The sequence below is a fragment of the Acipenser ruthenus genome, chromosome 7 (assembly GCF_902713425.1).
Source record: "Acipenser ruthenus chromosome 7, fAciRut3.2 maternal haplotype, whole genome shotgun sequence".
Taxonomy (NCBI): domain Eukaryota; kingdom Metazoa; phylum Chordata; class Actinopteri; order Acipenseriformes; family Acipenseridae; genus Acipenser; species Acipenser ruthenus.
The window spans coordinates 64,060,245-64,132,333 of NC_081195.1; the positions used below are offsets into that span (position 1 = coordinate 64,060,245).

General features: G+C 37.6%; 2 protein-coding genes across 2 annotated transcripts; one reads left to right on the top strand and one right to left on the bottom strand.

The window, feature by feature from the left end:
- Window positions 1–13,487: 13,487 nt before the first annotated feature.
- mettl25 (methyltransferase like 25) lies at window positions 13,488–37,909 on the bottom strand. The gene is made up of 12 exons (XM_034025154.3): window positions 37,581–37,909; window positions 36,994–37,158; window positions 36,053–36,159; window positions 35,111–35,713; window positions 33,466–33,613; window positions 23,226–23,320; window positions 22,541–22,570; window positions 20,191–20,264; window positions 19,011–19,104; window positions 17,879–17,953; window positions 16,967–17,038; window positions 13,488–15,857 (listed from the first exon to the last, which is right to left on the bottom strand). Exons 1-12 carry the CDS (start codon window positions 37,801–37,803, stop codon window positions 15,753–15,755), a joined length of 1,791 nt encoding a protein of 596 aa, XP_033881045.2. The 5' UTR covers window positions 37,804–37,909; the 3' UTR covers window positions 13,488–15,752.
- A 220-nt stretch (window positions 37,910–38,129) lies between these two features.
- Window positions 38,130–40,512, top strand: LOC117415231 (thyroid transcription factor 1-associated protein 26 homolog). Its single transcript, XM_034025282.3, has 4 exons — window positions 38,130–38,308; window positions 38,721–39,009; window positions 39,152–39,248; window positions 39,720–40,512. Exons 1-4 carry the CDS (start codon window positions 38,152–38,154, stop codon window positions 39,894–39,896), a joined length of 720 nt encoding a protein of 239 aa, XP_033881173.3. The 5' UTR covers window positions 38,130–38,151; the 3' UTR covers window positions 39,897–40,512.
- Window positions 40,513–72,089: the final 31,577 nt, after the last annotated feature.

Genomic DNA, 72,089 nt, shown 5'->3' on the forward strand with positions numbered 1-72,089 from the left:
ACATTTTATCCTGGCTTAAGTTCAGTTAAAAATCAGTCTCTTAAAAAGAGGTTTTATTGTGAGACCTTCTAATTGCTGGGATTGTTTCAAATCCCTAAATATTCTCATTCTTATTTACAGATAATCTATGGTTGTCAATTATAAATCACATCAGTACAATCTTTGTTTTTATGATTTATAATAAGTTTGTACATTGTAGAGTGTCTCCTGTTACAAGATATGAGACTTTGAGCAGTTTGAGCACTAGCTAGGTAAAAAGCTTTGCTATAGAGATCTTTCTCCCAAACTTCACAAGATGACATCTCTTATACAGAGGCACATGAATGGATTTATAAATCGAGTGCCTAAGAAAGTACCATCTATCAAACATCCAAACATGTTCTTTAAATGTTCTGCACGCACATAACAGTTTGTCTAGTTTTATAATACACCAACAGATATAATACTCTTTAGATATTATCCTCACATTTTAGAGGTTTACAGATGAGAGTCCACGTTTCATCCATCTGTTGTCCGTTACCATGACAACGTTACTGAAATAACTTGAGTACTGTTCATTTTCATAAAATAAAGAAATAAATGAACCTTGGAATCTAGGTCTACATGGCAGATGTATTCTGTTTATGCTCCTGTCGTCATGAATGTGTAAATAATGTACTACCGTGGCTGAAATACTGTGTTTTATTTTTCTCTTCCCTGCCGATTAACAATCTCCAACAATAAAGTCTCAGTGTGATTTGCGGGGTTTATTTTTCTTGTCACTAAGTTCAGCTCATAAATGCTAATAACTGATCCCTTTCATTTTCTCAGTCATGCTGGGAAAAAACCACAGTCCCCCAGCATCGAGATGTAGACCCATATATTTGAAGTGCAGCCGACAGAAAGAAAACTTGCTTGGGCCGCCTCTTAGAAGTAAAGCAGTGGGGAGGCCAAAGCACTAGAGACGAACGCAAATAAAATGCTGAGTGCCTGACTATGATCCATTCAAAAACAAAATAAATAGGGAGGAAATATCTAGAGAATTAAATATGGAGACTGGGTATACATAAAGTGTAAGGGATGATATAATGGAACTCCCCCTGTGCCTTATTTTGAAGAAACATCTGAGCTGATTGAAGTAGTAGCTTAACATACCAGTTAGTAGATCTGGCAAGCTGTGGATAAATATGGTACCTCAGATGACTTTCTGTTCAGCAGTGAGGAATATCAAAGCACTAAGTTACTGTAGTTCCATCCATTGTGACCTCTAACTTAATGTGGCTTCACAATAGGACACTGGCGTCAGCAAGTGTTTTTTTTTATGAAGATATGAAGAGAAACATAAAAAGAAAAGTCTGAATGTCAACTAATAAAATGCATGTTTGAGATGTTTTGAACTTTAAAAAAGCATGATATTGAACCACATCCCTCTGGCACTTGACAACCATAGCTGGCCAAGTATTAACAAGCACCACATTCAAACACGAACCCAACAAAAAAGCCCCCCATGCATGCAGTGCTCTACCACTCTAAAACTATGTTATAAATTGCAGACAGGCACAATCTGTGTCGCAAAAGAACTCAATTCCTTCACAGCACCTAAGCAAAGTAGTCTTGTTCCTACACACACTCATGTGTTCTTGACAGCTGGTATCGTTTTAGTCATGAGCTGACCCTGAGATACATTAGCTTTACAAGCTTTGCCAACTATTGTATCAACATCAGACAGGAACACTTTCAATTAGCTGCAGTGTTTCAGTGATTCCAAAGCCTAAACAAGTGGTTCGTGGCCATGTTCCAAATTGCTTTTTATAGCCAGTGGCTTTGAATGTGCATTTCAAATTACTGGTCCTTTAATGATGACAATTAACACGCATTAAGAAGCGCAGCAAGAGGTTTCAAGTACAAAACACACTGGGATTTTTTTTTCTCTAGTTGTACTCATCCTTACAAAAGTCTGTAAATATCTTACTATCCCATTGAATTGCCCTGACGAAAACATAATGTGAGTGAATGGGTAAAGCATATAAAAGCATAACATAGAAGGTGTACATGTAAGTAAACTGTACGGTATTGAAATGTTCCACATAAAGTAGCACAGTGCAAAACATTGCAATATGTATATCAACAGGTTTCTTTTTAATTATTACCATGTGTTGTACAATATACTTCAGTAGATATTTAAAAGGAACTGTATTAAAGACATTATTGTAATCAATGCAATATCTGTATTTCGAGTTCTAAAGCAAAGCAGGCATATTTGTTTTAATGCTTATTTTGTCAGGTTATTGGGGAACTCCTGATGCAGTCTGCTATGCTTATTGTCACCATTTTTATCAGTCCCTTTGTAGTGATATGAAAATGGGTTTGACTGTATAGCAAAGCAAATGAAAGCATCGTGGAATCATGGTAAGCAGTGTAAATCACAGTGTAAGCATGGCAAAAACACAACTGCAAAATCAGTATACTAAACTTTTATGAGGGCAGATTGTATGACAGAGTGTACAGGACTGTTTTATTTCATTGTTATTCTGACCCTGCTCTTGATTTTGGAAACTACATTATTAGTCAAGAGATCCACTTCCAAAAATAATGAAAAAGCAATAAGCATACTGGGTAGCTCCTCATAATCCTGCTTTAAAAGATGTTCTGTTTTTATTACGTTTAAGAAAAGAAAAAGAGTTTTGCAATTAGCATAAGGGTTGGGAATGGCATTTCTATCCGGTTTACATATTGACCTTGAAAACAGGATGTAAAGTGATGATTTTCAGACGGATGTCATCAAAAAGCATTCAACAGGTTTCTAAAATGCTGATGCCAGACTTGGTGATTTGTACACAACTTTTCCAAGATCCCAAAGTAACCTGAGTACTCATTTATTTGACTTTTTGATGTTTTTTATATATAATTTTCATGTGCTCATTACGTTTTGTACAACTTTAATAATTCTAAAAAAAATTATAAAAATACAAATCTGTGACAAATGTTTAACTAGAAGTGTTTCTCCGTATCATTAAAGACACCGGAAAAGACTTCTAGCCAAAACTTTTTTTTTTTTTTTTGGTATTTTGTTTATGAAAAGTTTGGTGTAAAGTGATTAAGTTTTAAGGAGAAAGCTATTTCAGTTGCACCACTGTCTGCTGCATCATATCCTTATTATTTGCTGCATCATATCCTCCTGTTCCTTTTCTAGATGAACGCTCAGGAAGCTCAAGTGTTTGTTATCGGCTAATGCGCCCATGATGACACGCTGCAATTGTGTGACTAGAAAAACACTGGGACAAAACAACAGGAAATGACAAAGGAAGAGGCAGCATGATGATTTTCTTAGATGTGTTTATTTTCAATGAAATGCTAAACATCTTGAAGTATTCATTTCCTCAAGCCTATTTTTATTTGTGCTGAGCTCTCCCAGAAGTGACATCTTGGATTGGTTTTGAATAACTTTCCAGCCCTACATTGCATATGAAAGCATGGCAACTCTCTTTCCCCAAGCTGATTTCACACAATGAGTAGGAATGCTTGCCAGTGATGTAAACATCGCCCTCTATTGGGCGTAGTGCATTAACCAGTAGAGCTGTTAAAGAAAGGATACAAAGTGACACAAATAAAAAAAAAAACATGGTTCTGCTCCATTTACCCTATAACATACCATTACTACAGGATTTCCAGACCAGCCCAGTTAAAACACATAGCAGCTAATAAGGCTACCATTTATTAGTTTATCATATTTGTAAACAAATCAGATGGGGCAGCAGTGTGGAGTAGTGGTTAGGGCTCTGGACTCTTGACCGGAGGGTCGTGGGTTCAAATCCCGGTGGGGACACTGCTGCTGTACCCTTGAGCAAGGTACTTTACCTAGATTGCTCCAGTAAAAACCCAACTGTATAAATGGGTAATTGTATGTAAAAATAATGTGATATCTTGTAACAATTGTAAGTCGCCCTGGATAAGGGTGTCGGCTAAGAAATAAATAATAATAATAATATTTTATTCATTTTAGGTTGTGCTTTCTTTCAGATTCTCCAGATTCCTGTTTGAGAACTTTCCATTGTATCTATATATTCATTATTTCTTATTGAATTTCATGTGTACATATATATTTACATATATGTACTGTATTCATATATGCATGTATATTTACATGTGTTTGGGAAGGTTACAGTATAACTAATGAAAACAAACCCCCAGCTCCTAGTGAGTATCATGTATGTATTTATTTAAATGATACTTGAATTTGGAAATGTAGAAACAAGCAAGCACCTTCTTCACTATTTGCCTAGGAGAACTGACCTCAAAGCGTTAATATAGTGAATCTGATGGTTAGATATACAGGGATTGCAATGTGAAAAAAAAAATAGTTCAACCCAGTCATGTTCTAAAGGAAATGCATGTTTGTTTATATGAAGTTTTCTTATGTATTACATAGTCTGTTGTAATATACCCCCAAAAAAAGAAAAAGAAACTGCAGCTCAGACATTGATTCTTTGTTTAAATTCTACCTGCTGAAAAAACAATTATGTTGAGCTTTCTGTTGGAAGTCTCCCTTTTACAAATGTCTAAGTTTGATTTGATATGACAGGGAAATTAATTTAAAAAAAAGTTCCAACGATTTATTTAGCAAAGTGTATTTGAAATGAATCCATTTTACAACTTTTATAGCAGCAAACAGGTGCTGTTTTTTGGCCGTGCCAAAACATACAATATACAACTTCCCTCCATGTTACAGATATAGGGAGCAGTCCTCGTCTCCTTAGAACATCTGTCAGGGCTGACATGAAATCAAATACATTGTGTATCAAAATAGCACAACCTATAAAAATAGACTTATGGTTACAGATGACATGTCCGCTGCTATGATGATAAATGAATGTGGTCAAAGTTAGAGTGCTAAAGAATTATTAGTTCAGGACAGGCCTAAAAGAAAGAAAACATATTCAGTCTTTGTCTTTATTTTTCATCACAAACTTTATTCTATATCCTGTCATGCATTTATACCTCTTAATCTTAGATTTTAGTTCATATGTTAAATACCAGAAAGCATCAATAAACGAGGTGAAAATCTGACAAAGATATTCATAAAGCAGTAAAAGCTAATATTATATTTTTTTTGCACCAAAACATACATTTGCATTGCATTAAACCTCATTAAGCCCCTGCTCTACTCCCTTTCATTTCCTCCCTTTTCAACACCTGTCTGCTCTCAGGCTGTTTCCCCACTGCCTTCAAACAGGCCTGCAGCACACCCATCTTAAAAAACCCTCCCTTGATCCCTACCGTCCTGTCTCCATTCTCCCGTTCCTCTCTAAAACCTTGAACGAGCAGTACATTGCCAGCTCTCTACTTTCATGTCAACACATTCACTGCTCGACCCCCTCCAGTCTGGTTTTCGCCTGGCACACTCCACTGAAACTGCTCTTCTCTCCGTCACTAACTCTCTACTCTCTGCCCATGCCACCTCCCTCTCCTCTGTCCTAATTCTCCTCAACCTCTCGGCTGCCTTTGACACAGTCGACCACTCTATTCTCCTGTCCTCCCTTACTGACCTGGGACTCTCCGGCACTGTTCTTGCCTGGTTCTCCTCCTACCTCTCAGATCGCATGTACCGGGTGTCTTGGTGTGGCTCACCCTCTGCCTCTTGCTCTCTTTCAACAGGTGTCATCCAAGGCTCAGTCCTGGGACCCCTCCTGTTTTTACTCTACACACATTCCCTCATCTCCTCTCATGGCTTCTCGTATCATTTCTACACTGATGATGCCCAGCTCTTCCTCTCCTTTCCCCCCTCTGACTCAGACATTTCCTCCCGTATCTCTACCTGTCTCTCCTGGATGCACTCATATCATCTCAAACTCAAACTCTCCAAATCCAACCTCCTTTTCTCACCCCCTCTTCCTCCCCCACCTCTGATCTCTCTATCTCTATTCCTCTTGAATCCATCACCCTCTATCCCTCCTCATCCACCAAGAACCTCTGTGACCCTCTACCCCTCCCTCTCCTACTCTCAGCACATCTCTACTCTGGCACGCTCCTGTCGCTTCTTCCTCAGCAACATACGCAGAATTTGCCCCTTCCTAACCGACTACTTCAAGCAGCTCCTTGTTCAGGCCCTGGTACTGTCCCGCCTTCACAACTGCAACTCCCTCCTGGCTGGCCTCCCTGCCTCTGCTATCAGTCCACTCCAGATCCAAAACTCTGCTGCTCGCCTTGTCTTTTCCCTTCCTCGTCCCACGCTACACAGCTGCTCCGCTCTCTGCACTGGCTCCCTATCGCTGCTCGGATCCAATTCAAAACTCTTGTACTTGCCTATCGCTGTTTCGACCTTTCTGCTCCCTCCTCTCCAGACCCTCATTTCATCCTACACCCCCTCTCGCCCCCTCCGCTCCACCACCGGCAGATTAGCTGTACCCCCACCTCCTCTTCCCCGCTTCCAGATCCCGCTCCTTCTCCTACCTTGCCCCTCAGTGGTGGAACGACCTACCCACGGATATCAGGACTGCTCAGCCCTTAACCACCTCCGGCGCCTCCTCAAGACACACCTGTTCAGACAGCATCTGTAAACCCTCTCGACTATACTGGACTATATGTCACCCAATTGTACCATTACTTACATCAGCTTGTACTTGCACTTAATTATAACTACTTCCTGTATCTTGTACTTGCACGTTTTTGTAATTGCTCTTATTTGAAATCGTTCTCACCCATTTATCGTACTTACTGCATGCTCTTACTGGACTTTGCTCATGTAAGTAAATATTTTTTTAACTGCTAAAAGAGTTAGCTGCTCTCAGTCAAACTCGCTCTTATATGTAATTATTTACTGTATTCTTTATGTTGCTCTTATTTGAATTTGATCTAATTTGCAACTGATTTTATTGTACTTTATAACTGCTCTTATCTGTAATGTGATATTCTATAATGTGATATTTTACAGTGTGATATTTTGTAATGTGATACTTTGTACTGTGATATTTTTTAACAATTCTAAGTCGCCCTGGATAAGGGCATCTGCTAAGAAATAAATAATAATAATACTAATAATGTATTATTTAGGATTACTTCTAAGTTTTATCCAATGAATTCCATATGACTTTCTTGGTGTAAATGCACACTTATGTTAGAGTGGACCAGATTGAGGGTGACTGAAAAATGATTTGGTGATGAACAGGTGAGAGGCATTGTCAAAGTGTCTTTCAAGTGAATAGCACTATTCAGAACAGATAGTTCATTTTCAGGCTATCAATAGAATATAGCAAAAGAGTGACTTGTCAATAGGACACAGTGAAGGACTCCTTATCATTTCACAAGTGGTCCAAAGGCAGCCTTTCCATAGAAACTTAGTAAAACATCACGTAGCTAAGAATTCTGAAAGAGCTGTGAATTGAGTATGATGATTTTCTGTTGCATATACTGTATTTGTCTGCAAGAAAATATACATAGTTCAGAAACTTTGTGGTTAAAGTGCTTGCTTTGGATTAAACTCAATAGAATAGTAATCAAATAGAGGAAGCTATGTACGAAAAGGACTTAGGGCTAGTAGTGGATGAAACTCATAAGCCAACTAGACAGTCCTGAAAAGCTATGAAAAAGTCAAATAGAATGTAAGGTTATATACAGTGCCTTGCAAAAGTATTCAGACCCCTGACCAATTCTCTCATATTACTGAATTACAAATGGTACATTGAAATTTCGTTCTGTTTGATATTTTATTTTAAAACACTGAAACTCAAAATCAATTATTGTAAGGTGACATTGGTTTTATGTTGGGAAATATTTTTAAGAAAAATAAAAAACTGAATCTTGCTTGCATAAGTATTCAACCCCTGTGCTGTGGAAGCTCACAGAGAACAGAACCAGGGTCCACAGACAGAAGCTAAAGCAGGGCATATTCAGAACAGAGGGGAGAAGGAGCTTTTTCACAGAAAAGGTGTATGTTCTTAATAGAACTTGGATTACTGCCATATTAGAGCAAATTTGTTTCCAAAGCCAGCGACTCTGGTACACTATGTTGAAGAGGCCTTCGTAGTTGAAATACATACATCGTTCACGGGTGGAGTTTAGAGGGAGTTATTCTGGGTTGCAGTGAAGGGCTGTTTGTTTTTGGGATATCTACCTGTGACACACATGGCCCAAGGAATGCGTATGAAAATTAGACCTCTCGTTCTGGTTCTTAGGCCTGAAAGAAAATACCAGACTGAGAAGTTCAGGACTTGAATGAGCGTTATGTGTGAGTTGTGTTTACTGCCAGTCAAACTCATAGAAGAACACCGATTCAGGTGTTTCTGGCAACTCCAGTAATCTGGAAGCGGGGTGAAGGGGTGGCAGTCACATGGACTTGGGGGGGGGGGGGATCATTGACACTAATAATGTACTTTCCAAAATCAAGAGCAGGATTAGAATAACAATGAAATAAAATGCTTGAAAAATAGAGGGAGACCCCTAAAGCTGAAGACTTTTCAGATTCTATTTCATTGAGAAACTGAATCCTTTAGCAGCCTTCCAAATTACTATTTGTGCAGTATGACATCAAAAGACTCTATATCATAGATATCGTAAAAGTTTAGTATAATGATTTTGCAGTTGTGTTTTTGCCATGCTTACACTGTGATTTACACTGCTTACCATGATTCCATCAGGAGTTCCCCAATAACCTCACAAAATAAGCATTAAAATAAATATGCCTGCTTTGCTTTAGAACTTGAAAGACATTGCATTGATTACAATAATGTCTTTAATATTGTAGCGTTTCAGCAAGGAGGCAGAAAATGGACAGACACGCTGTTCAAGTTCAATTATTTTCTTTTATTTAGGACGCTAGCTCTAGCACCCTCTCAGAGTCCACTGCTCTGACTGCTTCTCTGCATGCAAGACCAACAACAGCTTTCAGGACAGCAACCAGCTTTCAACCACAACCACAACTACAACAACGTATCTGGCAGCGCAGCGTCCTTTGATAACGTAGCTCCGCCCCTTTATTCTAATCGGGTACCGGAGCTTACACACATCCCATTGGTCCTCAGCCACACATCAGGACCAATGGGCCCAGACAAATAACAACCAATTACAGGGGGAGACACAAACAGCACCATACACGCAGGTTACATTTACACATAGACACAGAGACAGGGTTATACAAGCAAATGGCGGGAAATAGAGTGGGAAGGGAACACAATACAGCAGGAATTACAGTACACAACCACAGTAGAAACAGTAGGAATACAGTAAACAAACACAATTACACGGATCGCCACAATATAGTTCCTTTTAAATATCTACTGCAGTATATTGTACAGCATACAGTGCTCCAAATAAGGTTTTGGGTCCGGGAGTAACTTACCCTCAAATTTTAACACTGAGAGACTAAAATGTACTTTTAGGGGGTAAAATGCAACATTACCTTGAAGTCATGAGTAATCTCGATGATTAATGTACAATCTTTAATGGTAATCGGGTAGACATTAAAAAAGAGCCTTCCATTTTAACTGCAATGTTACTTTGAACTACTGTACAACCACGCATGTGTTCTACAAGGTTCTTTATCAGCTCGCACATTTTTATTGAGGTATCACACTGACTCTGCAAATTAATTACGTTACTTATATTTTAACATGACATTCTTAAACTCAGTGAACATTTTACAACTTCAATATAAAGCCATACAGATCAATAAAATAAGAAAATGCATTAATAAGTTATAATAGTTTGTTGCATACTATAGGCACCTTTTTTTTAGCAGTTGCTTCTGACGATGGTTCCAGTTGGATTTGTAGCTGGACTGGAGTGTTTTACACTTCAACCTGTGTAATTTTAACCTAATTTTTAATTCTTACTGTGATTGGCTGTAAAGACAACAGGGCTAGCCAGAGATTGGATAATGTTTGTTGGGTTGGTTTTTCTTCTGTAGTTTCCTAGTAACTGGAAACATTGTATTCTGGGAGATGTAGTTGTCAGTGGAAGTTTTAGGGGAGGCGGGCGGGGAGGCAGACAACCTGTGCAGCAAAATTGCTACGTGCATGTTTACACATTAAATTTAGTGCGTATTTCTGATTTTTGAATGCATAAAAAACTGCAGGCACGCAGTTTATCTGAACCATTCTTTTAATAATTAAAAAGAAACCTGTTGACATATATATTGCAGTGTTCTGTATTGTGCTACTGTACTTTATATCTGGAGCATTTCAATACTGTACAAGTTACTTATGTGTACACCTTCTATGTTATGCTTTTATATGCTTTACCCACTCACTCACATTATGTTTTGGTCAGGGCATTTCAATGTGATAATAAGATATTTACAAAGTGTGTTGTGTATTTGAAACCTCTTGCTGGGTTTCTTTATATGTGTTAATTGTCATCATTAAAGGACCAGTAATTTGAAATGCACATTCAAAGCCACTGGCTATAAAAAGCAATTTGGAAGATGGCCACAAAACACTTGTTTAGGCTTTGGAATCACTGAAACACTGCAGCTAATTGAAAGTGTTCCTGCCTGATGTTGATACAATAGTTGGCAAAGCTTGTAAAGCTAATGTATCTCAGGGTGTGCTCATGACTCAAACGATACCAGCTGTCAAGAACACATGAGTGTGTGTAGGAACAAGACTACTTTGCTTAGGTGCTGTGAAGGAATTGAGTTCTTTTGCGACACAGATTGTGCCTGTCTGCAATTTATAACATAGTTTTAGAGTGGTAGAGCACTGCATGCATGGGGGGCTTTTTTGTTGGGTTTGTGTTTTGAATGTGGTGCTTGTTAATACTTGGCCAGCTATTCCTAAAGAACATGGTTGTCAAGTGCCAGAGGGATTGTACATTAAGTCAGAGGTCACAATGGATGGAACTACAGTAACTTAGTGCTTTGATATTCCTCACTGCTGAACAGGAAGAGGTATTATTTGAGGTACTGCATGTTAAACTATTACTTCAATCAATTCTGATGTTTCTTCGAAAGAACTGGGGACGGGGCTTTCCATTATATCATCCCTTACACTTTTTATATACCCAGTCTCCATATTTAATTCTCTAGATATTTCCTCCCTATTTATTTTGTTTTTGAATGGATCATAGTCAGGCACTCAGCATTTTATTTGCGTTCGTCTCTAGTGCTTTGGCCTCCCCACTGCTTTACTTCTAAGAGGCGGCCCAAGCAAGTTTTCTTTTTGTTGGCTGCACTTCAAATATATGGGTCTACATCTCGATGCTGGGGGACTGTGGTTTTTTCCCAGCATGATTGAGAAAATGAAAGGGATCAGTTATTAGCATTTATGAGCTGAACTTAGTGACAAGAAAAATAAACCCCACAAATCACACTGAGACTTTATTGTTGGAGATTGTTAATCGGCAGGGAAGATAAAAAATAAAACACAGTATTTCAGCCACGGTAGTACATTATTTACACATTCATGATGACAGGAGCATAAACAGAATAAATCTTGGTAACCCCAGGTTGAAAATAAGACATATCCTAATGGATAGGTATTAGGTCATAAAAAACATTGTCTGCCCCGGGGGGTACAGTAAACTGAGTCCACATGGTTTAGAGAGGTAGAGGGCCTCTTGAATTAATTTAAGGATGAATGCCATTCAAAGATGCATCAGTATCAAATAATCCTAGCTCTGTATTGCTTTAAAACCATTGGGGAAAACCCTACTAGTGTAAATCTATCCTGAAGACGACTGGGTATCTCCTGAAGAGATGATTATTTATTCAGGCTTAATGGATTCTTAAAAAACAGACATTCTTTCTTAAATGCAATAAAAATCTATATATTTTTGTAAAATGCATTAAACCAGTAAGCGGCATATAATTCCCGCTGATCTTGCCCCACATACTAACCTAGCATACGCTCCCCTGGTTTTCAGTTCAGTTTAGTGCTACTTTTCACCAAGACGATGTGCAGTGGGTTGGGTTCTTTTCCCATTGTTTTAAACTGGAACTACATTTTAGATGTTGTAATCTACCCATCGTAAACGTGGCATTACACTCATCACTGTTGATTAAAGGCCTGCAAGCAAGCTTCCCTTTCATCTGCCATAATAACTGACTGGAATGATGTTAATTACCTTGATGTATAGAAGAACCGAGACTTGAATCAAATCAGTTTCGTTCATTAAGTGCAAATAAACATCCTTGGTCTACAATTACATGTTCACCTCAATAAAAGCGTTCACTTTACATGTTGTGTAAACTGCAGTTCCTTGCCTCCCTTATAGGCTTGGGGTGCAGATGTTTGCTCATATTGAGCTGGATGCATCTAATTCTAAATCCAGATCACACTTAAAATCAGTTCATTTAAAACGTTAGTCCCTGAGAAGATGAGAAGCCCAGTGAGATGCAACATTTAACTTCATTTGCAAACAATATAATCAAAACTTGCCTGGCCACTTAATATCAGGTTGGACCACAGCATTAAACTACAGCATTGGTTTGACCTATCAGAGTAATCAAGGGACTCAGGGTTTGCCAGGAAAACATGCCCCACACCAGGGCAATGCCAAATCCAATCAGGTGGACAGGTCTTAATAAAGTGGCAGACTGTGTATAATAAGTGCAATAAATTACATTACCTGCTCCTTCAGCCTGTCTTTAAACATGTTCAAAGTGGTGGATGCCTGCTCATCTGCATTTTGATCACAGTATGTGGCACTGTATTGGTAAAAACACACCCATCATACTCTGCTTTGATCTGTGGTGCTTCAAAACAGGTTCCAAAATGCATAATTAACACAATGTTAAGCTGAACCATAAAACACAGACCCTTTACCTTCCTACTGTCTTACCGGCGCCTCCTTAAGACTCACCTCTTCAAAGAGCACCTGTAGAACTCCTCTGTTTGTATCCTGGGACACTATCACCCTTCATGTAAATGTGCTTTATTTTGCTCTTATCAGCCCCCTATTTTACTGCATTTAATCCTGTACTTCAGAATACTGTAATCTGCCAAGTTTTTAACCTGTAGTACTTTGTATTTAATCACATCCTGATGTAACTATCACTATTTAATCATATCCTGATTTAACTATCACTATTACCTGCTGTATTATTGAATTGTGGTTTGTCAAACTTGTACTTTGCTTGAACAAAAGTTATTGTATTTCTTGCTCTTATTGTATTACTTGTATTGTAACGCTTGAAATGTTTTTGCTTACGATTGTAAGTCGCCCTGGATAAGGGTGTCTGCTTAGAAATAAATAATAATAATAATAATATTTGGTTTGCTCTCTTGATTTTGGAAAGATTTGTACATAATTGATGGCACGCCATTAAGGTATGCCCTGAGTGGTGCTTGTGTTTTTGAGGGTAGAAAAGAAACCAAGACCCATCTTTGCCAGTGGAATATGTATGAACTCTGAGTCTGTGGACTATTAATGTAACTGAATAATGTGTTACAAGAGAAGATTCTAGTTGAGGGATGCAATGAATTAATAGCCTAACAGAAGGGGGGGGGGGGGGGGCTCCCTTAAGGCCAGCATAAACACAGCCATGAAATGTAGACCTGGATTCCAAGGTTCATTTATTTTGTGAAAATGAACAGTGCTTAAGTTATTTCAGTAACATTGTCGTGGTAACGGACAACGGAGGGATGAAACGTGGACTCTCATCTGTATGAAGAGCTGTCTTATCTTTGGAGTAAACCTCTAAAATGTGAGGATAATAACTAAAGAGTATTATATGTGTTGGTGTATTATTAAACTAGACACAATTATGTGTGCAGAACATTAAGAATATGTTTGGATGTTTGGATGATAGTTAGGACCTTTACAGGCACTCAATTTATAAGTTCATTCATGCCTCTTATTGTATGAGATTTGTACAGTTTGGAAGAACGATCTCCATACAAAGCTTTTGACCTATCTAGTGCTCAAACTGTATGAAATCTCATATTGTATTTTTTAATAGAAGACACTCTACTTACAACATATAAACATATTATAAATCATAAAAACAGATATTGTACAGATGTCATATGTGATTTATAATTGACCATCCTCTGTAAATAGGAGTTGACTGAGAATATTTAGAATTAGAATGACTCAAAATAGAACCTCTTTTTAAGTGAATGATTACAGAGCTTTTTTTTAACTGAACTTAAGCCAAGACAAAATGTACACATACTTTAGATGAAATATTTAGCGGTTTCTATGACAATGCACAGAACTACGTAATGAAAAAAAGTTCCTTAGATCAATTCATTATGAAATAGAACAGGCAGGGAGGCCAAAGAGCTTAAACTGTCTTTCTGTGCCCCGACCAGCTTAAAGCACACTTGCATTTTTTTCTCATCTCGGCAAGGATAGCTGAAAAACTATTTTTATTATTTTATTATATTATCATTGAACAATCACCAAATACACATTGATTTAGACAGAAAGTTTGCTGCACAATTAATAGATAAGGTCAACTGCATTCATTATCATTAATTCATCTAATAACATATTCCTTTAAAACAAGCGTTCACCAAGTGTAATGATTTATTTAGTTTTGTTAATTCAAACTATTTTGTATAAATTACGCTTTTATACTTTGGTTATTTATTGAACAGAAAAAAAAAAAAAAGTAAATTCTTAGGGAGACACCAAATAAAATTGTGTTGAGCTGTCAGACTTTGTTACTCTTTATAGGTGTAAAATGTAGATAATTGATTTATCAAGATTTCCTTGATAAAGCTGCTAAAGGCATGCCAGGCAACAGCCTAAAAAGCTGTTTAAACTAGCAGGAAGAGAGGTTGTTTATGATTCTCTTCAGTCCTCCTGATCAGTAAGTGGGTCGCTGCGATTTGGAAACATTTGATTTAGGAAGAAAAACAGGGGTAAACAAATAAAAAATTAAAACGTCACCAAAATGATACACTACAGTTGCCCAACGAGTTTCCAGAATACTGAAAATTCAAAGTCGGAATCTCAAAAAGGTTAAAATACTGAAGAAGTAGTGTAAGCATTGAAGTTTTACTGGGGAATCCCAATAAAATACGGTCATTTAAACAATTTCACTGTTTCGCAAAAAAAGGCAACGTTTCTGTTTTGTTTCCAGAGATTTAAGCATCATTCTTATTAAATAAACATAAGATAACATAAAACATACCATTTTTTTTAAAGAAAAAGAAAATACATTTTTAAATGACCTAATTTGTTTTAATTAACTTAAATTAAGATCTTGCCCTGCTTCCAATGTTAAATGTACTAAATCAACTTATTTTTAGAGACTTTCCTGACTTCAATTGGATTATATGCTCCCTCCTCCAAGTCAAGCTGTTTTTAGTTATAGGGATAACAAAGCTGATTTTCTTTTTGTAAATTACTCCTGGCGCAAACGTTTCCAGTTGTTCCAGTTGTTGCAGCGGTCAGCCATTCTACTGGAACTGATTAAGCGATTAGGAGGGTGACTGATCAATACATTTTCAGAATTGATTTATCTATAACATCTATTTAATAGCATGGGCCATCAATTCAAATTAATATCTGACTAGAAACAGACTATTTCTTCATTGAAATGATCCTTTGCAATTTACTGACTTCTAAAAGACCAAATCCTTGCAATAAATCTGACTGGTTTACAGAGAACTAAACTGTGTAACATGGTCGGGTTTTAAGAAATTATCATTGTTAATAGAACAAAGCATCATTTATTTTTTATTTTTTACACACAATAAAAATTGTATTTATTAAAATGTCTCCTGTGTCACAACTAATGCCATAATTTCTTTGTTGGTACAATACAAAAACAAAGGTTAATGATTGCAGGTAAAAACGTATACCTCATTGACATTCACATTCAAAACTTAATGGATTGAGTTTAAAAGTCTCTTTACTCCAACGACTGCATAACATCTTGGGGATTTCAAGGGATCAAATAATTTCACCAATGTGGACCATGAGGTGTTTTCCTAAAAAAATAAATAAATAAAAAGTCATAGGTTTGAATTTAGCTTCTAACCAGTGTTCAGGCTTAAGTTATCATCTTTCCTCTTCCAAAATAACCAACAAGAATATCATGAATCATGCTGCCATTGTAATTTGAAGGGTTAGTTAGAACCAAAGTCCTTTCCAAGTTCAGAGTGTAATAAGAACAAGCACAAGGACTGTACAAAGCAAAATCAAATGTGAAACAAAGGAGAGATCTGTCATGGTACTGTAGTGTCTTGAGGCCAATATGTGGAATAATCACAAGCTCTTTATTTTTCTTCCTTCTCCTCAGTCTGCGTCGGAAGCCCTTTATTGATTTAATTTCTCTAAAACTCACTACCTTGGCAAGATATCTCCATCAAGCTGCCCCTGAGGAATAACTGCCCTGCATTACGAAGGTAAGGTAATCACCCCTCTGAATGCGATGTGGATTTAATGATATTGCTGGATTATTCTCAAGAGCTCAAGTTCTCCTGTTCCAACACATTTAACTGTGTGCAGACATTGATGGAACAAAGCAGTGCTGTAGAGCAGTGTGCCATCAAGTGTTATTTTCTGAAATTGAGAAATTCCTGGGCTTTACATTAATTATCTTGAAGTTATATTAGCAATTAGGCTGTATGACAAACTATACAGATGTTCAACTCTGCATACAGTAAATCCTGAAATACAGGAATTCTAAATAGGTTTGGTCTGCATATAACAGAGGAGGTAATATTTTAGAATGGAGGCTACAGACACTAGTAATTATGAAAGAATTAAAGAAACATGACATTTTATGTTTTACCAAACACCAACACATCTACAGTGCATATGTTTAAATACTGGGATGAAATCAATAATATGCACTTGTGGAGCACAATTAGACTGCTGATCGATTATTGAAACAGCACTTGCTCAGTCTGGTTGACTGTACTTTATCACACACACACACACACACACACACACACACACACACACACACACACACACACACACACACACACACACACACACACACACACACACACACACACACACACACACACACACACACACACACACACACACACACACACACACACACACACACACATACATGGTAACTTGCCTGTTCTTTCAGGTAGCAGAGTCTGTCCAGAAGTATTAATCCCTCAATGCAAGGGGCCAGGACCACCTTTAGCTGAACAATAAGCAGTCAGTAAGTTGTGGTAAGTTAACCCATTTACTTCTCGTACCTCATGTTAAACTGAAAGAGAGCCGTTGATTCTCCCAAGTAAAACTTGAGTTCTGTATTCATCTCAAGTTGAACTGTCCTCATTTATTCAGAACAGTAGCCAGCAGGGATTCCTTTGTGTATTTCAAGCTTACCACATTCCTTATTTCCTTTGACAAGGTTAACATTTTTATATGCAGAATTCAATTTCTTATCTCTCTAAATCTTCTCCCAAAGGTCAACTTTATATTGTTTTTTTTATTAGAGTACATGTAGTGAAAGCATTACACAAAGTCTTTCACCAAGCTACCTCAATCAAAGCAACAAAAACAAAACATGTTTTTTTCCATTTGTACTAATCACACATCGGGCCCAATTCCAATAACTTTTAGCTGGGGAAAGTTCAGCTGCTGTTCTTAGGAATGGTAAACACTGGGACATAGTCTTCACTAAATGGGGAAGCTGGGTGGAAGGTTGTAATTGGGTGAAAGATAAAAAGATACATTTTAACAAAAGTAGTATGTTCCAGAAGTACTGTATATCCAGAGTGTCCCAATCACAAATACAATAAACATCTTGATTTGAGCTGAAGGTCAGAAATCAACAAGTTTTATTTATGTGGTGGCTGAATGGATCATTATTTGAGTAGCAGAAGCTCCTGCTGGAATGGGTTGGAGAAACATCCTCTACCTTCCCCATACTGTTTCTGATTTATCAACCAAAACCAAGCAGAAGTACAATGTGTTCTAACACAACTGCAGTCACTTATTATATGCCAAGTACCGTATATGGATCTCAAGAACTTACCATATTGAAGGCTTCCATCTCATTCATTCTTGGTTTGTATTTGTCATAGTAATCCTGTATTAGACTGTCTGGGAGCTGGAAATTATAAATTGTAATTACCCCGGATAACATTTTGACACTGGTTTCAAATCATAACAAACACAGCTGAAGGTAATTTCAAGCCATAGGCACCTAGGCTTGAAATTACACTCAGTCATAAAGTGGTCAAAGGGATCAGCTGTTAAAATATACTCTCATACTATGATAAAGTTGTCTTATCCATTTCCTTATTAACTTACACCTTCTACCTTATCATTAATCATGACCTGTACTGAGTGGGTAAGCGCTAAATCTTACAATATATTACCACCTTACAAAACAGAGAGTATTATCTCAAAAAAAAAAAGTTAATCTGAGAAAACTGATAAACTTCCTTTTTATAGGGCATCTTTGAATATACATAAAAATATACCTCTGGGAGGAATGACAAATAATACATTTTAAACTAGTAAGAAATAACTTATTACAAGAGAGGAACATTATTTTCTTGCTAGTTTTATACTGTTAAAAGTGTTGTATCCTTCTAAAAATTGCCTTCGCCCTTCAAAACTGGGCCAAAAAAGTTTACAACAATGCAGCATGAATGTTTGATTTATTTGTAGTGAAGCCTTAATAGATGTCGACTATGACTGAATGTGAACTGGCACTATATACGCCTCCTATTGATTACATCTGTATAAAAGATTATCCTCTGCTTCTGTTTAGAGGTTCAATATATTCCTCAGTTTGGTCCAATTGGGACTGTGTAGGGGGCTGCTGGGTAATAAATGACAAAGACAACCACTGCTTTGTCCCGACATTGTCTAGACTAGACACTACCTCGGGAAAATTGTATCTGGAAGTAAAAATATACCCTAAATTATATTTAAAAGTACTGTATTTGTACCTGTAAAACCTTTTCAGAATGATCTGAAACCCTAACCCTCATCTGTTTGCTATTGCAATATACAATACAGATGCCTACTAATCTGACCAAAGTCTCTCGTCTTAAATTATTCTCAGGGCAACTGTTCCATAAATAGACAGTTTAGAAAATATTATATACATATGTTGGCTTCATAGTTTGTGAGAGAAGAGCATTGTACTTACTGACCTTTGACTCATCCAGTCCTAGCTTCTTCAGTGCCTTTCTAATGTAATCCACAAATGAGGCAGCTTTGGAGTAAACATTCCCAACACGCTTTTCACTGCAGACATAAAACCACACATGACTCTGCTAGCAGAAAATTATACTACAGTAGTAGTTTAAAGCAGTCACATGTAGTACTATGCCTTCTAAGGTTTAATATTTATTAATATTTTTTCCTTTTAAATTCTTTCTCTGTTCTAGTATTCCTCAACCAACTCCAAGTGCATAGTAGTAAATACAGGTAATGGACAAAAAAATGGAAACACCTGGGTAAATGAGGGACACCAACTATATTGAAAGCAAGCGCTTCCACACAGGTGTGGCTCATGCGTTAATTAAGCAAATAACATCCCAGCATGCTTAGGGTCATGTATAAAAATGCTGGACAGGTCTGGTTGCCTGTAATTATGGCTAGCATGGCTGTAAGAGGAGACCTCAGTGACTTTGAAAGAGGGGTGATTGTTGGGGCGCGTTTAGCAGGAGCGTCAGTGACCAAGACAGCTCAACTTGCTGATGTTTCACGAGCAACGGTGTCTAAGGTGATGTTGGCATGGAACTCCGAGGGAAAGACATCATCAGCAAAGGGCAACAGTGGGCAGAAGCGCATACTCCAGGATCGTGATATCCGTGCATTAATTCGAAGTGCAAGGCAAAACAGACGAACAACTGCAGATCAGTTTCATCAAAAACAGTCCGCCAAGAACTCCACAGAGCGGGATACCATAGTGGCCCAACACCCTATTAAGTGACTTTACATTGGTGTTTCCATTTTTTTTGTCCACTATCTGTATAACTGTACTGAAGTGACTCTGAATTCCCTCAGTCTTACTGTCTACTAACATCTGATCCTGACTGCAGCACTTTCAGGATGACTTCAAGAAAGGTTCAGCAAGACAGAAATTCAACTGAGCTACACCTCAAAACCATCTAGTAAAACTGAGAGACAAGCACAGCAACCAGCCCCCATTGTAATAATATACACAGCTCCACAACTAAATAATGTAAACCAATCATTATTTTAGGTTTCATTTTGTCCCCCTTGTTGAAGTCAACATAAGTTGCTTGTGTGACCAAGCCTTAACCTGTTCAATATGATTAATATAATGTAGGCATTCCCTGGAAGTGTCAATAAAGCACTGCTTACCTTTTTATTGCACCATACTGTTCCTTTAAAATTACATGGAGGACAGCTCTGTAAAACAGTGACTGAGTCGGAAGCTGCAAAGTACAAAAAAACATGAAATGTATCAAAAGATAGGTTCCCATGAGACTCCCATTGCATAGCAGTTTAAGCCATTTCACGATTAACTATTTGGGGGTTATTCATATAACTGAAGTGTCCAGGGATATTTTTAAGTGTTAAACTTTTTGTTCTACTGTTCCTCACCTTTCTCTAATTTTCTCCCAAGAGTTTCATTATGGACATTAAGATCAGAACCAATGACTGCTACCGATTTCTGTAAACAGTTCTATATATGGGAAAATATATGGGCTATGTCTCGACACCACCACTAAAAGTGATTTAAAAGCTGCAAAAAACATTAACAAGCAGCAGAGCCAGCCCTAATGGCAAGACAGTAAAACAGTAGACAGTTTTTTTTTGCCAATTTCATACTTTTGGAAAAAAATCATGATATAAGAAGAACTTGGTGGATGTGGATATATATTTATTGAGGAGGCTGTGTGGTCCAGTGGTTAAAGAAAAGGGCTTGCAACCAGGAGGTCCCCGGTTCAAATCCCACCTCAGCCACTGCCTCATTGTGTGACCCTGAGCAAGTCACTTAACCTCCTTGTGCTCCATCTTTCGGGTGAGACGTAATTGCAAGTGACTCTGCAGCTGATGCATAGTTCACACACAAAACAAATAATAATATATATTGTAGCAGGGCAACTAGCCCAGTGTTAGGGAAAATGTGTGTTTATGGCAGGAAGAGAGTTAAAATCTCCCTGGCAAACTAATGTGTTAATTGTTTTATTATTAATTATCCCCTGCACCTGGCGATCATTGTAAATTAGAGCCAGGTGCAGGGTATTTAAAGGAAGCAGTCTGCTTGAGGCTGCTGTGTAGAGAGCCCACTTGATAGTGTGTGTAAGCGTACGAAGAATAAGGTACTGTGTGGAAGCCTTTTGTTTGTGAATCGTGTTATTTGTTTAAAAACTGTGCGTTTTGTTTTTGTCTGATTTTTTGTTTTGGCAGGTAAACAGCTTAGCTGTCCTGTTTTATAGTTGAGTGTGTTCCTGTGTGTTTTAGTCAGTGCTCGTGAGAGTTAGGTGTTTATTTTTGTTTTTGTTTATTTGTGTTTGAATAAAAGTGCACAACTGCGCTAAAACTGCAATTTCTGTGTCTGGGTCAACATCTGTTAAGGGGCAACAAACCCGAGTGGAAGCAGCTTGTTTACAATATATATATATATTATATATATATATATATATATATATAATTTCACAGGCATCCTGTAGCCTGACATGTTATTGTCAGCAGTTCAAATACCTGTCATCAACCTTGCACTATAAAATATAGTTACAGTGCTGTACCAATATCCTTTTAGTGTACATTTCTGGCAGTGCCTTTCTTACTTGCTAACTGTAAATTACTCGATATACATTTCAAAGGTGAATTTACTTATTACAAATGGACTTTTTTTAGGCATAAAAAACATTAACCAATAATAACGTGCCTATGTGAACAGAAAGAAATCATAGTAAAATACACTTGCATTCCACATAGGTTTGTGTGTGCTCATATTCAGGATAATACAGGCTCTATTCTGAAGCCGCACCAGTTCTGGATCTCGCAAAACTGCCCAGAGGCAAACTTTGAGTCAAGTGTGCCCTGTGTGTACAAACTGTGGAACCAACAGCAGTATTGGCTTGCATGTTAATCTAGTTAATAAGCAATGTCTAAAATATCCTATTGTTCAGCACACTGACCAGTGCCCTGCGGATGACAAAACCTGGCAAACTACCACCTATCATACCAAGAGAGCTCTGCTTTAACCTTCATGCACTCATTAGCTTTGTAATTTTCAGTAGGGAACCGTTACTGACAAAAACCATATATCCCACTGCACATAAATAACAGATATGTGGGGTTACAGTTTGTAACACTGTTATACCTGAATAAACACACTGGTTGTAAAGTTGGACAGTGTTCTCTGCACAATGGAACCCCTCCGATCCCAGTTCATAAGCACAGTGCTAATCATTAGGACATAATGTTATTTGTACTGCTGTAGTTCTTCAAAGGATGCCTGGAATGTTTTTGCACAGTTTCAAATGAGAAACGTCTGGTAGTTCTGATTTCTGCGATTAAACTGCATGAACACGGGCCTGATTTACGTCCCATTATTAGAGGTTTAACTTACTGGAAGCCACAACAAACAGTAAAAGCAACCGTATTACATCAACTCTGCAGGTTCAGAAAGCGATCATATTTACATAACAGTGTTAAATTTAATTTATTAAAATGTGATATGGTAAACTAAGAGACTTACCCCTTGGCCAACAGCAACTCTTTCTAATGCCTTAAAGAAAAAGCAGTGACATGTTTATCCATTAAATTATTATATCATAAACACTGGTGCTTGAAGGCTGTAAAAGACCTACTTTTTATGATGTGCTTGTACAGGATTATGCTGAACTGCAGCCTTCACGTTCCAGAACAATCACACAAATGATGTTTCTATCATTGTCTGTGTTAGTCAAGGTGAAAACGTGTTACTAATTTCAGAAACACAGCTCTACCCTTTGTAAGGCCACATTAATGTAGTTGGCAAATGCTGAATTCTAACAATCATGATCCTTATTCATGTTATAAAATGTGATTCTTTGGTGTGTACTTACTATATTTTTACAGCATTCTTTTTTTATCAGGTTTATACCACATCAGAAAGAGCACCTTGCTGACAGTCATTCCCTAAATGTAGACACAGCTGAAACCTGATTGCCACTATACCAGCCAAACAGCCACGCACCTCCACAGCTACGTCCATAGTGTGTTTAGAATGGTACTGCTAGGCTGTTGGAGCTCAGGAAGCTAAAGAATATTTAAAACATGAATTGCTAATTTATGGCAAAGACACTGTAATCTAACACACACACACCCTTTAACACAGTATACTTGGGTAATAGATTTCTATATGGCACACTACTACAACAAATAAATAAACATAATCATACCAGGCACGCTGACATTCTTGCATTTCTCCCACAGTTCCATTTTTGTTGTTTCATGTACTGACTCATAGGGAACCCCCATATGCCATTGGGAGATTCTGCAGAGAGAACAGATAGACAAACCCATTTCTGAAAGGAATACAACCATTTTAATTTCACAAATTTTCACAAAATGAAACCTTGCACTTGCCCTTGACCAATACAACACATTAAAATAGCTTTTAAAGAACTAGTTTAAAGACGTATTTATTATCAGTACCAAACTATAGCAGAAATCCCCTTTTAATGGGGGTGTTAATGTATTTCATACAACTTTAATATAAACAAAGAAATCAAGCAACAAGATGTTTTTTACTCATAAGATAATATACAATATGTATAGTGTCTGTGTAGGGTGGCCATTTCCTGATTATTCATCCAATTAAGCATGACGATGTTGTGGAATCCCTCCATACAGTGCTCCCCCTTTATAATGAGGATACAAGTGGTAGAGGAATGGCATTATGGGGGAAATGGGATCCATTACGATGAAGTCTTATAACTGGTTCCACAGTGCAAAGGGTTTCCTTATAAAGGGGTGCACTGTAGATGCAGTTCTTATCATTAACTGTGTCCTTACAGACAACATATATACTGTAGAAATCACTCAGTGCTTTAACATTTCTTCTCAGTTTCCCCATAGCCTAGCATGGTAACCGCAGTATCTCTCATCCCTTCCAACCTGTTAACTTAATCCATATTAGTGCCATTAAAATCAAGAACAGTTCAGCACTGATAGCAAGTGGCATTCAGATAAATACAGATGTTTCCTGTTAAGTCAACGCAAATAGAACTGTGATGGAATATGCCCCACTAACTTTAGACAATAAGCGAAAGAAACAGGCAAGGACAATAAAGTGATGAGATAATTTTGTGTCAAAATGGAAAAGGATAAAGAAACTTAAGTTATGCTGTAGCTTTCATTTTTAACTCAAGTATTTGTTTCCCCCAATGAAATTACTGCAGCAAATAGCTGATAATTGCAGATAACTGAAGCAATTAACAGAACAGATACTGTATGGCATTACCTACATAGGTTTCTGTTTTAAATTTTTCATTACTGCAATACAGTACTGCAAATGTTATGATTAGGACTATTTCAAGTTAACAGTATAAAAGTCCAGATATGGCCTACTGCCCACTATCTGTCATTGTGCCCATCTGCTGTCTGCTCAGTGGAAATGTTCATGCTCACTTTCAATTAGTTCACATCCGCTCCCCAGGTAAATCTACTTTTTGGTGATTATGAGATTCAAAATTTTGCATAAACATAGCTACTCATACAGACACACACAGTTATTTACTCTGTCTTAGTATGGACCTGGCTCGAGGTGGTGCAACAGTACATCGTAAAATAAATTAAAATAATAATTGTACTGTATTGAAAACATACTACCCCAAAACATCTTAGCTGGAGATTTGCAAAACACTTCCTGCAGGCAGGCAGACAACAGCATTGACATTACAAAACATGGCACAATAAACAAACACACAATACAAACGTTGTGTTGCATGGTACAAGGTGCTTTGCTATGTACTGTAACTTATGAACAAAATCCATTTATAATGACACATCAGTAAAATCAGAAAGTAGATGAATACCAGATGCCAAGAAATACACTGAACTGAACTTGGCTTGAAAGCTCTTAGTTCCCATATCCTCTTACTGCTGGAACAATATTTCCCCAATCAGCTACAGAATATCTAGAAGCCTTAAAATCTTATGGAAAAGATTAGAGGATTGCCCGTTTAGTTTTTCAATTTGCGGCTCCTTATTTTAAACTAGTTGTAGTCACTCCCGGGAGACTGTAGATAGATCCTGGCAAGGATTTTTAGACTAAATATTGATTTTGCAGAATTTTGTATATTTTTTCGAACCCAGTTGTCAGCAAGCAGTCGCCACAAGTGAAGGCGTGTTTTGAATGTGGCACTTGTGGGTTAGATATCCTGCCTGTTTTGAGTCAGGCACTAGATGGGACTATTGAACAAGACCTGGCTTAGAGTGTAAAAATGATTACACCAAACCCCAAGACTCAGCTGTGTTATTTATTAAATGTTGCAGTGACTACTAACAACTCAAAATACCAATTGTGTCCTGTATTCGACAGTTGGGTGTTCATGGGCTGCTCTATTTAATAACTAAATGAGGAATTCAGAATAACCAGCCAGCACTCAGTAGGGGTCAAGTGGCTTGTGTAAGGACATCATCATAAGGAGAATAAACACAGCACTCCATAAGTGCTCATTTATTTGGTATTAAACTTAGACATACTTTTATCAATAAAATATGTACATCTTTTAAACTAACTGCTTTTAATTTGGGTTATCATTTCAACTGGCGGATGTAGCTTTATTTAGATTAAATAAAATTAAAAAAAAAACAGCTCTGCTCATATACTTTTAGAAATTCTCATTTTCACATATATTTCACATATAGTTTTGACATCTATATAGTAAAACAGTGTGATCCACTCTTTGCTAACGGTCTCAAAAGGAAGGTTTGGAATCAGTATGTTGGTCTGTGGGTTACAGCAAGTATATCATTCAGCACAAGCAGTGTATAATTTGGAGGTCAATGGTAAACTATAGCTCCAGTAATAATGTTATAGAATACAGAGGATACTCCACGAACGCTCATGGAGTACAGCAGTTATTCCACAAAGGAGGATTGCCGAAAGGAAGCAAGTGGGTTATTTACTGCCATCCTCACGAGTGAAATAAACACAGCACTCTATGTATGGTCATGAAGTATTCTGTTTATATAACAAGAACAACGTATGGAAAATAAAGTATATTTAAACCTAAATGAAATACAAAAAAGTTATTCAAAACACTAGATCTTCAACAATATATCCTTATACATGTATTGCATAACAAACAGTATAATATTGAACTGGATGAGAGTCTTACTACAACTACTTTTGTTTAATCTTGTTTTCTCTCTCATTTTTTGGAACAGAGAAATCCCAAATCAAAAAGTTATTTTTAACAGAGGCAGTGCTAGTTATGCTGACTGGTAAACCCATGTGGACCACTAAACAGACCCTGTTCTTGGTACCTGGACCTGAAAAAACACAACCAAATGTATATTTTAAAATATGTTTGATCTTCACAGCTGCCAAGTGACTGCACAGTACAACGCAATGCATCTGTAACTAACTTAACAAGCTTGCTACATTTTTTATGTTATTCTAAGTTTTAGAAAAAAGGAAAATAAATACACACAACAGGTGCCCCACAGTAATGTCTTGGATGACAGGAGGTCCTATATTCATGCATAAGCATGTCCCATTTGTACAGCTTCCCAGTTCCAATGCGTCTAGGTTTCAATATGAAAGAATATGTGTAATATCTAGAACACTTACAATGATGAACTTGATCAGGAGACTTTACAAAGCTAAGCAGTCAGTTATTTAACAACCTTTTTTTTTTTTTGGTTGGATGAGAAAAAGCCTACTTTAAAATGAAAAGACTTGCTGCCGTTTCCTTAATAATAATGAAGAAAACAAGTTTTGGACCGACACACAAACTGTTGATGTACCTGCGGGTTAAAGAGTAACTTGGTATGGGTATAAAATATCACAGGTATCTTAACTAACGTGCTCTTCATGTTGTTAGAATCACTTGGTATATCTATGTTCTGTGACAGTCGTCCCACCTTGGTTCAACAGGGTGTAAGCTTTCTCCTCCCTCCCTCCCTTTGAAATACAACAATTACATTTATAAAACAAAACTGCAAAATTAATGGGCATTCTTCTGTACTGGACACAGTTTGTTGCACTGGCTGAGAAACTGGTTGGGAAGAAATTAGTAAATGAGAAGTTTTATTCTATACAAATGGTCTGATTGAGCATTCAGACCCACCCTGGATTGAGCCATCTTTCTTAACAGACCCAGATTAAACAGTTCTGAAGATAACTCCACATATGGACAGCATCTCACCAAGGACTCTGCCAAGTTCATCCGAAAGTCCACTCGAAGAGGCTGAAGCACAGTCCCTCCTGTGTGCCAAAATCTGAATGGAGATCATCTGCAGCTGTCTGCGTGAGGTAACTTTCAGTGGATTGGCAAAACAGTGCATCTACATACTATCTGGCATGGCCTGCTTTCAAAAGCTGAATAAGAAGAAAAGTAACACGATACAGAGACCCAGTTAAAAAAGCCACTCTGAAGCTTCAATGTAAAGGACTGGCACACATTTGTATGTCAGCTGACTAGACTGGATGGTTTGACCAGGGCAGGTAACAGGGAAGTCTAACAGGGAGGCCTAACAGGGCGCCTTCTTTGGCAGTGCCCAGCTGAAATTAGCTGTAAGTTGGCCAGCCACATTGATAAATCGAGTCTGGTGCCCTAGTAAGAGTGTAGCCTTCCAGTGTCAGCACTTTCTGAGGTCGATTCCAAGAGCTTTCATTGCAGGGCTATGAGTAAAGCTCTGTGGTTGTGGTGAGGGGTTTGAGGAGGAGGGGACGTTCACAGCTTGTCTGAATGGACCTTTCAGAGCTACGTATAATTGAGACAGGGAGCTTGTAAGGTGTCTCTAAAGCACTAAGTTTAAGTGCTCTGACCCTCTGCAGAGACTTAAATCAAGTCATCAGTGTTAGCCTGCAAGATCACAGCTTTCAAGCACGAGACAACACAGGTGCTTGTGCCCCGCTGCACTTTTTGGAAAAGGAATTCCGATTAACCGTACATATATAAAGTCTGTATATCAAACAGTTTGATTCACACAAATTTTATCCACAGACCTCAAATACCTTCCTTTATTGCAAATCTGGATTTCAGAGCCTTCCTAGTGCAAAAGCTTTACGAAAAACATCTACAAGCGCCTAATGCTCTTGAAATTTAGACTTGACCAGCTGTTACAACATGACAAACAATTGCTATTTATTACAAGCAAAAATAAATTGGCTATCCAAAATCGTTAGTGCAGTGTCATATGCAATTTTAAAAATACAGCCATCACCACAAGTAGTAAATCCCAGAAAATATGTCAATCCATTGACCGGTGACTGGTTAATCCACTGTATATTTAATATGCCTCAGAAGGGTTTCAATTGTGAAAATAGGAGATTTTATTCCAGTAAAAACAAAAACACAATGTATTGTAGCTTGCAGCTTAGTATGACAAACATATTTAGGAGGATATTTATTTAAATTAGTTGAACCATTGTGCAACAAGAAAAGCATGCTTGTTTTAACAGCATAGTTATTATTTTGTTCTTAGGCCAGTGTGGTAGTTGCCAGATAAAACTGGCATGAATTTCAATTGGCACATTGTAACAAATGATGTTAATAGGGCAGCCATTAATAACTACATGTTTTCTTGGTGTGGAAATGTACCACAATGTACCATTTAGCCACCTGCTAGCATAGTCTGCATATTCCTGCTTGGATATCAACCATGAAAAATAGCCCACATTGAACTGGTTAAAAGTTCAAGAAAATACATTTACAAAAAGCATACATGGCCTGTGTGACAACTTAAATGTAGCAGGGATTATTTACACTGGCATGAAATTAGTTTAGAAACCCATCAATTATGCATTGCTTTGCAAGGGAAAAGATTATTAAGATTTACATTTAAATTTCAAGGACAGTCTGAAATGCAAATGGAACGAATAGACAGCACATTTTACATATAAAAGATAACGTAATCCTAAAATATCAGCGGTATACACTGGAAACTTCAATGCAATGGGTTTTTTAGAAAGAAAAATATAGCAGGGATATTTTCTCCTGTCACAGACTAAACCAGACTAGTACAATGCACTTATCGCTATGATGTGTTCTTGGATCACAATTTAACACACATCTAACCATACAGTAACATTACAGTACGTAAAGTCTGGCCAGCAAATAGTTGGCACACGTTTTGTAAACGTGGTCTGCGCAATTCAAACACAAGGATGCCAACCTAACAAACACAAGGATGCCAACCTAACTACCACACTGGCCTAAGAACAAAATAATAACTATGCTGTTAAAACAAGCATGCTTTTCTTGTTGCACAATGGTTCAACTAATTTAAATAAATATCCTCCTAAATATGTTTGTCATACTAAGCTGCAAGCTACAATACATTGTGTTTTTGTTTTTACTGGAATAAAATCTCCTATTTTCACAATTGAAACCCTTCTGAGGCATAGGGCAGCAGTGTGGAGTAGTGGTTAGGGCTCTGGTCTCTTGACCGGAGGGTTGTGGGTTCAATCCCCAGTGGGGGACACTGCTGCTGTACCCTTGAGCAAGGTACTTTACCTAGATTGCTCCAGTAAAAACCCAACTGTATAAATGGGTAATTGTATGTAAAAAAATAATGTAATTGTATGTAAAAGTAATGTGATATCTTGTAACAATTGTAAGTCGCCCTGGATAAGGGCGTCTGCTAAGAAATTAATAATAATAATAATAATAATAATAATAATAATAATAATAATAATAACAAGAATATACGGCTGGCATTAAAGCTGAAACGTTTCAGGTTCCTTTATCAAAGCAAGGCTGTGCTTTTGTTGAATGCTTGTAGTAATGTGTTCAGTGAGACACAAGAGCAATAGAAGGGTACAGCAGCCAAGCATTATATATTTGTACTACTGCAGCAACAGCTACAAAGAGATGTCCGAGGCATGGTTTCAGCCTCGTTTAGGTAAAGATTTGGGCCAAAAATCATAAATTAGGTTTCGTTCAGGTTAATAAAAAGTTTACAGTGAAACCATTTATCATGAAGCTGGTCAACAACAGTTTGATGAAATACCATCTGAATTTTAGGGTTTACGTTCAAGCTGTGTAAACCTTGAGAAAAAATGAATTCACATTTAGTCCTCTTTTTATTATTATTATTATTATTTTTATTGATTTAGTTTGCACTCTTGAGGGCTGTAATTATTAGGCTGCTGGGAGCAAACGGTTCAAATAAAATAAAAAACCTGTGTTTTCGTATACAAAAGAAAACAGAATTGACTAGGTTCAAATGAGCACATGATGGTTAGAATACTATGAAAGTTTCACTCTGCCATAAAGAACTGTTTCTAGTGTTTCATTTATACTGTAGTGGGAGTCAAATTTGATTGCATCTTACAGACCACCACTGACTAAAACACCAACAGTTGGGAAGGTGGGAATAGAAGATTTGCAAATTGATGTACTGCTGTCTGTTGGTGGCTGACCGCAGTTAAGTGCAATATCTAATGCCTCTTTTCCACTGTACAACCGAACCGCACCAGGGCCGCACCGAGAACTCACGGTGCGGTTAAGGGGAGTCTGGGTTGTTTTTCCACTGCAGTGCCGGGCCGCTCTACTGATGTCACATGCAATGAAAGATAGTTATTAATGAACTCAGTTTGCCAAAAGATGTGCAAACAAATGGTGTTCAAAAATTAATGGACCAAAGGTACAGCTGTATCTCGTAATGCTATATTTTGTAAATATATTTAGGAATGTCTTTATAATCAACAAATTTTACTGATTATATCAACTTACTAAAGTTAAATTAGTTCTGTTGAAGGGTAAAAAAGAAGGTTTTAAAAATATGATTTGCCAAACATATCTCGTTTAAGGACAGTTGTTTTTTTGTGCGAGCGCAACGAGAGCCGTGGTTGTACAGATGTACAGTATTTTGTTTGACTATATTTTGTAAGTAAGTTTAGAATTGTTTTATTTTCGCTTTTTTTTTCTTCTTTATATTAATATAATAAAGGTCAAGGATGAGAAATTTGGTAGAATTTTGTGTTTTTTATTATTATTATTATTTGTTTATTTAGCAGACGCCTTTATCCAAGGCGACTTACAGAGACTAGGGTGTGTGAACTATGCATCAGCTGCAGAGTCACTTACAATTACGTCTCACCCGAAAGACGGAGCACAAGGAGGTTATGTGACTTGCTCGGGGTCACACAATGAGTCAGTGGCTGAGGTGGGATTTGAACCGGGGACCTCCTGGTTACAAGTCCTTTTCTTTAATCACTGGACCACACAGCCTTTTAGTGTGTTAAGTTAAGTGTACTGCACCCATAGTTTATATCCATTTGCTTCAAATCATTAGAAATTCAGGCATAAACTTTCTCATTTCTCATGCACGACTCCAGATCTTCCTGAATAACACTTATCTTCCCACAGAGAAACTAGAGCCTGCACCTCCTCAGTGTCCCAAGGCTGTACTTTTCTCTCATCACACTCACTGCCCAGCATGTTTGTTGTTTTTCTTTCTGGAGTGTACTGACTGATGCAACATAATGACGAAAATCCTTAACCCCGCCCCTGGCTTGGCTCCCCTCGCAGCCGGATTCAGATGTCTTGTGAGGCTGGAGTTTCACAGTTTGGTTCTCACTCGGCTCGACAAATACCCAGTGGAGAACCACCCGTACCCGTACTGTACCAAGCCCTCACGGGTCGGATGTGCCAGTGAAGAAGGGGTATACAGTCAGTACTCACATATCCGACCCTATAAAATTTTGACTTTAGGTGACGATTAAACGTGTGTGACGCATATCTGATTACTTCATTTTGGCCCATTCCAACCGTTGCCCGTTTTTTCAGGGAACACAAAAACGATACAATATCAAAAATACATATCTGAAAGGACTGTTTTAAAATAAGTAGGCTTCCATTTAGATGTACTGTATTGGTTTTGTTGGTACAGTACTATATTTTCAACAGAAGTAGTATTTTAATTCAGAACGATACGATTCTGAAAATATCACTTGCCAAAAGAGTCGACATGTGGAGTGTAATACAGTACATACTTTTAAATCCAGTACGTATTTTTATGTAAAATTCCCTAGTAAGGACCCAATAGCAAAATGAAATCAAACTGTTACCTAGGCACAGAACTGCGTACAATGTAAAAAGTAATGCAATTTTGCAAAAGATTATTAAAAAAAAAAAAAAAAAAACAGTTTGCAGATTTAAAACAGTATCCAAAGTCAGTATTCAAAATTGCAGAATATAGTGTTCGAATAAGGCCCTAATGTCACAGTTCACTTGCAAATGAAAATGCACAAAAACAACTAAAGAGCACAGATTTAAATAAAATACATCACAGTATTAAAACTGTTTAATGGTTAACTGTTACATTACCGTAGCTTGCCTCTTCACTTTGTTTTGGTTGCATTTTCGTCAAGTGAAACTGGAGGAAGCGCTGTGTAACTGCACAATAAAGATAGACTGACTTGGCATGCAGAGAGAAAAAAAAAAGAAACGCGGGCTGTGACGGATATTCAAATAAACTGTAACATTGAAGACATGGGCTTTGTATCAGAAAACTGATTTGATTAATATTAGAAACGCTGCTCAAGAGTTCTGGGAATGCAGGATTCCAGTGCTTTGCTATTCTTACTTGAAATTTAAGTAAAGGCTGGCTTCTCTTTGAAACCTGTAAAGCAATGGAAACCATAGTTACACAAGGATTAGGTCCTGAGAGTTCTCATTACTTACATTTCAATGCATGTAAGTGTCTCTGATGAGACACTTACATTAAGGATCAATTCTTCATTTAAACTGCTAATAATAATAGTAAGAACGCTTTTAGGAATAGTTGCACATGCAGCACTCCCTCATTATAAGGCACCCCTTTAGACCGCAGAACAGGCTATAAAGCAGTATGGTCATTTGCCCCATAATTATTATTATTATTATTATTATTATTATTATTATTATTATTATTATTATTCATTTATTTAGCAGACGCCTTTATCCAAGGCGACTTACAGAGACTAGGGTGTGTGAACTATGCATCAGCTGCAGAGTCACTTACAATTACGCCTCACCCAAAAGACGTAGCACAAGGCGGTTAAGTGACTTGCTCAGGGTCACACAATGAGTCAGTGTCTGAGGTGGGATTTGAACCGGGGACCTCCTGGTTACAAGCCCTTTTCTTTAACCACTGGACCACACAGCCTCCTTTGCCATTGCACTAGCATTCTCATTATAACACAAATTGCACAAATTAACACAAATAAAGTGGGAGCACTGTATCTGTAATTATGTTGATCTTAAGAACAATGTTAGAAATGTTTGTGATTAATCTGAACAGGGACTAGCTGTTGAGAAAACGCATTAAAACAGTACTGTAAACTTTATGACCGTTAGATTTTCTAAATAACAAATACTTATAATAATGTATGATGACTGCAGCATCCTAACCACATATAACATGACACTCAGTGTTACACTGTGTTCTGTATTATATGGAAAGACAGCTGAATATTACCTTGTCTTGGACAATCAAACTCCTCTGATAAAAGATGGTAACAGCAGCCCACACTACACACAGCCTTCAGTTCGGGTTTGGCGGTGAATATCCTCAGCGTGCTTGAGGCAAGGTCACCACATGTGTGGAGGCCAACCATTACCGAATCCTACAAAAAAAATAAAATACAAAAGATTTATATTAGCAGAGTAAAACTACAGTTCATTTTATTTTATTATAACAGATTCCATTCCCTTTGAGATACAGCCCTGGCAAGCAGAAGCAACAATACATCTAAAATTATATATACATACATACTGTATATACAACCAAATTTACAATCACTCATTGCAAGCAGAACTCATGAATGTGCTTTATTAGCTAATGTGTAGAAATACACATGGTTCCAGATGTTGCTCCAATCTCATGTGAGCTAAAAGACTGTCCTGAGAAATGGGTGAGGGAGGCTGGGGTTTTATATGTTGTGCTGTCATGCACTCAGTTCTAGAGCCAGCAGGAAGGTTAATTAATGCAGGAGAAACAGGCAGAGAGATTCAACAATACGGTTGAATCCACCTCAGTATAGTCCATAACAATGATTGGCGGGTGAAGGTCTCCCCCATATCTACTGTACTTTAAAATGAGACTTGTATTAGGTGTAGTATCCCAACACAAAATAAAATTAAAGAGTGTCCTCAAGATTTATTTCTTATTGCACTACTTGGTCATTTTGATTGTATTTATTTTAATTACTGCAAGCAACATTTGTATTGTCATCCACGTGAAAGAGTCTGCCACCTTGTGACACATACAGGTTACTACAAATTAGGAGAAATTATGTATGTCCTGAGGCAACACACCTACTTAATATCCAAACTTGATCACCTAAAACAGGGGTGTCAAACTCCAGTCCTCAAGGGCCGCAGGGTCTTCTGGTTTTCATTCCAACTTAAGCTCTCAATTAACATAATTGATCAATTTATTTATTCAATTGGACATATTTAATATTTTTCAAGGTCTTTTACCGTTGATGGTTTTAAAAATGCACTTGATTCAAGGTACACTGCCTATGAAACATTTTGAGACTTGAAGAGAAGTGTTAAATGTGTTCAGTTAATCAAATAATTAGACCAATTAAGTAACCGAGAGCTCGGGTGGAACGAAAGCCAGAAGACACTGCAGCCCTCCAGGAAATGAGTTTGACACCCCTGCCCTAAAAGATCAGAGATATTTTTTGCAAATGTCCTTTCATTCCAACTTACTTTTCAACATTTCATTTCAGTGGTGCAGAAGCAAAGCACTAACACAATAATCACATGCTGCTTTACAGTTTGAGAAATCTGCACCCTAGTGTTATTAACCTGTAGGTTACTTTGATTTTGATACAGTTCTTTCTTGCACCAGATAGCAGAGTTAACTGGATATTTCAAGCATTTACACATTATGTTGTATACTCTTAGAATTAATCAGATTCCTACTTTAACAGTAACAAAGATCAATGAAGACAGCTATATTTCATTCAGTTGTGCCACAGAACAGGCACATACTGTAAAACAATTCTTCAGCAACTTATATATATATATACACATATATTATATATATATATATACACACTGCAGACAACACAACACATATAGTATTTAAACTTCACACAAGCCGTTACAACCTCCATGTCTGATATGATCTCCTGGAGTTCTGTTTTCGCTGTAACGTAGGAGGTCAGAGGTGAATACAAGCTGCTGTCGCTTCTGGTTTTGGACTTTCTCTTTAAATTCTCTTGCTTCCTTCTCTCTTTCTCCTCGCTGCTCAGTTCTGCTGGGTTTTTCCGTGGGGTAGGTAATTCCACTACTTCACTTGACAAGATACCAAAGAATGGGCTGCCATCTGCTTCCAAGTCCTCTGTTTCCGACTGTGCTCCAGTAATGTTCTCCCCTCCCACTTTAACAGTATGCTCTGGGGAGTCCAACGAACTAGCAGGTCCATCTAGAGCAGCTTTATCCATGAGGACAAACAGCTCTTGTACCTTTTCGCTGGGAGTTAGCCCAGCCTCATTCATGCTGCTGTGGTCTTCCTGTATCTCTGATACAGTTTCCTGTATCATTGGCTCTCGTGTCCTTTGGTAGGCTTTCGAATACCTCTTTAATTTCCTGTTCCTCTCATTGGCACCGTGGGTGTTGGTGCTTGATGAGTCTATCCCATAAACCTTCAGGCTGTACTCCATCGACAGAAAGGAGCACAGGTAGCCTTTGCCAGACCCAAGGTCTATCACCTAAAGAAGGTAAGGGGGAAGAAAATGTGCTGAAATAATGATGTAGTCAATACATATCCTCTTCAAGGACAAAGATTTTTTTTGTTTTTTTGTTTAATGTTTACAGACCAGAATCTGTTGGTGCTGTACACAAATTGTCATCATTACATACATAGAGGTTTAGCAAAATAAAGCCATTTTCCCTAAGAATTCATAACTACAGAACATAAAGTGTCTGAGTGCTTAATCAGTGTTCTTTTCTCTGTTCTTTTGAACTGAGTGTTGATATTTGAAAGGTATGTGGAATCTTGGCACTTGGCTTATCTGAAGCAAGTAGATCACAGTATAAGAAACACTTACCTGCTGTATATTGCAGTACTTGGCTAAACTTGCCACCAGTTCTGACATGACTTTAACTTCATGGGATTTCTTGTCATTCATAAAGTCGTCTGTTCCCACGGCTTTATCTAGAAGGGATGGTACTAGTTACATTTATTGCCAAAGATGTGCTGTTGCTTTGGCTCAACTAGGAACTTAGTCGTGGTTAAAACGTGAAAATTGCAATATTTCAAATGCATTTATATAACAATACAGGCATTTTAGATCAATGTATTGTGGTCTGTGTATGCAGGCTCTGACGTGTACTACTACAGCCTCTGAGCTTATCCAATCTTGCAAATAAGAGCGCACCTCAACAATATGTATAACGGACACTGACATGCAAAGGAGAGAACAAATATTGAATCTTCAAATAGTATAAAACCTAATGCCTAGACTCCATCATATATCAGGGCGTGCTTTAATAACTTTGACAAATTCTCCATTAGAAACCTCTCATTCTGAACACTGTACAGTTCCTTAACTTCGGCCTGATATCCTTTAAATAGAGGACTACACACCGCTGGTGCGCCTATTTCACATACTGCTTCAATGCCACTTTAGAACTAAAAGCTACCGCTTTGTTCTGAAAACGTCACACAGTAAATACAAAATCAGAGCTATCAGCATTATGAAACATAGCTATGCTCTACACCCAACATTTCCATTTAAAAATGTTTCATAAGCAGACAGAGAGGTCTCCATAGACCCAAAAATTCAGGTACTTTCAATAAATGGATGAATACGCGCTTCTCTGTACATGTTAATCCTCATGAGGAACTACAGTAAGTCTGACTTAGTTTACTAGGTTTCTCTAAGTGTTTCTTATAATTCCCATTGAGTGTTATGAAGTTATGGGTGGCGTCTCCAGAAATGTGTGAAAATGTAAGAGTGATGCACAGACGGGACATCCATGTCACTACCTGTGCTTTCCCGCCCCTCTCCTTGTAGCCCCTGCAGCAAATCCTCCAGCGACGTGCACACCTGAAGATGCGGCAGGGAGTGGGCTTTCGCTGCCTGAAGAAAGCTGGCCACATCCACTAACTTTAGAGAGTCATCACCGAAACCACAGAAACACAGGCTGCTTTCTGTTTAAATAATAACAATTAACACAATATATAGTATTAGCAAACTGTATGACCATATGCATGAAACAAATTTGCAGTGTGAAGCATTCGTGGGAGACGTGGAATCTAAGCTGCTCACATTCACTTTCAATATGCATGTACTTTGATCATCGCCAGTTGTCAAAAATGAAATATCCCTTTACAGTGGCTGAGTGGATTGTAGTGTACAAGTGTTGTCTAGAAGCATTGCAAGATGATCTCAGACGTGCTGTAATGTTAAGGGTTTTCTGTCTGGGCTCAGAGCGAGCTACTCTTGATTGCCTTGAAAGCACATTCAAATTAGAAGGATAATGTTCTATCAGCACTGCGTTTTTCATCTTTGGTATTTTAAATATAACCACAACCCTCTGGTCTGAGAAAGTCCTGACCTGTGGGCCACCTACCTTCTTCTACAGGCACTGGCGCCGTCTGCTGGTTGCAGCCTGTGATTACCGCCAAGACGCTTTCAGGTGGGACAGCTACAAACTCATTCCAAACATCCTCGGTATAAAAATCGACAGTGTGAGCGTTTGATATCCTCAGCGAGACACTGAGAAATCTTTGAATAGCATCCAGTTTATTTCTCACAGTTTCGATAGAGATATCACCTATTAACGATGATAACATTTTTAAATTCAGTTTACTTTTTGCAGGAACCTTCTAAAGCTGCGGCTTCAATGGAACAGCGAATACAGCCAAGCCCGAGTAATAGCATACAGATTTTTTTTTTTTAAATGACGCCTCTTAGAAGTCATGTTGGTAGTACCGAAATGCATTTGCTTCACGGTCTTCCGAATGGCCGACCAACGTGGTGCATTTTGCCACAACAAATATGTCTCCCTTTGGGTTCTGCGTTCACGCGTAATGTCTGAACTAAATGTGATGACGCACAGAACCTGCGACTTAAATTCATCAGAAGAAGCCGAAGGACGGCGTGGTTGTTTAAACGTGTTTTGTTGATTAGTTGTCTGGAATATGGCATCAGCAGACAAATTAGAAAACACGAAAAAGGCAGCATTTCCTGTCCACCATACTTATAAAAACAAAGGACAGATTCCTTCCTCGGCTATCATGAAAACGAAACGTAAATGGATACCACCAGATAAAACGTTTGCTGGTAGCGTGAAAGAAGGTACGTGTTAACTTGTACTGTCTGCTGCTGTTTCGTACTAGTATCGCTATTATATATGTACAGACAGGAGCAGTTACAGTGCTTTTGCTAATCTGATCTGTACTATATGTATTGTATTTCTCTGAGAACGCAGATTGACTGCAGACACAGAACTTTAGTTACAGGTTTCCCTCGCGCAATCTAACTTTGGGGATTGCACACCGAATTACTTTTTATTTATTTATCTATTTTATTTATTTTAATAATAGCGTTAGCAGCAGCTTCACTCGTCCCCAGTTGTTCCAGTGTTGAAGATCTTTTGGTTAATATAATTTGGGATGTGGTTCCTGGTCTATTTCAAGTTCAGCAGTGTGTGAGGAAACCATCGTGCCTTTCTGAATTGTATCTTAAAATGTCTTAATGTTCTGCTCAGGACAGGGCTTTGCGTTCCATAGAAAACAGAAGGTTCAGTATGAATACAAGAAACTGCTGCGCAAGGAAAGGAGAGCAAAATCCCAACCAGTGGTGCAGTACACGGACAGTTACCCGGAGCATCTGAAGCACTTGTATCTGGCAGAGGAAGAAATGATAAAGAATGAGGAACAGCAGAAGAAGAAAGAAAGGAGAGCGAGAGATGTGAACCCCTTGCCAGAAGAGGCAGCTACTCCTGCAAGCACAACTACTGCGGCTACTTCGACTACTTCTGATACTGAGCCCAAGAGGTATGCACTGTGACTGCACCACCTCCTTCAGAGAAACATTGAACAGAGAGATCACCAATCTGTGTAAACATTTGTTAGTGTTATAAATTCACTGTTGATAAAACGTAACAGACGGCAAGTTTTCTATCTATTTCCATTTCAGACCTGATAAAAAAGAACAGAAATTCAAGAAGACGTCATACCAAAAGACGAAAGAGGAGTATGAACGGATCCAGACCAAGCGTGCCCAAAAGAGACGGGTGAGTACCTACAAATAGGCGACCTTGTGAGCCTTGTCCTGTATTCTGAAATACAGTATCACAAACTGAGTACTGCTAAAAGTAATTGGACAGCGTTTAGTTTGCAAAAAAAAAAAAAAAAAACTTAACTTGCTTTAGGTCATTGTTTTAGGACGTAAGGACGGTTTCTTTACAGTAATTATGGATTGATGTCCCTAGGGGGACCGTGCAGGTGTTTTGTATGAAATTGATCACTTATAACTTGAGGTTTGTAATCTTCTTAAATTGTTCATTTCCTTTTTAATTCCCAACTGTAAGCTTATATTTGCCAAAAGATTAATGCTGCAATTTAAATAAGCTTTTTTTTTAAATAGTTACATTTATTCCTGGTTGCTGATCTCAATTGTTTAAGCTGCTTATGTTGCACAGTGAACATCAATCGACTATGACTTACTATACCTGATGGTATTTTTTTCTTTTGTCTTTTTCTAGGAGGCAGAGAAGAACAAACAACAAAGACAGGAGGCTCTGAGGATATACAAGCAAAAGAAAATGGAAACGTATCAAATATTGAGCAGGAAGACTAAAAAGGGACAGCCTAACCTGAATGTACAGATGGAATATCTGCTTCAGAAAATTCAAGACAATCAGTCCAAGGGAAGCAAGTAACTTGACAAATGGCTCCCAGTATAAGAAGGGGCAGTGTATTGTTCACTGTATTGTAGTAGTCCTACATCACATGGATTTCCAAATGTATCTACTTCCCTTCTGGTTCCAAATAACATGGTTGTGAGGAGGGGGGAGGGAGAGGGAGAGGAGGGGGGGAGGAAGGGGGATGACACAGTTTCCCCTGATTATCAGATTAGGTTTTCTGACACAGATGCAGCAAGCAATTTTTAACCAGCAATTCTGTTAAAATATGATAAAGCATTGTTGAAAAGAAAACTATTGTTGCTGCATCATAACTATACCTGGTATGTATATTGTAGGGGTTCTAACTTTTTTTTCTGTACACTGAAGACCAGAAAATGTGTATTGTAAACGAGAAAGAAAAAAATATATATACACTCACTGTTTTGTAAGATGACATATGTATTATACTCTTACTTATGTATTTTGTTGATTGCATAGTATTGGTGAATATTGGCTTTATTGCTGTGCATTTCCTCAATGCAGTCGTTTCATTCATTGTTCATGTCATTATCACGCAAATCAGACATGTTTATTTTAGGTTTATTTTTAATTTCTTTATTCTATGAAAAAATAAAACACCATTAACAGTAAATCAAGATATGTTTGTTTTATTCAGGGGTGAAATTTGGCCGATACTCCATACCGGATCTTATTTTAATGCCTGTACTGGGTAGCGGGACTTATTTCATCTGCTTTTCATCCAACGTGGATACATTCGGTTCATTCACACTAGCGCATTGTTTCTCAAATGTGCTTTCATTCAGCACAGTTCATGCTGCTCGCATTCTGTTCCCTAATACTGCTTCTCTGTCTCTTAGCTAATGGACACCATTAAAGTCAGTATAAACACTGCGTGTTGATTGGCCGAGCTTGCATTCTGATTAGATTTCATTTTGGCATGTCACAAATCTGCCCATTTCGCTTTGTTTCAGTGTTCATTGGTTGATCAACGAGAGAAGACTTTAGCAGTGAGACATGAAAACAGCTGCTTGGAGTAATTATTATAATCTTAAATTTGGAGAAACTATCACAATATTCAAATGACCATTGCTGCACATGAATTTGAAGGCAATAATTCACGTTACTTTCCACCATAAATTACACAGTTGATAAATATTAGAAATAACGTGCTTTGTCTTGCACCGATTTATAAAATGGAAAGTGATGGGTGAGACAGTAGGGATTAACATGAAGTGCTGCTTCAGATTTGGCAAACAAGTCTTGGGATGCAGGTGTACTTTTAGGCTTTCCAAACACTGGCACAACTTGCAAGGTAAATGTTAAATACAGTGATCAAAGGTTTGTTTTGTTGTGATCCTAGTATTTTCTGTTAAGAGGAATGTAAATGTACAATGCCCCCTTTTCTACAGTTTAAGTTAAATCTGAGTTTTCACTTGCGTGTAAAGGCATACGTAAACCGCAGTAATGATATTACTTTATGAACATGCTGTCACTTTGTTATTGTGTATGAACCACAATGCCAGGTATAATAATAATAATAATAATAATAACCTGATGTCTACTTTTATACTGTTTTTGCCAGAAATATACTAATATTTTTTTTTCTGGAATAGATCATAGTATAATTCATCAACACAGAAACATAACAGCGAAGCACACATAATATATTGTAGAATAAGTAATCTGCAAAAAATAAATAACGGATATATGTTCTAGTTCGAGTAGTGCCAAAATAAAGGTGTATTTCACCCCATATTGTGCATTGTTTGACTTGTATCATTTGTTCATAGCACAGTTTCTTTATACACATTTTGCATAACATCCCCCCTTAGGATATGTTGAAACAAAACTCCCTGTCTACAGCAGTTACTGCAAAGTGTAATATTTCTTAATACTTATCATTTAAGGTTTAACTTAAGTGTTATATTACAGTACATGACTGAGTGATACATGCAGAAGGGTACAAAGCTTTCAGTATTTTCAGCTTCTTTGTTTATGATGAACTGGTTATATTTTATCAGTTATATTAGGCTTATTTTGTATTTGTGTACCGGCTGCACATATGAGTACCTGCACTTTTTTGTTGAGTATTTCACCCCTGGTTTTACTGCTTTCAAATTGTATGTTTGGATAAAATGTTATTTGCAATACTTTTTGTTTTGTTTTTATACATTTGCAAATGTATTTATCACAGTGCAAGCAGTACCAGGCTTCAGCTCCTATGTTGATTCATACTCAAAAAAGTGTACAATGACGTCACATTAGCGAAGTTATCAATAGTGTGTTTGAACTCAATGTCTGAACTCAATCCAGTCAGTCTCTTTGCAGCTATACATCTCAAAACAATACAATAAATAGCTATTGTAGCTCAATGAGACAGGAAACAGAAAATACATCTATCACACATACAAGATTAAACAAGGCAGAATCAATTTACATGTGGATTTTTACAAAGACTTCTAACAGCTCATTTCTGTGATTTTCTTAATCTTAAAGTAATGAGAAACTCTTCCAGGATTTCATTTCTATATTGGTTTAAATCTCTTGTTATTCTGTAGACTATTCTGAAACCTATTCTGAGCTGCACATATGAGGTTTATGCAATTGAATGAGGTGTTGTAATCTTACTTTCTTTATATGGTTTGCATTTTTTTCATAAAGTAGATGACAATACTTATCTTCACAGAAGTTGTTTTCTGCAAGTAAATCAAGCATAACCTGTACCATTACTGAAATTCAAATCACACCCCTTTACTCAATGTAATATTTAACACTGGCATGCTTTACCCAGGTTGGAGCCTACCCGGGTCAGGAACCAGTGTCATGCAGGTCACTACGCGATTTCACACTGCTTTTGATAAAGCAGGGTTGACCTAGGTGACAGACACAAGTACACAATGCGCATGTAAATGCCCCGGAAGCAGCTTGCTACAGATGCTTCCATCTAAGTTTCTGTGGATTGAACCGTCGGCCCAAATGTTGATTAGAGCAAATGTTTCTTTATCCCTGCTGCAGTCTAGCTCATGGTGTGTCTCAATCAACAAAAATATGAATAAACAGAAATGTTCCCTGCGGAAGTGAAACCTTCACGCAGGCGTGGCGGCTGTTTGTTATATCGTCAGCTTACTAATAGCCGTCATGCATTTTGTCTCGCTCAACCTGGGTCAAAGCGTGTCAACCCACATCCCTGAAGTGGGTCGCTGCGACCCAGGTCAACCCAGGTACGACCCAGGCACTTGGTTTCACACTACGCGGGATTGTGACCCGGGTAGCCAGTGTAAAAGGGGCTTAAGATATTAATACTGAAATTAGAGATTTAAAAAATTTTAAAATAGCATTTTATATATATATATATATATATATATATATATATATATATATATATTGTGAACTGGTGAAGTCCACGTAAGTATGAGATGTGTACGTAGTGCCTGTTTTGGTGCAGAAGAACGTGACAGAGACCCAGGTCCAAGGAGATTTCGGTTTTAATGATTTTCCTTTTCCTCTTATATTCTACAAATGAACACACAGAAGTTCCAATTATCAAGACAAATAATAACACAACTCAAATAAACACAGTCCAGGACTTTTTGTGGAACAAAACCCTCAGGTAAGAGATGGCTTGCTGTATCCAAGTTTCTTTGTTGGTGGCTTGGTATTGTGGCTTCTTTCTCTTTTCCAGGTTGTCGCGGACATCCACCAGATGGCGCTGTGGAGTTGTGGTAGTCCCCGTCCTACTCACAGGTTTGTAATCCCGACGGCCCCGGAAGCCTGTTTGCGGTATAGTGCGGCCACAACACCCGGCCAACCTTTCGTAAAGGTAAGTAATAACACTGCTGTGTAGAATAAAATTAATACAGGTGCAAAACAGTGAGCACTTGAGCGTTCTCTAACTCTCGCCTCTCTTTTGTTGCAGGTTCCACTGTTCCCCGGACATACAATAAAGTTGTTTTCATTTAAATCACCCTTTCTGTGTCCCTGCGTAATTTGTACACAACTCTTCCAGCCGAACACAGTTCTCCTGGGTTAATCACTTGCCCAGTTCGTGGGCTTTTGATACAGTCTTTAAGCACTCTGTTTACATACACACAAGTCCCGTACTTCCATATCAACAGTACAACACAGCGTACTCACTCTACAGCGGTCAGTGTTCTCTGAGTTGCTCCGATGCAGGGAAGCCTGTAGTCCGCCGTGTTGTTTCCAAGGTAAAACCACCGTGCACAGTCCCGCTGTAGAAACAATGATTGTCTCCGACTGGTGACAAAGGTAGTCCGCAAGATTGCTTCAATGGAATGTCCCACTACGCTGTACCGTTTTAGAAACGAGTGCTACAATTGTACTCCTCTGATTTACCACTGGTTAATTTCCCAATTTCGCTCCCAATGCCGCTGCCCACTTTCGTCTGGGTTAGGTACTCTCCCGTCCCACGGCTCGTGTGTGCACCTGTTCTCGCTCTCCCCTCTAGCTGATTCCCGCAGCTTTTTAAAGCTACCGCTGTTACCCGTCATGCACGGTATGTTTGCCCCGTTGTTGGGAATTGTAGTTCCTAGTCGTTCTGTGTCTCTAACCCCTTTGACACTCTTAATCTCACAATATATATATATATATATATATATATATATATATATATATATATATATATATAAAATGCTATTTTAAAAAATTTTAAATCTCTAATATATACTGCTGTGCAAAAGTCTTAGACATGTTGCATTTTTCTACTCTGATGCGTTATGAGCATCAACAATTTACTAAAATCAACAGTACGAAGGTCACTCTTGAAATCAGGACTTAAAGGATGTGTTGCAATAAGAATACCTCTTTTAAGAAAGGGTAACAAGACTAAAAGGCTAAAATATGCACAAGAACACAGAAATTGGACTATGGAACAATGGTCAGTGGTGCTTTGGACTGTTGATGGATGGACAACAGCACTTGTGCCTTCTGCCAGTTCTGTTGTCAATTCAATGCTTGTCTTCTTTGTATTCCTTAAGGATATTATCTTCAAGTATTGCTCATTCTTCTTACACAGCTTTTTGGGTCTTCCAGTGCTGGGTTTGTCAATTACAGATGATGTTTCTCTGTACTTGTTGATTGTGCTTCGGATATCACACCTTGAAAATCGAGTGATGTGAGCTATTTCACTCAATGTTTTTCCTTCTTTATGCAAGTCAAGGTTGTTATAATAGTAGAAAACACTAGTGGAGGCTTTGAGTAAATTGTTGATGCTCATAATGCATCAGAGTAGAAAAGAGCAACATGTCTAAGGCTTTTGCACAGCATTGTATATAACAGGTATTACCAGGTTATAATCACAATAAAAACTAAACAGCATTTATATTACATTTAGCAGCACATTTCCAGTTTAAATGATTGATTTAAGGTTTTACTGGGAAGTCACTGAGAAGAATGCAAAGTATGGATGGACTGACCCTTCAACAGGTCATTACCAGAGTAGAATGGTTTGTGGAAGAACTAAAAAAAAGCCAAAATCATCTGTGAAAATGACAACATCAATTGCCGTGCAATTGCCAGGAGAAACTATGAATGTGTATGTAATCTAATTAACTGTTTATTTAACTTTCCATTCAGTGCTTAACGTTCCCTTTGTTGATATTAGTCAGGTTTGGAAGTAGGCATGCAGCAAAAGTTTCAGATGGCTGTCCGATTGTTGCTTTAAAATACAGAAAACCCAAAATTACCTGGTCCTAAACCAGATGTCTGCTTATTCAAGTTGAGTTCTATTGACAACAATGCATATATTTATATTAGCCTGTAAGAGATGTGACCACTTAACTAATCTCAAACCAGCAACGCACATCAAAAACTGTTTGATGTGCGTTGCTTAGAAATTCTTGATTTAAAAGCTTAAAATCATGAGTCTGTTTTAAAGTCTATTTGATTGGCTTCTTTAACAACTTTTGCATGACCAATTGTTTAGGCTTTGTGATAGGATCCTGTATATCAAATCCACACGTTCATTGAAAGCAGGGAGCATTACAGATTTGTTTATGTTGTCTTTTAATTAGTATTTAAATATTTACATAGTCCATATAATAGTGATTTTGCCAGTACATGCATTTGGGTGGCAGTCACTGAGGTCACCTCTCCCAGTGTGGATGTGCCTCATTATTCTGTTCATCTACAGGGGTGATCTTTGACTGTATTTTGTTCCAGAGGACATGGACTGTGCTGTGAGACTGTGCCTGATTTACCCCCTAGGTACTTAACTTACTGTGGAAGCTGATTGCACATGATATCTGGTTCACCTGGGAGCGCACCAGCCAGCTGCAGCTCTCTGATGACAAGCTACTCTGCTCAATTCCCTTTAAGGTAAAACAAGGAAAATTGAATGTGTGTTGAATGAGGTGCTTGTTTTTTAAAAAAAAAAAAAAACAGTCTGTACCAGACTGTATCTTAAAACTACATTGAGTCAGGTACCCTTGCTGATCTGTAACATAATTTGAAGCTTAATTTGCTTTTCATTCCTTTTCATCTGTATTCCCATAGTGTTCCATGAGAGACATCTAAAAGCACAACAGGTTGTTCAGTGGTTCCGTTTGCTTGTCTTGAAATGTTATTATTGTTGATGGTGTAGAGTCTCTAATTTGAATTTGTTTTGACAGTCAGGTTTTGAGGCCTGTCTATCCTCAGTGATCTGATATGCCCACACTCCCAACAGGAAGTGATAAACAGGAGCCAGCTGATTCAACCACCAGCACCCACCCACCCAGCAATCTCCCTGAGTGGAAGTGCCCAGAGTTGTCCACTAGGGGGATCCAATGAATCCTCTCCCAACAGGGAGGCAGCATCACATTTGATCAGATTAACATTTTATAATGTTATATTTTCTATTAAGTCATCTTTCTAGATAAAAAAAAAATGCACATATTGCTCAGCACATCTAACTCAGAGATATGCTCTACAGCTAAAATGTTGTTTTGGGCCCCCCCAGAAAATGTAAAGATTATAAATTAGCCATTTCAATTAAAAATAGGTGAAATAAATACATACAAGGTTAAAAACAAGCTTAACATGCTGGTTACATTCCTATGCAGTCCAGTTCTTTCATGACTATCCATAACCATACTCGACCTGAGATGAAAGTGAAGTAAAAGACCTTGCACGCCATCATTAATCCCATGAAGCACGTCCAGTCTAGATTTTTAAACTTCCTGTCACTCTTAAAGACCCTGCAGTTCACTACACAGTTGCTCTTCAAGATGACAAAGTGCATACCCTCCAGGATCATGCATATTTAGAATGCAAATTACATTTTAGAAAATGAGAAAGAATTTCTGATTCATAGCCCCACGGCTGACCGGAATACTGTAAATGGTCCTGGGTTGACCTAGTAGTATTCTTTTATCTCCAGCATCCTGTGTTGCTGTTTCATGTTCTTACAGCTAAAGCCCTCCCATCCTCACAATCAAATGTTGGTTACGTTACAGTTCAGCGAGTGGAGGAGGCCATCCACTTAGCTGCTAACTCCAAAATCCTACTGCACCCAATGTGTCTAGCTATGAAATATTGACTATTACGTATTTTTTATTTATGCTGCACTATGTGCAGATCTAATGTGCAGTTGCTATACAGTAAATATTTTTAATGCAAATTGCAGTTTTTATACGTAACACAAACAGTCATATTCAAGCGGGGTATTGTTGCTATAAACAAGGTGTTGCAGTTCTGGAAACTCTGCTATCAGCAGTGTGGAGTAGTGGTTAGGGCTCTGGACTCTTGACCGGAGGGTCGTGGGTTCAATCTCAGGTGTGGGACACTGCTGCTGTACCCTTGAGCAAGGTACTTTACCTAGATTGCTCCAGTAAAAAACCCAACTGTATAAATGGGTAAGTTAAGCCTGGACTTGAACCGGCGACGTCCAGGCTATAGGGTGCATCCTGCACTCCACACGGAGCACCTTTACCGGATGTGCGACTCAGGAGCCCCAAAACAAGAATTCTTTAACAAACGGTTACTTCTTCTGTGTAAATGGGTAATTGTATGTAAAAAAAATAATGTGATATCTTGTAACAATTGTAAGTCGCCCTGGATAAGGGTGTCTGCTAAGAAATAAATAATAATAATAATAATAATAATAATAATAATAACAATAATAATTCTGCCTTTCATATGATAAACTCCAGAGGTCCCCCAGGCAGTTCTGCTCTTTTGCTCTTTTTGCAGACCCAGAAAAACCTTTTCACTGTATAACTCATTTTCTGTTTGTCATGCAGTGGACTCCAGAGGTGCCACCTACAAGCAAAAAGACAGATCCACCTTAAGGTTCCACTTTGGCTCTTTTTACAGACCTGGAAGCATTGTCCAGTCGAATCAATGGATCCGATGTCTCTCCAACACCTGAAGCATGTCCACAGCCTGAAGTAGAGCCTTTCCCAGGTAAATATGTCATTTCTTTAAATTAAAAAAAAGAGAATGGATGCATACAAGTTGCACATCAAGAATGTCCTTTCCGCTGGTCATAAAGCATTCTTAAATACGTGTTTGTGTAAGAAATGTCAATTCTCATTTAGTGCTATGTTGCTGGTTGTGTCGCACAGTTCTATGTGCTGGTTGTCTTACAACATTTCCCAGTCTTGCACATGAAGCATAGCTTTGGGTGGCTATCGGTGACAGCATGATTAATGTTTAAAATATCGTATTGCATGTTTTTTCTCTTTTAGGTCGTGATCTGGCAAAGGCTTACAACAGCAAGATCCCTTTAAGAGGCTGGGAATTCTACCCTTCGCCAGATCGGTGCATTCTAGAAATGGTGAACTCTCATCTACAGGTATATTTGTCTGGTACTCAAATAGTCTCGACAAAACCACTGGGCTCGGATATGTTTGAAGGTTGTTTTTGTTTGCATATGTTGTTTTGTTTAAGTAAAATATGATTTTTTTTTTTTGAGGATCAGTAAAACTATGAAGTGAGGTACTGTAATATGTGGTATTAGATATTATGTTGACCATCATGGTATAACTGTACAGTATAGCATCATAACTTTCATCACAACTTGATTAAAATAAGTCAAAGTGTGACTTCCTTCTCTACTAATATAGCTCTTGTGAGTGATAACAACAACTTTATATTGTTATATTATGGGTAACTGCACTATAGCTGGTCTACTAGTCATTTTAAAGTGTATTACTAGGAAGTTTCCAACAGGCAATTACATTTTGTATTTAAATGTACTTTTAAATGTTCTTGCTCCAGAGCTGACGGTAAAGTTTATTTTGTGGTAGTATAGGCTTGTGGGACTAAAAACAAAGGCAAAGAAAGCCAACATTCTCCACTCAAGAACTTACTATTATTAGAGAAGAGGTTGCGGCAAATGCAGAGATGAAGAGACATTGTTTGGAGAAAAAAAGTGCTTCACGAAAACAAAGAAAACAAATTTGGGCAGAGGTAACAGAACACGTCAAAACGAGATGAGTTTCGAAAAAACAGCACACCTCCATAGAGAAGCTGTTGGCACTGGTGGTGTCTATTCCACTGGTGTTTTAACACCAGCAGAGGAGGCTATACGTACTACAACTCCACCTGAAACAATTATTAGATTAGGAGGATGTGACACATATCTGCCAAATCCTTGCAACATCGTGACACATCCAAGGGTACTGGTCATTTTTACTCAGAAAAGGCACTGCATAATTACATGAGGCTTAGTTCTTTAATTCTCCCTGCAGCTCCTGACCAGTATTTAAAAGGTTGTCTGTTGAGCTGAAACCTTCTTCTTGTCTCATCATCAGACAAACCCAAAGCGAACTCTGCCCAAGCCACAGTAACAGTTTAGTGAAAGTGAAAAACTAATTGAACTCAATTAGGTGCTTCACATGCCTAGAAATACATTACCTTCGGTTTCCACTATAATACACCTTTGCCTAGCAGCAGTTGCCATCATTAGCTGTAGTTACATATGGTCTCTGCCAGCGATTGAATATTCTTATTACAGATGTCTGCAAAAGGAAAGAATCTGCTGGCAAAGAGTTTGGACAACCTGGACAACGATTTATATCAGGTAACCAATTAGAAAATTTCGAAGATCACCTTCATGGTGTATGTTTTCATTTAATGTCTTGAGGAGATAAAGAAAAGGTTTGAAGGATGTTATCTCCTGATGCCATATATGTAATTCAAGTGTTATGTAAGCTTATCCACGCACTGTATGTCATCTAGATTTTTAACTCTATGAACTGTGTGTTGCAGTTTAGCAAAGACTACCTGCCGCAACACATTTACGTTTGTGACCTTAATTTCCAACTGTGTCCTCTGGTCCTGGTCTTTGTACTGCGCTTAAAGTATTGGTTACAGTTACCTATGGTTTTTTTTTGCAAAAACTTTTGGTACTCGGATTGGAACGTTATTTTTCTAGAATCTTTTCTTGTGATGTAAGCATTATGTCATCGCACTATAATGTTCTAGATTTTTTAAATGTATCTTTCAAGCTTGGAACCCTGGACAGTGTCAGTGGAAGTTTGGTACAATTGACATCGTTCCATAGGTCAAAATGTGTCAAATTTCAAGGAACAAATTGAAGAATCATCATCTTACTGAATCAGAAATACATTTCCTTATCTCCTTGTGTTAAGTAATACATATCACGCAGCTTCAGAACAAATATTATTAGGAATTTCTTAACATATTCCTCTGAATAATCTTAATACAGGTTCATCTGTTTTAACTGTATGTTCTTTTTGTTGTAAGTGTATCCAGTGTAAGCTCATTTTAAGATTTTAAAGACTTCAATCAAGACCCTCCTAATTATTCTTAGTTCCAGGCTAAATAGATTCAGACTCATTATTATTATTATTATTAGTAGTAGTAGTAGTAGTAGTCGTCGTAGTAGTAGTAGTAGGTGTAGTATTAGTATTATTGTTATTATTATCATTGTTGTTGTTGCAATAACAACATTACTTCTTGTAAGAAAGGATATACAGCATGAGAATAGTGCGATGTGCACAGTAATAAAATATTGCATTTGTCTGACCCTTTTTACTACAAAAAAGATAGATATATAGATTCACAAATATTTCTATATAAATATGATATTAAGGGTCCTGCCTCACTGGTATACAGTTAAAATACCCCCATGTCTACAAATATAATATGTAATATAAAGATGGTTTATAAACCATATACCGTACATTGGGATTTAAAGGTCAGTTTATTCCTGACGAGGACCTCTGTGCCTATCATATCAACCACATAAAGGTCCAAGTAGAGCATTGATTTTCTGTTGTGAGCTTCTTTTGCCTTTATTTTCCACATGACCTTTAGAAAAAGTAAAAAAAAATCTTTTTTTTTTTGTTTTAAATCCAAGTGAAAGGCTAATGCACAAAGGTAACTCAAGACCATCTTTTACAGGGAGATTCCACGGCTGTGTGTGCCTACATGTGCTCTATTTTCATGGCTGGCTGTAAGTATAAACAGTGCAGAGCTGTGGCACAAAGTGTTGTAAGTACTGCTTTCTTTTGTAACCTGCGGGGGCGGTGTTTATGTTTGGAGTTTATGAGCGTATTTCAGATCTTCCTTGTATGTCATAATATATAAAGTCTAGAATGTTCGTCATTATCTACTATTAGGGACCTTATCCATTATAATTATTTTAATTATCATTATTTAATTCTTTTTATTTTTTTCAGAAAACATTGCAAATCCAGATTGCAGCAATAAGATCGAATCTCTGGGTGTTCCCGTCTGAAATACTGGAGCTGAATCAATTCCAGCAGAAAAGTGAATTACAGCAGAGGCAAACTGAATAACAAAAAGGTGAGATTTGTTTGTTGCTGTGGTTACATACATTATGACTGTTTTAAACGCATCCAGTGAGCATTATCTATACATGGTAGTGTCTACCTTTCCTTTGCTCCATGTTACAAGGAAATACAAGGAATTTGTCATGCAGCCTCCATCATCTTTAACTAAATTAAAGTACACATGATTATACATATTTGCAGTATATCTATTAGACATGCACCCCAAGATGAAATTATAAGACCAAACCATATTGAATTTAGGCGCATTTGACCCAAACCTCTGGTTGATGATTTGCATGAGCATTAAGTCAGAGAGGAAGAGAGAGAGAGGACTTGCTTCTTACTGGTCCACTGTACAAAGTGATAGAATGGTTCTGTGGAAGAAGCACCGTCCCTCAGTCAGGCAGCTGTTGTTATATAAGCCTACAGGGGATGGATACAATCCCATCTCCCTGTTGTGAGTCAAGTAGCAGTAGGCGCTCAGTTGGCATGTCGAAGAATGTATAAATTACTATGTTTCTCAAGGAACAGAAGTGAGGATTCAATTGGTCATTGAGAAAAAATGTGCTAATGACTATTTGGAGTAAATAGTTTAGCTTTCAGAATCTAGCCCATAGTGTCTAGATATTTTTAACTAAAGGCTGGTGTTTATTCCTATTTTTCATATGGGAGTTTGACATGTTCAATGAAATATGTAGATTGTGGGTTCTGTCATTAATCACACACCAATTGTACTAAAATGGCATGTTTTATTTTTGTTCTTGGAATACCGGTTTCTAATTAGAAACCTAATGTTTCATCTTTCACCTAATACATCCCTAAAAATGAACATAGCTATGAGGTTGTCTTAGCTATGGGGTTCTGGTCATTTTTCATACAATTTAACTGTATTTCCAACAACATTAAACATTAGCTAAATAACAAAAGATAAAATATGAGCTTTGCATTTAACAGCTGACAATACAATACACATAGCAGGATAGCTAATTTTTAAAAAAATGTTTTTAACAGGGGGTATCGATTGAGACCAAAGTTTAATTCTGCAGAAAGATTTTACAATAATATCCTAATGTTTAATTCTTTACTGTATGTTTGATATAGTGGTCAGTCTTATAATGGTGGGAATCCCCCTTAACAGCATTAATACAAGTGGAGGCACTGCAATGCCAAAAATGCAGGCTTGCTCTTTATTAACTTACTGGAGTGCGACAGATTTTGCATGACAGTTGTGACCCATTTTATTGTTTTCCTGACGCATCGCTATGGTCAGAGCTTTGCCTATAAGGTATTTCATGCTCGTGCCATGTGTCATTATTTATGCGTGGCAGAGAATTTCAGCGATTCTTCTTAAAATTAGAGTTAAGTCCCTCTGAATGGCTGTCCAGCTGTCCTCTAACCAGGTATGAAGGACACACAGTGGATTCAACATGAGGCTGGGCGGCTCAGTAAACTGGCTGTGAGATCTGATGGCTTTCAGCTCAGCCCCAGTTCAAACCAGAACTAAAAATAATGAGAAAATATAACCCGTGCCAAGTAGTGTTTATCTTCAGTATTTGGAATTGGGATATATGATAAATTCCAGCATGAGACTGCCATCAGATGGTTGAATGATGAGGAAAGACGGAGAGCTGTGTCATGCAAGCTGAAAGGGTACAGAGTTAGGTTTGTTCCACTTACTATGGTGTAGATTAGCAGTTCCTTGCCTCTATGACCTTCCTCAGGAGCCTGGGAATAAGAGTGAGCAGGGTATCAAATTATTTCTTGTAAAGTCTAGGTTACTTATATTTAAAATTCATCACAGCATGCACTATAAGACAGTTTTGTCAGCAGTCCAAAGATTGCATGGGCATGGTGTATGAGCTACCATCTTACCTCCCCAGAAGATGCTTCCTTCAAAGCATTCAAAGCAGAGATCATGCATATTGGTGGAGTGTTAAGTGTAAGCCTCCCCAAATTAGAAAACAAATCTAATGTTACCTGGACCTAGGTGTAGCCATTACCACATAGCTTCCCAATACATTATGGGGTCTGTTCAATTGGTTGGATCTAAATACCACCACTAAATACCACCTTGCATGTGAGTCTCTGTGTCTATGCAGATATGTAAAACATCAGAGAAGGTGCTGTTTAATGATTTAAGCAACAGCAGTATTTAGATCTACCCTTGTCTAGATCAATTGAGTAGACTGTCTTCTACAGTTTACACAGTACTCTTGTCTGCTGCTTAACAATAATTTTCCACAACTCTAAGCTGATGACATCAGCACTTCAGAAAACGAAGCAGACAGCCAAGTCACTTAAGTCCCGGTATAAAGTAGAGAAAGCACAGCATGTTTAAATTGATAATAAAGTTCTCAGAAGGAAATACAGGAGTATTGTAGTGATAGATGTATTTTTTATCAGGGATCTGACAGAATGTGTGGACTGTTGGGTTAATCGTGCTCTGCAAGGCGAAGCAAGGCAACAAATCATTTTAGACTAGTGTTTTTTTACAGACCCCCAGAAACCAAAGGATTAAGCACTTGAGAAGCTAAGACAACCTGATATTTTCTGTTCAGTGTCTGGCTGGTTTTGTAATAGTAAACCGCCTGGAACCTGATTTTATTAATCTTTGGTACTGTGTAAAATATAATTCTATTATGTATGTATTGTTTTAGAACTGGGAAGGCTTTGCACCTCATATGATGTGAAATCCTGTCAGAAGTGGATGGCACATGCTGAAAAGGTGCAGAAAAAGACCTGGAAATACATCAGGCAAAAAATGAAAGGACGCTTTGAAACAGTAACAGTCCCAAGGTATTTACAACAGCACGCCAAAAGTGTTCATTCATTCATCCATCCATCCGGTTGCTTACTTTGCATCTATGTACTGTAAGCATGGATTTTTGCTCAGGCTCAAAGCAGCACAATGCAGCCAACTAGATGGAGTTATTATTCTTTAATAGTTTGGGAGGCTTTGGTTATCAGCAGCTTTTGCATAAAAGATCCCTCAGATCCATTATAGGTTAGTGCAGTCTCCTTAAGGAACCTGTATGTTGTGTAACTTGCATCATCCGTGATAACATTATTATTATTATTTATTTCTTAGCAGACGCCCTTATCCAGGGTGACTTACAATCGTAAGCAAATACAGTTCTTGTTTCAGCTCCCGAAACGTGAGCTCTCAAAGTTTTGGGTAACTTTGCACACATCACTTATGAATAAAATAAATACATATTGACAGTTATTATTTGGCTTTAAAGTATTTTTCCCCATGTTTTAAATATCACATGATCAGAAGAGGTACTATAAATAGTACCTGTCAGCTTCTGATGTTATAGTTTACAAAATTTCTAAAAGATTATTAACAATATTACCCTTCAAAGATAAAATACTTCTTTTTAATGTAACTCATTTGTGCTTTGTGTGTGTGCTAGAGAGACAAAGTCATCATCAATTACTGTAGCACTAGCAGTAAGTGTCATGTGGCATTACAGTATGATGTCATAAATCTTGGAAAGGGTCCTCCTTCGCCGGTTTCACAAAGGTATGAATTATTGTTTCCCTACTGATGTTCTAATAATAGGCTACAGGACAATAGTGTAAGAATCTGGATAATTCCCAAGAAAATACCTTCAGTGTCGACTAAAACTAGAGATGCAAGCAATACAAACAATAGCTGTCCTGCATCTCTGAGAAATATCATGGCATTTAGCAAAAATACTGAACGCCTATTCCTGTAAATCTTTATTTTACATTATACACCATCACAAAACTTTTTCAACCAATCAAATCGCTCTGTTGCCTAATAGAATTTGGGATCTTTAACTCCTCATACACAATACTTAAAACAAATCATCACTTAAGTGAATGGAAGACACACACATGAGCTTTACCATATAGATATTGTTTGTCTGTTTTTTGTCATTGTATGCTCCATTTGCTCCCCACCCACAATGAAACATTATGAATTAATAGTATCTCATTAACGATGCTGCAGGGTATTAATTAAAAATACTGTACCTGTGGTGAATGGAATTATTATTATAGGATATTCTAAAGAGCTTAATGGCCAACTTTGAACATACATTCAAAACAGAGCAATACTTACTAAATAATGCAATGTGTATCAGAGAGTGGTAATGCAGTGTGATTGTAAAAATGTAGAGGAAAACAAGGACATTGTTTTATTATTCTTTTGGTTACAGTATAAATACAAAGGTCTTTAGTCTTGACTCCATCTTTGTCAGGAGGGGGAGTAGCTGCTCTATCGAATTGACATTGTTTTGCCTCCAAAGTCATTCATTTAGTAAGTAAATAAGATATGATTGAAGCCAGAACCTTGTGGATCACATACCACACCTCACATCTAACAAAGTCCACACGCTGCTACAATCCTGGTATAAAAAAGTAATGTTTTCATTACCAATATAACATCAGTGATAACAACTATCCATGTTATTTGGAATCATTATTAAAATTATGTCAATAACACAAACTTCCCGTGTACATTGGTAAAGTATTAATAGAAATGTTTTCCCCGCCTGACAGGAATATAACAATTACCGGCCTTTGCCTGTCACTGTTAATTGATGTAAGCCTCACCAGAGGGGGTAGCTTTTATCTGGCATTAGAGAAAGAGACCGTGGCAAGGAATCGAAGGATCATCCTTCAGAATAAAGAGACTGGGGAGTACATTGATGATTTCTCAGGATTCCAACCACATGGTAACCTGTCTTATCTTTCCCTGTAATTATGCTGAAGCAAGGCCCTTACTTTAAAGCTGGAAATAAAATATGCTTACCCATCATTTAAAAGCTTTGGACAGCAATGGCAAGTATATTTTATACTAGTTTCAGTGTTGTCTGTGTCTTGCTATGCTTTGGAGGTGGGGGTTGGGGTTCAGGAGATGACAGGAGGTTTTAGGTTGGGCAAATTTAGCAGGGTGGATGACATTGGGTGGGGCGGGGGGCGGGGTTTGCTGGTTCTTTGTTTTGGGGGACTGCCCCCTTGCTTCCAGTGTGTTTTTACAACTTGTTACAGCATTACGCATTGCTTGGTACTTCATAGATCTTAGGCATACTCTTAGGCTTACCCCCAAGTGTGCTGTTGCAATCTAATTTGGATAAATAAAAAAGCAGTTTGCTTCACATGATTATTTGTTAACTCTAAGTAGGGAGTAAATATTACCCTTATTTGTAATCTTTGTAATCTTATACAGGCAGTTGTTTTTACAACATGGGTAGAGGTAAAGACTTAAGTGTGTTTGTAAGGGGCTTAAAAGTTGATGTCTGATGTGATGGGGGATTGGTATCAGTGACTGCAAATAGAACAAAGAATTACAGGGAAACAAAAATGGTAGTGGACTGTAAAATCACAAACAGTAACTAATTCCAACCCACATACTCCAGGACAGCATGCAGATCATAATATAAGATTGCTTTTTATAACTCAGAAAACCTCTTGTTGTAGAACACGTTGGACCCCCAGGCAGCAACATCCCAGGTGCACTACCCTGATTACTTGAGTGTCAATACACCAGATGTGTGCAGGAACCTCACAAGGCCTGCTGCATTGATTTAATTCATATATATATATATATATATATATATATATATATATATATATATATATATATATATACATAAAATAATTTTAGATTGTGTCTCATCCTAAAATTGTAGGTGATGCAAAACTTTTGGCCATAGCTGTGCAGTGATTTAATATGGTTTTGTAGGGGTAATGCACTGGTATTATAAAAGTACCCAAAGTACTGTAATACACATAGCCTCCTCTCCCTATAGGAGACAGCGTTGCTGCTTCTGGAGAATGGTGCCTCTCTGAACGTGAGGAATAAGAATGGATGCACACCATGCAGTGTGTGCCAGGTTGGGACATTTATCCACATTAGCGAAGACCTTTGTTTTATTACTCTTCATGTGTTGGAAGGCCTGGTGATGTTTGGGGGGCTGAAAATTGAACCTGAATAGCAGAATCAGCATCTTTTTTTAAATTTAAAGCAGGATGGAATTGTACATGGGCACTGTGCAGGATACTCTGTGTGTATAGTATGTGCAGGATACTCTGTGTGTATAGTATGTGCAGGATACTCTGTGTGTGGTATGTGCAGGATACTCTGTGTGTATGGTATGTGCAGGATACTCTGTGTGTATAGTATGTGCAGGATACTATGTGTGTATGGTATGTGTAGGATACTCTTGTGTGTATAGTATGTGCAGGATACTCTGTGTTTGGTATGTGCAAGATATTCTAATGAGTTCCAATTAGAAAGGCATGTATCAAATGTAAAAAAGCATGTTGTAAAATAATACACTACCAAATCTTAGCTATTGTACTACTCTAAACATCTTCAATATCAGGGGGGAAATCGTGTTGTTTTTTTTTTCATTTTGCTTCAGCTAAACATACAGCTTGTACAGTACGCTTTATTGAACAACATCCAGAGATATAAAAGGAGTTGTAAATGTTCACGACTAATTCGTTGTTTTTTTTTTAAATTATTGTTGAAGAAAGAAAAATAAATGATCCAAAAATATATATGTCTCATGGTTATACAAAACAGTATCAGTTTTAAATGACACCACTTTCATAGTACCGGTATGTTAAGGGTTAATGTGTTTCAGTAGTGCTAGTGCTAGATCACATGTTTAATGCCTGCAGTAAGTTTATTTTTCCAGAATTTTATGAAATGAAATTTAAAAACACACAGTGAGCAAATCTTTCACAGTACAAAGGTTTGGGGGATGAAATGAATTGCTTACTATCACATCCCTGTAACTGCAGCTATTGTTCTAAACAAAGCAAAGAGATTAAATGCTGCTCAGCAGTGTGATGTGTGATAGAAATAAAAACAATGTGAGCACATTGAAATTCAATAATATTGACTATGAGTCGATCAGTTGCCTCAATATTTGGATTACTTACATATTACGTACATATTTTTCAGGGCAGTTGATGTAGATTAGCTGGGTAAGAATTTCTAATAAGAGAGTTAACCTTTGCCTTTCTCAGTCACCAGTCCATTAAACTGGTTTATACAGGTTTAAACAAACAGTATGTGAGTGTTGTTTATTTTAAACAAGTTAGAGTGATTCATATTGCATGTGCAAATCTCCTTGAGGCGATTTACCCCTGTGCACAATGAAGCCATTCCACTTTTCAGAACCAAAAGCTGCATGTTCCAATTTTCCCATTGACCAGTGTGCTTTTCTCATTTGTATTTGCTGCCTGCCCTGAAAATTGCATCACTGATTTTGCCGTGTGTCTCTTTGTTTCCATTTACCAGCTGTTAATTGAATGGGGATGTGACTTCCATGCTAAGGACAGCAGAGTCCAAGGCCCTCTCGATGCCATTCACAGAGAGCGTCTCAAAGAGTACTTACTAGGTGAAGTACTGCTGTTCCTTTCTTCCCCTTCAGCCACCAAAATGTGTTTTTGCATGGCCACATTTCATTAGACTTTAAGCAAGGGCCGTAATATTTTGTAATGATCCTTTGAATAGTCTCTACTTGATTGTAGTTAAGAGATTTCTCAGTCAGTCTAACAATTTTTCTAATACGGATATGCCACCTTCATTGACTAATATTCATTATTATATTGCCTCTAGACCACTACGTAGGATTTACTATGTACCATAATAATTTGCATTTGCTGCCTAATGGGTAACTGTGATATAAAAAATACCAGACATACTACATACAGTCCAGTCATATGTCATATGACTCATTGTGTTCCCATACCTACTCCATGTTTGTTTTTTTCTCTACACAAAGTACTGCCAGGTTATAATTGCCCTGTTGTTTCAAATGAGAATTTGAAAGGTTTTCCTGCAGAGAAATGCACCTGCTCTTCTCTGTCCTGGCATGCAAATAGAGTGTACATACCAATGGCTTTGCACATCCTGCATTGTCATTTAAGTTTCTGGGTTATTCAGTGATAGAAATGATTTGTAGATTCATTGAGAGGGAATATCATTTAAGCGAAAGCAGATACTGATATTTAATGTTAGGAGAAGATAGCTCATATTGAGGGAAATATACTATATTTGTTTCAGTACAATACAGTATATTCCTGGGAAATAAGGATTCAACAATATATTTCTAAAGCATCTTCATACCAAAAACAATAATAGATAAAACATGATGAATACAGAGAGATATCATTTAAAATATTAGCATCTTCTCACTACAGTGTATGTTTCATTTTGGCACGGTTGAATTTTCAATGAGATTTAGCAAATCCCTTCAAGATTTCAGCCTGCCAGGCACTGGCTACCTGCCAAGATAAACAAGAACAAGCAGTTTATTATAATACAATAGAGTGAAAGCCAACCCAATGCACCAAGTGGTGTGTTTTCATACAGAGTAGTGACATCTATAACTATTAATACTGTTTGCACTTATAGAGGTCCCTGGGGATATTTCTTTGAAATGTAAACCTTTGCAAGTTCCTTAGGAGGAATTTTATTTTATGTCTGTTAGAAATGGGGAGAGCACATAACCCATAAATATGCATTGCTTTTTGAGTACATTCATATTATTATTATTAAAAAAAGAACGCCAATCAAGCTCAGTGAGCTTTTCAAAAATCATTAAAATCAAAGAGCCTTTCATTTTTATAGAGCGATAGACGTTTGCCAACATAATATTTGCATGTCTGCTTGCCAACATAAATACCGATAGAATTTGAAATATCGTACTGGTGTCTAACAATGAACATCCTGTTTATGTACAACATCTGATGTGATTTAGGGGCCGGGGATCAGGATTGATTCTGTACAGCCACATTCGGGAGGTGAATGTGGCTGTACACATTCTGCCTCATTTAACTCTTCACATGGTGAAGCAGAGACCCGCTGAAAATGTGCTTTCACATCTATAATGTAGTTATACTCGGATACTAATCATAATACTAATTTGAAATGGCAGTACTGTAGGTTTTAGGGTTATTTCAATGTCTGGACACTGAATGTGGGTCACCCAGCATTAGTAAAATGTTGAACCCCATTTTGGCAGCTCTTTCTCCCTTCCCATCTTGAACTGGAAGTTGTATATTGTGTGACTTATGTACAAGTTAAAGGCCATCTGACCAAGTCACTTGATTCACGCCAGCCTGTACAACAGTGCCATCTACAGCCTCAAGCGGTGTGGTGTCACTAGTTCAGTATTCGGGGCATTACAGCAATGCATAATTCATTGAACAAAATCGCCAGAAGTGAATTAATTTGCTCCCATTTAGATGCAAAATTGAAAAAGAACCTCCCTTAAGATATCAATGCTTTGATCAATTTTAGAATTGTCTTTGTATACCCTACCAGGGTACAGTGCGTTTTGGTCCTCTGCCGTTCCCGCGATCATGCATGGTGGAGCAGATGTCCTGTATGAGATTGTGCAGAAGCACCTTCAAGATGTGGCAGGGATGGCCAGTCTTCGAAGCAGGTAAAATCTTTCAAGTCTATTTTACATTTTGCATTTTTTTTTAAATTGAGATTTTTTTTTTAAGATGGGGAGGTATAAATGTTATACCTCCTCAGCTTAAAAAAATATTAATTTATCATGTGTGTAGCTAGTGATTTGGAGGACAAGGATCCACAGTAACTAATAGCAACCTTACTCGAGTTGCTTTGTGTACAGACAGGGTTATATAATTCGACTCAGATTATATTATAATGCTTTCTGTCTGAAATTACTTTTAAATAAGTTATGGACGTACCTGGCTTGCACACAATTAAATGACATACTGTAGATGGCCAATGATAACACATTTCTTTATTTGGTGAAAGACAGAAACTGTGCCTTTAAACATAATAGTGAATAACAATAAGTCAACATACTTTACAAAACCACATTGATTTACAATAAGGAAATGAATAGTAACTTGAAGTTTAAACATAAAACACCTTTTTATACCTACGGTAAGTAGGGAAGTGGGGACTTTATGGAAGTTTACATCACTCTAAACATGACACATAAAATGGGTTGGCAAAGTTGATGAGAGGCATTGCAACCCTTGCAAATATGACATTCTGGTTCTGGTGGTGCATCATGAGTCTGCTTTGCTTTGTGTGTGATGCATGCCTGCAGTCCTCTAAGATTCTCTTGTAAGCAGTCCCTTAATAAAAAGAAAATTTTGAATTATCAACCATTTCCACCCTATCGTGTACTGTAGCTACCCATGCCACGCAGATTCAAAGATTGCTTCTGACAGCTGTTTGCCGTTGCACAACTGAGCACTTACTAAGATTATAGGCTTGTCATGCCACACTTCTACAAGCTCAGATCACTGATGTTGTCATTCAGTACAGGTATTTATCAGCATAACAAACACAGAACACACACATATTTGAAAATGCAGAATGTTTACCATTGTACCTATTATTTGAATGTGTCCAACCAATACATACAGAACGCTATACTGCAGTTTTATATAAGAGTATTGATTGCCTATGCACTACAATGGCAATGTAATTGTACTGTATTAAAAGGTAATGGTAGCACAAGGGAAACTAAATTGGAATGAGCGTTCCATTGAATATCCGATGGATTACCAAATCATTCCGTTATCATATCAGTACCACTGAGCACTGCATGCTAGAAAGCTAATCTGAATATTACCTCTACAAAACCACCTACTATTCAAATAATATTTGAGGGTTTTCAGTATAAATAGAATAATGTCAAAAGACAGCAATTACTGTAAACAAGAAATTTGAGAATTCATGTATGGCATTTTTTATTAACAACACATAAAATCCCATTATATTGATTCAGTGGACCATAAACCTGTCAACCATTTAGTTGGCAGAGTTTTTCAGTTTTAATAAAACGGAAAACGAAGACGGTTTTGAAGCAATTAATTCACTCAGTTTAGCATAAGGCACCGGTATTGGATAATAGCGTTACATTTAAAACCGGCAAAAGCATATCTGCCTCCCATTCAGAATTTTAACCAGACCTCTATTCTGGCATTCTTCCAGATATTTTGAAAGGGAAGAATACTGCTCAGCTTCAAATCCAGTTTTGTTCGAAATGCATACATCTGTACATGCAACTGATGCTTGCCTGGTTTATCATCACCTGAATACTTTTTATATTGAGTTCAGTATGGAAAATAATGATTGTGTTTGGATCTTTGGCGTATTGTTTACATGAGTTGCGGCATGCAGAGCTTCTGATTCTGTAATGAGGGGTTTTAGATTTGTTATTATTATTATTATTATTATTATTATTATTATTATTATTATTATTATTATTATTATTATATTTTTTTGCAATACAGAAAATAAATAACAAGCATTCTGCCAGCCTGCAATCCTAACTGGAGCCCAATTAAAATCGGTTTTATTTCTATCAGGTTATGAACAATTTACTTTCAAATTGCTTTCCAGTCGACCCCACTAGTAGATGTAAAGCATGACTTCCTGCTGCTTGGTCCTTAATAAGGTGGGTCTTATTACTGATTATGGAACTGCTGATAATACATCCTATATGAAAGATGTGTTTGGACTAATAGTTCCATACAAAGACTATGTGAGACCTAAATTTGACAGTTGGAGGTACTCAAAGGGTGTTTTGTTCCATCCAACCGGCAGTCTTTAAAATTAAACACCTAAAAAACGGACCACCTACTTTTACATTATGGTACTACAATACTGCAATGGATTGTATTTGTTCATGCCTTTGTAATATGTATACTATGTCAAAAAATGAAAATGGTACCACTGTTGTACAATTCTCCCAATGGGTATTGTTGTTTTAGCTGCTTTGTAGTGTATTATTATGGAACCATTGAATTGCTGTACTAGTGCCGCTAAAGATCATTTGGTAAGTGTAACCTCAAGTTTAAACGTCCTGGTAAAGTACATTTAAACAAAACAAATAATGGATGTGAAACACGTTTGATGAAATTGACCCTCGTATGATGATCAGACTCTAAAATGAATGGCGAGTGAAGAGCAGGTGGCGACACTGAAGGAGCACAGATCCCAAGAGGAAGTACAGCAGGTTCCCTTTCATGTTTGTATATAAATGGGGAGGGTCAGGGGTTTAAACGTATTAGATGTCATTTGTGTGCAAATTATGTCATAATTCAGAGAAAATAACTTTGAAATTATATAGGACCCGTTTCAGGTTATTTTTTAAAATTTTATTTTTATTCTTTTACATGTAACATAATTGAACAGAAAATTCTAGTGTTAATACTGTTATTGAAACCATCAATGAAATACGGCTTACATTATAAAAGATACAAAAAGGTATTTTTCAAAGGAATTGTTAACAAGCAGGTAAAGATTAGAAATGCACCATGCTCTTCTCCTTTATGGATTATGCTGACACATTCATACAGTGCCTTGCATGATTCAGATGTGCTACATAGCATGTTAGAAAATAACAGGAAATTCATTTTGCTTTTCTGGATGCTTTGAATTGACTGTCTCTAGAAAAATAAAAGACCATTTTGTGGGTGTGATAGCCTGAAAGTTGCCCGCTATATTGCCTGATATACAGACGTGCTCAAATTTGTTGGTACCCTTACAGCTCATTGAAATAATGCTTCATTCCTCATGAATAGTGATGAAATTAAAAGCTATTTTATCATGTATACTTGCATGCCTTTGGTATGTCATAGAATAAAGCAAAGAAGCTGTGAAAAGAGATGAATTATTGTTTATTCTACAAAGATATTCTAAAATGGCCTGGACACATTTGTTGGTACCCCTTAGAAAAGATAATAAATAATTGGATTATAGTGATATTTCAAACTAATTAGTTTCTTCAATTAGTATCACACATGTCTCCAATCTTGTAATCAGTCATTCAGCCTATTTAAATGGAGAAAAGTAGCCACTGTGCTGTTTGGTATCATTGTGTGCACCACACTGAACATGGACCAGAGAAAGCAAAGGAGAGAGTTGTCTGAGGAGATCAGAAAGAAAATAATAGACAAGCATGGTAAAGGTAAAGGCTACAAGACCATCTCCAAGCAGCTTGATGTTCCTGTGACAACAGTTGCAAATATTATTAAGAAGTTTAAGGTCCATGGAACTGTAGCCAACCTCCCTGGGTGCGGCCGCAAGAGGAAAATCGACCCCAGAGTGAACAGAAGGATAGTGCGAATGGTAGAAAAAGAACCAAGGATAACTGCCCAAGAGATACAAGCTGAACTCCAAGGTGAAGGTACGTCAGTTTCTGATCGCACCATCCGTCGCTTTTTGAGCGAAAGTGGGCTCCATGGAAGAAGACCCAGGAGGACTCCACTTTTGAAAGAAAAACATAAAAAAGCCAGACTGGAATTTGCTAAAATGCATATTGACAAGCCACAATCCTTCTGGGAGAATGTCCTTTGGACAGATGAGTCAAAACTGGAGCTTTTTGGCAAGTCACATCAGCTCTATGTTCACATGAAAAAATGAAGCTTTCAAAGAAAAGAACACCATATCTACAGTGAAACATGGAGGAGGCTCGGTTATGTTTTGGGGCTGCTTTGCTGCGCCTGGCACAGGGTGCCTTGAATCTGTGCAGGGCACAATGAAATCTCAAGACTATCAAGGCATTCTGGAGCGAAACGTACTGCCCAGTGTCAGGAAGCTCTGTCTCAGTCGCAGGTCATGGGTCCTCCAACAGGATAATGACCCAAAACACACAGCTAAAAGCACCCAAGAATGGATAAGAACAAAACATTGAACTATTCTGAAGTGGCCTTCTATGAGTCCTGATCTGAATCCTATCGAACATCTATGGAAAGAGCTGAAACTTGCAGTCTGGAGAAGGCACCCATCAAACCTGAGACAGCTGGAGCAATTTGCTCAGGAAGAGTGGGCCAAACTACCTGTTAACAGGTGCAGAAGTCTCATTGAGAGCTACAGAAAATGTTTGATTGCAGTGATTGCCTCTAAAGGTTGTGGAACAAAATATTAGGTTAGCAGTCCCATCATTTTTGTCCATGCCATTTTCATTTGTTTTATTATTTACAATATTATGTTGAATAAAAAATCAAAAGCAAAGTCTGATTTCTATTAAATATGGAATAAACAATGGTGGATGCCAATTACTTTTGTCAGTTTCAAGTTATTTCAGAGAAAATTGTGCATTCTTCATTTTTTGTGGAGGAGTACCAACAAATTTGAGCACGTCTGTACTAACCGCTGAGAATAAAAACATATTTTAAAACTTGCAGCTGAAACTCCGGAGTGCTGAAAGTCAAGTGGAATTTGGCAGGCATTCTTTCTCTTACATTGTACCTGATATCAGGAACCACCGGCCCCCACAAGAATCACTGGATTACCATGGAAACAAACATAGAAAGGAGATCTGTTGAGATATCTAAATGTGAGCGCAATTATGTTGCTGTTGTAATCCTTTGAAGCCATGTTGTTACAAGTACATGAATTGACTTTGCGCCATGATGCAGTTTTTGAGCCAAGATTTGCACTCTTTTCAGGTTTCAGCGACAGCTTCAGATTTAGGTTTAACTTAAAGGCTGTGGTCTCAGATATATATTACCTCCATACAGCATGCAGAGTGATTGATCCAATTAAAAGAAAGGAGCCAGCCTTAATAGAAAAGGAGGAAGAGCAACAAGGCACTGGTGAAACATACTAAAAAGAGGAATTATCCCCATATTGATTTGATCGTGCCCTCTTTTTTATCAAGTGAGCCAAAATTCTGCTAGATATCTTCCAAACGAGTCTGATTCCTTCTAATATATATATATTTTAGTCATACTAGAACACATGAATCTAGCACCTTTGTGTCCATGCATTCCAGGGTGTTGTTAAAGTATCTTTAAGTCCCTAAAAGTATTTATTTTTAAGAATTTTATTTGTTGAATAGTATTGATCCGTCTGTATAACGTAATGTAATTACTCTGCAGTATGCCATGTGATATTTTCTTAAGGCGAATTTTGTTTTTGATTTGTTACAGATGTCTTTTTAGTTGATTGTAGTCAGATGTAATTTACTTACAATGTGCAACACGAACTGCTAATTTAAAAATTGATTAAATAATGAAAAAACACACACAACATATCAACAAAACAGAAACATGATACATTCTCATTTTTTTTTTTTTTTAATCTTTTACTTGGATGATGAACCTCACATATTTAGCCATTATTTTATAATTACCATCTATCTACTGAAGTGATTCCCCAAGAGACACAAGAAACCCCTATAATCAGTTTGGAAGCTGTCTCGGGGGATGAGTACCAGAGGCTAAGAGTTCACAAGAATAAAGCTGGATAAGTACCTGTGAATTGGTATTGGCAAAGTCTTGTTTATATCGTGCCAAAAAACAAAACCCAGTAATGTTCTTCTTTGCAGCAATAATGTTTGGTTCACTGTCACATTTTGTATTTTGAAAGTTCAATTGGACCCTAATATGCTATGACAATGAAACTGTTCATTAGGATAAGTTATATTTCAATCTGGACTACTACTGCTGCATACTGCACACCGAAACTGTTAAATGTGCATGCTTAGAATACAGGGACTGTATAGCATTTATGCAGAAACATACATTGATGTCAATGTATATGTATGCATTTAAATTATTATTATTATTATTATTATTTATTTCTTAGCAGACGCCCTTATCCAGGGCGACTTACAATTGTTACAAGATATCACATTATACATTATTTCACATTATACAGATATCACATCATTTTTACATACAATTACCCATTTATACAGTTGGGTTTTTACTGGAGCAATCTAGGTAAAGTACCTTGCTCAAGGGTACAACAGTAGTGTCCCCCACTGGGGATTGAACCCACAACCCTCCGGTCAAGAGTCAAGAGCCCTAACCACTACTCCACACTGCTGCGCAAATGTGTATAATAATGGTTACTGCTACATCAAACATTGACTGAATATACATTTACTTTGTATGTATGTAGTTACAACCCTGTGTTTATTTCACTGCAGTAATGAGGATAGTCTTGTAAACAGGTACAGTATACTGCACTGTGGATTTGCATGTCTCTTGAAGGCAGCCTCTCCCCTGTTTAATGATGCTCAGAAAGACAAGGAGAAAGAGAAGACCCAGGGGAGGAGCACAGTCTGCTCTACCCGCCTAATTTACACCTCTCAGCTGTCCCAGCCCATACCGTGTTCTCCAAACACATACAAATTCCCCAGGGAACACTGTCAGGAAATAAATAAGTACAATGCAGATTCTTGTCTTAAACGCACTAATTATTACCCATAGCGAGAATTTAATGGGTACACTTCATTTCTAATGAGCAAAACTGCAAAGAATTAGGGTTGACATAACAGAAAGTTGTTGGAAACTGATTGATGAACAGTGTGGCTTTGTAATTTCAGATAGCTCCGGGGCAATCCCCGCTAAAGAGCTGAACTGAATAGAGAATAATTCTTTAAAAAGAGGATCATGAGCGTTTGTGTTAGGCTGAGGGACAGCTGCTAAATCGCATCCCAGTTGTCTGGTGTGCTACATTTTATAATAATTAGGGTTGGGCAGGAGTAAAAAAAAAAAAAAAAAAAAAAAAAAAAAAAAGTTAAATTATCCCATTCAGTTCTGACTGCAAAACTGAGCTGAATCTAAATTAATTCAATTCCTTCATTAACTTGTTTAAGAAGTTGACACTGTACATTTGAGGCATCGTGTTTGCATAAAGAGCCTCCTGTTCCAGCAGTAAGTTCAAGCCCTGCCATTAAACCAAACAGTAAAAGCAGGCAACAACTGCTTAGTAAATCAATGTATGCAATCAGACACTCTGACAGAGGAGGCATATAAGGGCTCTGATACCATGGAGGCATGTACAGTAGTTCCTTATTGTGATGAGCTACTAGATTGGTAACAAGTAAAGGCATTGATAAGGACTGTTTGTTGTCAAAGATTGTTACTATTGCTACACACTGCAGATTGGTGACACACTGCATTTGAAAAAAAAAACAAACACATTGAATGACCTGTTGAATGCAATTGGATTACAGGTATTGCAGGAGCCATGTACTGTGGCAATGTTCCTAAAATGTTCAACTTTTCTCTAACATTTATCTTGATCTACTTATGGTCGTAGGTTATGGCTGATTAAAATTACAAATGTGAAGTTACCAGTATCACCCACACTTGCATAAAAGTAACAAATTAGCATATTGCTCAACCACACTCAAACACATTTTTTTTTTAATGAATTTGGCCCCGAGAGCCTTAACCGTCTACTGATTTGTTATCACAGATGTTATGTGGATATTCCACTGCACTGGAGCGTAACAACCAGAAGCACTCATATTGACAGATTTCAGATTGTACTACTGTATATGAGAGAACCCCTGCCAGACAGCCATGTTTGGCAACCACAAAGAAATACTTTATTTGGCAAATAGGTCTTTTCCTGTCACATGGCATGTTAACAAGCATAGTGATTGACTTTCTTGATAGAGTTGACTAGGTTCCTGTGTTTTCTTATCCCTACAGATGTATAAACGGAAGCACATTGTTACACACAGCAGTTTATTTAGGAGAAACCGATATCATTAAAGTAAGTATTCCGGGTTGCTCATATTTAAATATCTCCTGTGGAAATCTCTGAAATGAATCACTTTGCATTAAGCTAAATATATGTACAGTAATCCGTCACGTATCCGCCCGTCACATATCCGCCATGATCAAGCTCTTCAGCATAATGTGTGTGTGTGAGAGTGAGAGAGAACCAGAACCAGGGCTGGATACCAAAGAGTGAGAAAGCAAGTCGAATAATTGTGTGAATATAGTCATTGTTTTACAGCTGTGTATAATGGTATTTAAAACAGGATTCATTTATCTGACTTTTTACCTATCCGCCCTTTCTGTGGTCCCACTGCAGTCAGATACGCGACAGACTACTGTACCAATAAATATTGCCAGCTGGATGATGGTCCCTGTTTTTGGCTTTTTTGTAAGTTTGTAACCTCTGATATTATCAGACTTCCAAAATCAGCATATTTCTAAGATTAACATTCTACTTACAAAAAAAAAAAAGATTAACATTCTACTTACAAAAAAAAAAAAGATGTGTGTATAAAGGAATTCAAATTATTTCAACAGCTTTAAGGGTGTTTTCAGAGTTTTCAGTTTGGCTTATTTGAAAAGCACAGGCCGTGTCAGCATATCCACTCATACAGTAGTTTCTGCCTCTAATTAATTTAAAAAGACCAATAGTAGACTGGCTTGGTGGCTTAGTGGATTCACAGGGGTTATATGTATTTTTTGTTTACGACTGTAAGTCGCCCTGGATAAGGGTGTCTGCTAAGAAATAAATAATAATAATAATAATAATAATAATAATAATAATAATAATAATAATAATAATACTGTGTAACAATTTTTTTTTTTTTTGGTTCCTGGGTAGTAAGTGTTATTTCCTAATTGCTTATGCCTCAAAAGTATAGAAAATGGCTATTATTCCCCACAAACTTTGCTTTTGTGACCAGGACAGTGATATTTTGAAATGTACCTATTTTCCAGAACATTCCAGATAGATTCAGTGCTGAGTAAACTTGGAGTAACTTCTAGAACTTTCTAGAACTTTCCAGTAATATAAATAGTAGTACAAATACAGGGGTCTTAAGCCCACCAGTTCAGTTTAGTTCCAGCTGCCTAAGTGGATACATATCTGCATTTTTCTGAGATGGCATCAAGAGGCTGCAATGGTGGCATTCCTGATGGGTCTCCAAGGCGGTTTTACCAAGTTTCCCTGCTATCTTTGCCTTTGGGACAGCAGGGACACCAAGGCACACTACCACAGGCGGGACTGGCCACAGCGGACCGAGTTCTCTGTGGGGAGGAACAACGTCAAGTGGGAGCCACTGGTGGACCCCCAGAAGGTGCTGATGCCACCACTGCACATCAAATTGGGCCTTATGAAACAATTTGTCAGAGCTCTAGATAAGGAGTCGGCAGCCTTCAAGTACCTTCAAGACTTCTTCCCTAAGCTGTCTGAGGCAAAGGTCAAAGCCGGTGTCTTCGTCGGACCACAGATAAAGAAGATCCTGGAGTGCAATGAATTCCTCAAGAAGCTCACTAGTAAGGAGAAAGCGGCTTGGAACAGCTTTGTCGCAGTGGTTCGGGGCTTCCTGGGCAATCACAAGGCCGAAAGCTATGTGGAGCTGGTTGAGACTCTGGTGAAGAACTACGGCACAATGGGCTGTAGGATGTCCCTCAAAGTCCATATCCTTGATGCTCATCTTGATAAATTCAAGGAGAACATGGGAGCGTACTCGGAGGAGCAAGGCGAGCGCTTCCACCAGGATATACTGGACTTTGAACACCGCTACCATGGACAGTATAACGAGAACATGATGGGAGACTACATTTGGGGGCTGATTCGTGAAAGTGATTTACAGTATAATCGTAAATCTCGAAAAACTACTCACTTCTAAATCTTTTGTTGTCATTTTTGTATTACTTTAGTATAAATACATGTTAATTTGGATTCATATTTTGTTTTTTTCTGACTTTATGTGAACGAAAAGACACAAATTCGCCCGTTTTCTCATTGGAAATAGGTAAATTTCAAAATATCACTGTCTGGTCACAAAAGCAAAGTTTGTGGGGAATAATAGCCATTTTCTATACTTTTGAGGCATAAGCAATTAGGAAATAACACTTACTACCCAGGAACAAAAATTGTGTTATATAGTGTAATAATAATATAAAGCCCTACTGTCAGTTCAGTTCCAGCCAAGCCTGTTTTAAAGAAACGACACCATGGCTTAACAGAAACAATAACAAATATAGTTGTTAGGACCATTACACACATCAGTTTCTTAATCTGAATTACTGGAAAAAAAAACATTTCATATTGTACGTAAGTCCGTAAAAAGTCCATTGTCATTTGAAACATTTTAAAATCATGGACACTGAAAAGGTTAAATGAAGAGTTTGTAAGAGGAGGCAAGCCATACCATGAAGGAAAAAGAAAAAACACAAACTTCTGTCAAAGAGCATATCTTTATTTCATAACATGGAGTGTATGTTGCATCTGCAGTATGTAGCCATCTGTTTTCTAATTTAGGGTTTCAAACTCTTTTACAGAGATTTGAAAATGGAGTTACCGTTCAGCTGAAGTAGTTGGCAGGTGAGTGAGGGTTTTGTGCCTTATGTTAATCGTACCTGGTGCAGAGTTTTGTTTTCTGGTGAACAACGGAATATATTATAGCGGTGCATGTTTTTTTTTTTTAATTTTTATTTATTTTTATTTCTGGTACCATCCATTGCAATTGCACTATTCAGATTTGTATTTTAACCATGACAGATCTGCTGTGTCCATGGTAATTTGGTGCAACATATTTGTACTTGCGCATGCAGAATTCTTGAAAACTAGGTATGCTTGAAACCTGCTGAGATTGGACGCTCTGCAGTTGTATATCACACATGATACACGGTATGCTTAGCAAGCGAATGTATTTTCTTTGCAGTATGTCACAGTGGAAAAAATAATAAT

What these genes read in the sequence shown, in the direction of transcription:
- mettl25 (XM_034025154.3), bottom strand. Translation starts at nt 37,803, where the DNA reads ATGTTATCATCGTTAATAGGTGATATCTCTATCGAAACTGTGAGAAAT. An exon ending in GCCAGTGCCTGTAGAAGAAG is followed by an intron (nt 37,159 to 37,580) that starts GTAGGTGGCCCA and finishes TTATTTAAACAG; the next exon opens with AAAGCAGCCTGTGTTTCTGT. An exon ending in GAGTTGCTGTTGGCCAAGGG is followed by an intron (nt 20,265 to 22,540) that starts GTAAGTCTCTTA and finishes TGTACTTTGCAG; the next exon opens with CTTCCGACTCAGTCACTGTT.
- LOC117415231 (XM_034025282.3), top strand. Translation starts at nt 38,152, where the DNA reads ATGGCATCAGCAGACAAATTAGAAAACACGAAAAAGGCAGCATTTCCT. An exon ending in TCTGATACTGAGCCCAAGAG is followed by an intron (nt 39,010 to 39,151) that starts GTATGCACTGTG and finishes TTTCCATTTCAG; the next exon opens with ACCTGATAAAAAAGAACAGA. An exon ending in AGCGTGCCCAAAAGAGACGG is followed by an intron (nt 39,249 to 39,719) that starts GTGAGTACCTAC and finishes GTCTTTTTCTAG; the next exon opens with GAGGCAGAGAAGAACAAACA.